Source organism: Trichosurus vulpecula, chromosome 6 (assembly GCF_011100635.1).
Source record: "Trichosurus vulpecula isolate mTriVul1 chromosome 6, mTriVul1.pri, whole genome shotgun sequence".
Classification (NCBI taxonomy): domain Eukaryota; kingdom Metazoa; phylum Chordata; class Mammalia; order Diprotodontia; family Phalangeridae; genus Trichosurus; species Trichosurus vulpecula.
This window is the reverse complement of record NC_050578.1, coordinates 82,904,637-82,976,725: the sequence shown is the minus strand read 5'-3', so window position 1 is coordinate 82,976,725 and position 72,089 is coordinate 82,904,637. Positions and strand designations below refer to the sequence as shown.

At 38.0% G+C, this 72,089-nt stretch overlaps 1 protein-coding gene and 1 pseudogene across 1 annotated transcript; both read left to right on the top strand.

Moving 5' to 3' along the window:
• Nucleotides 1-14,805: 14,805 nt before the first annotated feature.
• AMBN (ameloblastin) lies at nt 14,806-52,483 on the top strand. Its single transcript, XM_036764978.1, has 13 exons — nt 14,806-15,029; nt 15,466-15,630; nt 22,182-22,293; nt 34,594-34,650; nt 36,067-36,144; nt 37,934-37,984; nt 40,572-40,619; nt 41,706-41,816; nt 43,780-43,998; nt 48,295-48,354; nt 48,485-48,529; nt 49,910-49,954; nt 51,947-52,483. The coding sequence occupies exons 1-13, from the start codon at nt 14,806-14,808 to the stop codon at nt 52,481-52,483; spliced, it is 1,752 nt and encodes a 583-aa protein (XP_036620873.1).
• Nucleotides 52,484-65,116: 12,633 nt separating this feature from the next.
• LOC118854668 lies at nt 65,117-65,702 on the top strand (annotated as a pseudogene).
• The last annotated feature ends 6,387 nt before the right edge of the window (nt 65,703-72,089 follow it).

Sequence of the window (72,089 nt, the reverse complement as noted above, 5' to 3'; positions counted from 1 at the left end):
CCATCAAGGATTTATATTTAATTTAATTTACTTAAACAGAAACCTATTATTATGAAGTACTGTGCTGCAGTGGGGGCAGTTAGGCAGCACAGGGGATAGAGCACTGGCCCAACAGTCAGGAGGACTTGTGTTCAAATCTAGCCTCAAACACTTATTAGCTGTGTGAACTGGGCAAACCACTTAACCCTGTTTGTCTCAGTTTCCTCATTTGTAAAATGAGCTAGAGAAGGAAATGGTAAAGCACTCCAGTATCTCTGCCAAGAAAACATGTCATGAAGAGTCTAACATGACTGAAAGTGGGAAATGAGTGGTAAAATGAAAGGAAGAAGAGAATACTTTTAATGATGGGAAGAGTCAGAGAAGGCTTCATAGGAGAGATGGCACCTGAGCTGAACCTTGAACAAAGAAAAGGAAGATGATTGATCAGCAAACTGGCACATCCCTTAACCTTTCAATCTCCAAACAAAGTAACTATGTGCCTAATATAGATTAATTAGAGCTAAATCCACAAGACAAGAAAACACAGAATTCTTATTTAATATCACACTCTCCCACTTCCACATGTGTGGTAAGGGGCATATCTACCAGAGTTCCCTGCCATGCAGTAGAGGCAATTTATTTTTCCTTAAAAGATACTGAAACTGTCTCCAAGACTTAATTGACTCTGAGAATTAAAAACTCAGGTAGTTGACACAGTTTCCTGGTCATCCGCACATAACTGAGCCAAGGTAAAAAGAGCTCCTTTGTACTTACTATAATAAGGAAACTCTGTTCAGTTGAGTCAAGGCTACATCATCACTAAGTAGTCCTTTTTCTGCTTTGAATGTCCTTCCCCTGCTATGGCTAAATAAGCTTCTTTTTGTTAACCATAAGATGTTCTACCAGTGTCTCATTTTGTTCTAATCTTCAGCCTGAGGTACCAGACTGTCCTGAATCAAGCTTGACCTGGGTCAGAACAACATGCCTAGGTCAGAAACACATCCCAAGTTGCAGGCTTCTGCTGCTGGCCCCATGGTAGGAAGTCCCTGCAGCAACTTTACTCAAACACCTGCAGCCCTCATCCTATGTCTAGCAAGAAGCAGTAGACATTGACTCCACCCAACCATGTGAAGGAAAGAAGGAGTGTAGAGGGAAGAATAAGGCAAGTAGAAAATAGTATAGCCTTGGGACCCAGAGAGAGATATGTAATACTAATAAATGAGGAGGAGCCAGAGAATGAATAAGGAGGAATACAAGAAAAAGGTAACAACAACAATAATAGTTAGCATTTAGGTAGTGTTTTAGGATTTGTTAAGTGCTTTGCATATGCTGTCTTATTTGATTTTCACAGAATCCTAGGAGGTAGGTGCTATTATTATCCACATTTTACAGCTGAGGAAACTGAGGCAGAGGTTAAGTGACTTGCCAGGGTCACCCAGCTAGTGTGTCTAAGGCAGTATTTGGACTCAGGTCTTCCTGACTCCAAGTAGAACAAAACATCTGAAATACCAAGGAGAAAAGACTCAATAAAAAACACAGTGTGCAAAATAGACAAATGAACAGAAAAGGATGTAAAAATCAGATGTTAAAATCTGGGAGGGGGAAGGGAAATCAAATGAGCAAAGTAGAAAAATAAATAGGGTAAAATCACGACACAAAAGAAGTGAAAAGAATTACTAGAACTTCTATATAGAATTATGTAACAGCAAAGCTGAGAAGCTAAAGGAAGTAGAGGAATATATTCAGAACTAAAAAAAAAAAGCCAAATTAACAGAACATGAAATAGAGAAAGAAAGGAAGGGAAAGGAAGGGAAGGAAAGAGAATAAACATTTTTGTAGCACGTACAACAGTCCTTCAAGGCAGGAGCTTTCATTATCTTCATTTCACACCTGAAGAAACTGAGGCAAAACAGAGGTTAAGTGATGTGCACTGATTCACATAGGTAGTAAGTGACTGAAACAGGATTTCTATTCCCTGGGTCACCGGCAGGTTTGATCTTGATCAATTCAAATCCAGAAAAAGAAACTTAAATCATTATAATGGAATTACCAAGAAAAAGAAATCTGCATCTAGATGGATTTACAAAAGAATTCTATCAAAACTATAAAGCCAGGAAAATGCTAACCAACATGAAAAAACCAAGGATGGCTGATTCTTTTTATGGAGACAGGGAAGATCAAAATACCAATTCAGAAGACAACAGCATTGACACTATACCCACATCTGATACCTCAAAAGGGAATGTGAACTGGTCTCAAGCCCAAAAAGCATTCCTGGAAGAGCTAAAGGAGGATTTTAAAAACAAAATTAGGGAGGTAAAAGAAAAAATGGAATAAAACCACTGATGAAATCAAATCTTTAAAAAGTAAGATTGACAAAATGGCTAAGGAGATTAAGAATCTAAATAGAGGAAATGACACCCTGAAAGGTAAAATCAACCAATTAGAAAAGGATACTCAAAAGCAAAATGAAGACAGCAATTCATTAAAAATTAGAATTGAGCAAGTGGAAGCTAAGGACTGTACGAGGCATCAAGAAGTAGTCAAACAAAATGTAAAGAATGAAAAAATAGAAGAAAACGCGAAATATCTGATTGGAAAAACAACTGACCTGGAAAATAGATCCAAGAGACACAATTTAAGAATTATTGGTCTACCAGAAAGCCACGATGAAAAAAACAGCCTGGACAGTATCTTCCAAGAAATTATCAAAGAGAACTGCCCACAGGTCCTAGAACCAGAGGGGAAATTAGGCGTTGAAAGAATCCATTGATCACCCCCTGAAAGAGTTCCCAAATTGAAAACTCCAAGAAATAGTATAGCCAAATTGCAGAATTATCAAGTCAAGGAGAAAATACTGCAAGCAGCCAAAAAGAAACAATTCAAATATTGTGGTACTAGTCAGGATCATACAGGATCTTTCAGCTTCTACATTAAATGACAGGAGAAATTGGAATATGATATTCCAAAGGGAAAAGGAGCTTGGACTACAACCAAGGATCAACTATTCAGCAAAATTGAGCATAATTTTTCAGGCAAGGACATGGACATTCAATGAAATAAGGGAATTCCAGACCTTACTGATGAAAAGACCAAAACTCAATGGAAAATTTGATCTCCAAATACAAAACTCAAGAGACACTTTAAAAAGTAAACAAGGGGGGAAAAATCCCACTAACCTTGTTAATCAATATGGGCAAATTGTTTACATCCTTATATAGGATTATGTTGTTTATATATGTTTTACATATTACATATATATATATAATATGTCAATCTTGAAAATAGTACACTTATTATGACAATTGAAAGGGATACACAGAGACTGTGGGTGTCAGTATAAAATAACTGATATAATGATAAAAACGTAATTAAGAGATATAAAGGGAGGGTTCTGGGAGAAGAGGCAAGGAGGTAATAGAAAAAGGTAAATTACATTAAATGAAGAGGTACAAAAACATATTATAGTAGAGGGAAAGAAGGGAGGGAAAAGATTATTATATGAGCTTTATTCTCATTGGATTTGGTTCAAGAAGACAATACATATTCTGATAAGTATAGAAATCAAACTTGTCCTACAGGCAGTAGGAGGGGAAAGGGGAAAGGAAAGGGGTGGATGGTCAGAAGGGAGGGAAGAAGTAGCAAGGGGAAAAGGCTAAGATAAGGGAGGGAAATTAAAAGGGAGTCTAAAATAAGGAAGGCAGTGGTCAAAACCAAACTATTTTGAGGAGTGGAAGGGAGGAGGGAGAAATAAAAGCATAAAAAGGGGGAGGGAAACAGGATGGAAAAAAAGACACAGCCTGTAATCATAACTGTGAATGTGAATGGGATGAACTCTCTTATAAAAAGGAAGTGAATAAAAGAATGGATTAAAAACCAAAATCCTACAGTATGTCGTTTACAAGAAACACATTTGAAACAAGGAGGTACACACAGGGTAAAGGTAAAAGGATGGAGTAGAATATATCATGCTTCAGCTAAAGTAAAAAAAAAGCAGGAGTAGCAATTCTAATTTCAGATAAAGCAAAAGCAAAGATAGATCTAGTTAAAAGAGATAAGGAAGGACACTATATCCTGCTAAGAGGCACCATAGACAATGAAGCAATATCATTATTTAACATATATGCACCAAGTGGTATAGCATGCAGATTCTTAGAGGACAAGTTAAGGGAGTTACAGGAAGAAATAGACAGCAAAACCATACTAGTGGGGGACCTCAACCTCCCCCTCACTGAACTTGATAAATCTAACCTCAAAATAAACAAGAAAGAAGTTAAGGAGGTGAATAGAATTTTAGAAAAGATAGATATGATAGAACTCTGGAGAAAACTGAATGGGGATAAACAGGAATATACCTTTTTCTCAGTGGTACATGTCACATACTCAAAAATTGACCGTGTACTAGGGCATAAAAACCTCACAATCCAGTGCAGAAAGGCAGAAATAGTCAATGCATCCTTCTCAGATCATGATGCAATAAAAATTATTTGTAATAAAGGACCATGGAAAGATAAACTAAAAATTAATTGGAAACTAAATACTCTAATCCTAAAGAATGAGTGGGCCAAAGAACAAATCGGAGAAATGATTAATAACTTCATTCAAGAAAATGACAATAATGAGACAACATACTAAAACTTATGGGATGCAGCAAAAGCAGTTCTTAGGGGAAGTGTTATATCTCTAAATGCTTACATGAATAAAATAGATAAGAAGGAGATCAATGAAATGGGCATGCAACTGAAAAAGCTAGAAAAAGAACAAATTGAAAATCCCCAATCCCCAATTAAATACCAAATTAGAAATATTTAAAACCAAAGGAGAGATGAATAAAATTGAAATCAAAAAAATATTGAATTAATAAACAAAACTAAGAGGTGGTTTCGTGAAAAAACCAATAAAATTGATAAACATTTGGTTAATTTGATTTAAAGAAAGAAAGAAGAAAACCAAATTACAAGTATCAAAAAGGAAAAGGGTGAATTCACCTCCAATGAAGAGGAAATTAAAACAATAGCTAGGAATTATTTTGCCCAATTGTATGCCCATAAATTCAATAACCTTAGGGAAATGGATAAATAGTTACAAAAATACAAATTGCTCAGGTTAACAGAAGAGGAAAAAAAATTACCTAAATAACCCGATCTCAGAAAAAGAAATTGAGCAAGCCATCAATGATTCCCTGGGAAAAAATCTCCAGGGTCAGATGGTTTTACATTTGAATTTTATCAAACATTTAAAGAACAATTAATTCCCATACTTTGTAGACCATTTGGGAAAATAGGAGAAGAAGGAATTCTACCAAATTCTTTTTATGACACAAATATAGTACTGATACCTAAACCAGGAAGAGTCAAAACAGAGAAAGAAAATTATAGACCAATTTCCCTAATGAATATTGATGTAAAAATTTTCAATAAAATATTAGCAAAAATATTGCAGCAACTTATTAGGAGAATAATACACTACAACCAGGTAGGATTTATTCCAGGAATGCAAGGCTGGTTCAATATTAGGAAAACTATCAGCATAATTGATCAAATCAATAACAAAACTAGCAGAAACCATATGATTATCTCAATAGATGCAGAAAAAGCTTTAAACAAAATACAATACCCATTCCTATTCAAAAACACTAGAAAGCATAGAAATAAACGGAGTCTTCCTTGAAATTATAAATAGCATCTACCTGAAACCATCAGCAAACATTATATGTAATGGGGATAAGCTAGATGCATTCCCAATAAGATCTGGGGTGAAACAAGGATGTCCATTATCACCCCTATTATTCAATTTGGTGCTAGAAATGTTAGCTTTAGCATTAAGAGAAGAAAAAGAAATTGAAGGAATTAGAATGGGCAAAGAAGACACTAAATTATCACTTTTTGCAGATGATATGATGATTTACTGAGAGAATCCTAGAGATTCAAGTAAAAAACTACTTAAAATAATAAACAACTTTAGCAAAGTTGCAGGACATAAAATAAACCCACACAAATCCTCGGCATTCCTGTACATCACTAACAAAGCCCAACAACAACATACAGAAAGAGAAATTCCATTTAAAGTTACTGTAGACACTAGAAAATATTTGGGAGTCTATCTGCAAAGACAAACCCAGGGCCTATATGAACACAATTACAAAACACTTCTCACACAAATAAAGTCAGATCTAAATAAGTGGAATAACATCAGTTGCTTGTGCTTAGGCTGAGCTGATATAATAAAAATGACAATTTTACCTAAATTAATTTATTTATTCAGTGCCATACCAATCGAACTACCAAAAAATTATTTTACAGAGCTGGATAAAATAATAACAAAATTCATCTGGAAGAATAAAAAGTGCAGAATATCAAGGGAATTAATGAAAAGAAATGCTAGGGAAGGTGACCTACCCATACCAGATATCAAACTACACTATAAAGCAGCAGTCATCAAAACCACTTGGTACTGGCTAAGAAACAGAGTGGTAGATCAGTGGAATAGGTTAGGTATGCAAGATACAGAAGTCAATGACTATAGCAATCTACTCTTTGATAAACCCAAAGAATCTAGCTTCTGGGCTAAGAATTCACTATTCCACAAAACTGCTGGGAAAATTAGAAAATGGTAAGGCAGAAACTGGACATTGACCAATATCTTACACTGTATACCAAAATAAAGTCAAAATGGGTTCATGATTTAGGAATAAAGGCTGATACTATAAGCAATTTAGGAGAGCATGGAATAGTTTACCTATCAGATCTATGGGAAATGGAAAAATTCATGACCCAACAAGAGAGCATTACAAAATGCAAAATGGATAATTTTGATTATGTTAAATTGAAAAGTTTTTGTATAAACAAAGCCAACGCAACAAAGAGTAGGAGGGAAGCAGAAAATTGGGAGAAAAATCTTTACAACCAATGTCTCTGATAAAGCCTCATCTCTAAAATATACAGGGAATTGAGCCAAATTTATAGGAATAAAAGTCATTCCCCAATTGAGAAATGGTCAAAGGATATGAATAGGCAGTTTTCAGAGGAAGAAATTAAAGATATCTATAGGCATATGAAAAAATGCTTGAAATCACTGTTGATGAGAGAAATGCAAATCAAAACAACTCTTAGGTACCACATCTCTCCTGTCAGATTGGCTAACATGACAAAACAGGAAAATGATAAATGCTGGCAAGGATGTGGGAAAATTGGAACATTAATACATTGTTGGTAGAGTTGTGAACTGATCCAGCATTCTGGAGAGCAATTTGGAACTATGCCCAAAGGGCTATAAAAATGTGCATCCCCTTTGACCCAGCAATACCACTTCTAGGGCTATATCCCAAAGAGATCACTCAAGTGGGAAAGGGACCTGTATGTACAAAAATATTTATAGCAGCTCTTTTTGTGGTAGCAAAGAATTGGAAATAAAGGGGATGCCCATCAATTGGGGAATGGCTGAACAAGTTGTGGTGTATGAATGTAATGGAATACTATTGTGGTATAAGAAATGGGGAAGATATGGACTTCATAATAATCTGGAAAGACCTACATGACATGACGCTGAGTGAGAGGAGCAGAACCAGGAGAACATTGTACACAATCACAGACATATTGCTTCTGTGATGACTAACTTTGATAGACTTGGCTCTCCTTAGCAATACAAGGCACAAAGACAGCTCTGAAGGACTCAGGATGGAGAGAGCTGGCTACGTCCAGAGAAAGAAGTGTGGAGTCTGAATGCAGACTGAGGCAAACTATTTGCTTTCTTTTTTCTCTTCTCTTTTGGTTTAGTTTCATCTCTCTCATGATTCATTCCATTGGTCATAATTCTTTTTTGCAACTTCACTATTGTGTAAATAAGTTTAATGTGAAGGTTTATGTAGAATCTCTATTGGACTGCATACCATTTGGGGGGGGGGGGAAGGAAGAGAGGAGAGAAGGGAAGAAAACTGGAAACTCAAGAACATGTAGAACTAAGTGTTGTAAATTAAAAATAAAAAATCTAGTTAAAAATGGCTATTCTACACAACTTAGTCTAAAAATTGAGGGGCAACACTCTATCAAATCCCTTTTATGAGATAAATGTGGCTGTAATACATAAATAAGGAAAGGACAAAGCAAAGAAATCCTTTTAGACTCTTAGTATTAATTAAGACAAATTCAAAAAATTTTAAACTGGCAAAAAGATTGTGATTTTACATATATGTGTGTGTGTTTATGTGTGCATGTATACATATAGATAATTCATTATGTTCAAGTTGGATTTATATCAAGAATGCAGGAATGATTCAACATTGGAAAACAATTTATGTAACCATATTAAAAATAAAAACATCCAAAACCTCATGATTTTATTAATATATTCAGAAAAGAACTTTTGATGAAATACAAAACTGACTTGTGCCAAACACTCTAAAAGCAAAAGCATAGAGGAAACTTTTTTCAAAAAATTATAATTAACTGTCTCTAAACCCAAAAGTTAGTATTATAATCAAAAGGAAAGCACTAGAAACTTTCCCAATAGAGGAGTAAAGCACAGTTATCCCATGGTTATTTGACATATTGCTAGAAATGTTAATGACGGTAATAAAACTATAACAAAAGAAACTAAGTGCAACAAGGAAGACAAAATTACACTTGTTTGCTGATGGCATAATTGTTGTCATAGAAAATACCAGAGAATCAGCAAAGAAACTAATTGTGACATTAGCATCAGTGAAATAGCATGATACAAAATAAACCCATAAAATCAATAACATTTATATATAAAAATAAAAGAAACCCAGGAGGTAATGTTAGAAAAAGTTCCATTCAAAACAACTACAAAGTGCTGAAAATATTCTCTAAGGTAAATTTAAAATCTGTATAAATAAAATTATAGTTCTTTTAAAAAATAAGGCAGCTAGGTGGTACAGTGGACAGAGTGCCAGGTATGGAGTCAGGAAGACTCATCTTCCTGAGTTCAAATCCAGCCTCAGACACTTACTAGCTGTGTGACCCCAGGTAAGTCACTTAACCCTGTTTGCCTCAGTTTCCTCATCTGTAAAATGACCTAAAGAAGGAAATGGCAAACCACTCCAGTATCTGCCAAAAAACAAACAAAAAAAACCAAATGGGTCACAAAGAATCAGATATGACTGACACAACTCAACAACAACAAAAGAATAAATACTATTTTAAAGAGGACCAAAATATAATAAAAATGATAATAAAACCTAATTTGTAGATTTTTTGCAATAACAATCAAACTGCCAAGGGATATTTTACAGGGCTAGACATAATAATAACAAAATTCTTTTGGAGAGACAAAAGGTCATTCAGTTCTTCGTTCTTAGAAAATGCATCATTGTTGCTGTCTCCCACTCTATAAATTCTTAACAAAGAAGCCAAAAACCAATGTAGGAACTTGAGCAGAATAAAAGTTCATCCCGCCAAATATTCAGTCACTGAAATGACTCCAAAGAAAATTTTGTGGGAGAAAAATGGTAATTATATTCCATTACCTAGCCCTCAAAGAACCCAGAAATATTCTAATTGCAGCTTACAACTTTGTAAGGCTTAGTGGTTTATAAAGCTTTTTCCTCACAACAGCCTTATGGGGCAGATAGTGCAAGTATTAGCATTTCCATCTTATAGATGAAGCTGAATCTCAGAGAGGTAAAATTATTTTCCCAGGGGCACACAGCTAGTTTAGCATCAATGTGGGCTCTTGAACTCAGAAATCTGTATCCCAAGTGAAATGTATTATACTGCATTCCTTTTTTAAAATTTTTATTATCTTTCCCTTCTATTCCCTCCCAACAAAAGAGAAATAAACTGTCACAACAAATTGCATAGTCCAGCAAAAACATTTTCAATGTCTAAATATGCATGTTCCATTCTGGATTTTAAGCCTGGCAGGAGGTGGGTGGCATGATTCATCTTCAGCAGTCTGCAATTATGGTCTATCATTTCATTAATCAGAGTCCTAAAGCCTTACAAAGTTGTTTTTCTCTACATTGTTGTCATTGTGTAAATTGTTCTATTTCTGCTCACCTCATTTTGTATCAGGAAATAAAGGTCTTCCCAGTTTGCTCTGAAGCTTTTCATCTGATCAGTTCTCATGGCACAATAATATTCCATTACATTCACATGCCACAATTTGTTTAGCCAACGCCCTCTCTTAGTTTCCAGTTTGGGGCTATTGTGGAGAGTTGCCACATATAACTTTTGTCCTTTCTTTAATCTTTTTGGGTTACAGGCCCAGTAGTGGTCTATTTGGGTCAAGGGATATGCACAGTTGAGTAACTTTGTTTTCTAGAATAACTGAACCAAATTCACAATTCCAACAACAACGTATGTGTGCTTGTTTTCCCACAGCCCCTCCAATATTTGTCATTTTCCCTTTTTGTCATCTCTGACAATCTGATGGAAGCTCAGAGTTGTTTTTATTTTCATTTCTCTAATTATTAGTGATTCGGAGCATTTTATATAGTTATTGATAGCTTGGATTTCTTCCTTTGAAAACTTTGTTCAACCATTTAGATATGGAGGAACGCTTCTTAGTCTTATTATTTCAATCAGTCCCTTATGTCACTTGTATTTGAGATAAAAGGTCTAGAATCTGATAAGTCAGAATGAAGGACAAATAACACTACAAGCCTTCAATTTATCTTATAAGGCAATAATCATCAAAACTATTTGGTACTGATTAAAGACAGGAAACTAAAAGATGAATAAGAAATAACTGAATGCAATAGACCCAAGAATATAAATTAATTGAAGAAAAACTCACCGTTGGGGAAAACTGAAAAGCAACTCAATAAAAATTAGCTTTAGACCAACATCTAGACTTGAAGGAACCTCAAAAGCCATCTCATCTGACCCTTTATTTTTCAGATGAAAAAATTGAGGCCCAGAGATTTTAAGCAACTTGTCCAAGGTTACACAACTATAAGCATCAGAAATGGGATTTGAACTCAGGACTCTAGAGTCTTCTCTAGAGTTGCTATTTTCCCCTCTGCCATGATAACATGGTCACATCTGCATTTTAAGACTGTCAGTTTGTAACTACAGAGGAAGGGAGGAGAAGGAAGAGACTAGAGGCAGAGAGAAATGAAGAGGCTATTTCAGTAGTCTAGGTAAGAGTTCATGAGGTGAACTGAGGTGGCCAATGGGAGTATAGAGTATGGGACAGAGGAGAGAGATGTTATCATGGAGATGGGATTGACAAAACTTCAAAACCCATTAGAAATAAAGGATGGTGTGGTGAAGCCAAGATGATGGCTGGAAAGCAGGGACTTGCTTAAGCTCTACCCCAAATCCCTCCAAACACCTATAAAAAATGGCTCTGAACAAATTCTAGAACTGCAGAACCCACGAAATAGCAAAGGGAAGCAGGTCTCCAGCCCAGGATGGCCTGGCTTGTCACTGAGAAGGGTCTATCACATGGTGCTGGAAGTGGAGTGCAGCCCGGCATGGGCTGTACCAGCACAGACGAACCCTGGAGTTGCCCGGAGCGGGCCTTAGGGCCATAAATCATTGAGCTGTGTCAGTTACCAGACTTCTCAACCCACAAATGCCAAAGACGAGGGAGCAGGTTAGTGGGAAAACTGCTAGATCGGATTAGAAAACAGTCTGGCCCCAGCCCTGGGGTGGCAGAGGTGGTGCAATGGTGGTGATAGTTGCAGCAGGAAGCTCCTGTGGCTGCTTCCAGAGTTCCAGCATCAGCTGCTTCCGGGGTGGGAGGAATCAAGCAGCAGACCAAAGCAGGAGTGTGCAGGGCTTGCTTTGCCCTGCAGGGATCTGGGTCGCAATCACGGTTGGTGGTTCTGGGAGGAGGAGGAGCACTGCTGTGTCAGAGCTTGTGGTGACAGTTGAGTAGAAGTAGCTCTGAAAACAGCCACGCAGCCACTAAAGTTTGGGACAAAGCATTCTCTACTCTACAAGCAGTCGTACCTGACAAAAAGCTCAAAAGTCAAGTAGTTGGCTGGGAACATGGCCAGACAGTGAAAAAGGATGCAGACTCAGACTCAGACTCAAGAATCTTTTTTTGTTGACAAAGAAGATCAAAACCTACAGCCAGAAGAAGTCAACAAAGTCAAAGAGCCTACGTCAAAAGCCTCCAAGAAAAATATGAATTGGTTTCAGGCCATGTAAAAGCTCAAAAAGGATTTGAAAAAGCAAGTAAGAGAAGTAGAGGAAAAATTGGGAAGAGAAATTAGAGAGATATAAGAACACCATAAAAACAAGTCAATGACTTGCTAAAGGAGACCCAAAAAATACTGAAGAAAATAACACCTGAAAAAATAGACTAACCCAAATAGCAAAAGAGCTCCAAAAAAGCCAACGAGGAGAAGAATGCCTTGAAAGGCAGAATTAGCCAAATGGAAAAGGAGGTCCAAAAGACCACTGAAGAAAATACCACCTTAAAAATTAGATTGGAGCAAGTAGAAGCTAGTGACTTTATGAGAAATCAAGATATTATAAAACAGAACCAAAGGAATGAAAAAATGGAAGACAATGTGAAATATTTCATTGGAAAAATCACTGACCTGGAGAATAGATCAAGGAGAGATAATTTAAAAATTATTAAACTACCTGAAAGCCATGATCAAAAAGAGAACCTAGACATCATCTTTCAAGAAATTATCAAGAAAACTGCCCTGATATTCTAGAGCCAGAGGGTAAAATAGAAATTGAAAGAATGTAACGATCTCTTCTTGAAAAAGATCCCAAAAAGAAAACTCTTAGGAATATTGTCGCCAAATTCCAGAGTTCCCAGGTCAAGGAGAAAATACTGCAAGCAGCCAGAAAGAAACAATTTGAGTATTGTGGAAACACAATCAGAATAACCCAAGAGCTAGCAGCTTCTACATTAAAGGATCAAAGGGCTTGGAATATGATATTCTGGAGGTCAAAGGAGCTAGGATTAAAACCAAGAATCACCTACCCAGCAAAACTGAGTATAATGCTCCAAGGCAAAATATGGATTTTCAATAAAATACACAACTTTCAAGCTTTCTTAATGAAAAGACCAGAGTTGAATAGAAAATTTGACTTTCAAACACAAGAATCAAGAGAAGCATGAAAAGGTAAACAAGAAAGAGAAACCATAAGGGACTTACTAAAGTTGAACTGTTTTGTTTACATTCCTACATGGAAAAATTATGTGTGTAATTGATAAGACCTTTCTCAGTATTAGGGTAGTTGAAGGGAATATACATATATATAGACAGAGGGCACAGGGTGAGTTGAATATGAAGGGATGATATCTAAAAAAAATAAAATGAGAGAGGGAGAAAAGGAGAGATAGAAGGGGGTAAATTATCATGCATAAAAGTGGCAAGAAAAAGCAGTTCTGTTGGAAGGGAAGAAGGGGTAGGTGAGGGGGGAATGAGTGAATCTTGCTCTCGTCGGATTTGACTTGAGGAGGAAATAACATACACACTCAATTGGGTATCTTACATGACAGGAAAGTAGGAGAAAAGGGATAAAAAAGGGGGGATGATAGAAAGGGAGCACAGATAGGGAGAGGATGTAATCAAAAACAAACACTTTTGGAAAGGGACAGGGTCAAGGGAGAACATTAAATAAAGGGGGACAGGATAGCAGGGACCAAAATATAGTTAGTCTTTCACAACATCAGTATTGTGGAAGTGTTTTACAGAATGATACATGTGTGACCTATGTTGAATTGCTTGCCTTCTTAGGGAGGGTGGGTGGGGAGGGAAGAGGGGAGAGAATTTGGAACTCAAAGTTTTAAAAGCAGATGCTCAAAAAAAATTGTTTTTGCATGCAACTGAGAAATAAGATATATAAGGAATGGGGCATAGAAATCTATCATGCCCTACAAGAAAGTAAGGGGAAAGGGGGTGGGGCAGGGGAGTGAGGTGATAGAAGGGAGGGCTGACTGGGGAATGGGGCAATCAGAATATATGCCATCTTGGAGTGATGGGAAGGTAGAAATGGGGAAAAAATTTGTAACTCAAAATCTTGTGGAAATCAATGCTGAAAACTAAAATATTAAATAAATAAATAATAAAATTAAACAAAAAAAAAGAAACAAAGGATGAAGGAAAGAGGGAAGAGTCAAGGCTAATTCCAAGGTGATAAGGGGATGTTAGTGCCCTTGACAAATAGAGGGAAATTTGAGGGGGTGGGTTTGGGAGAAAATATAATGAGCTCTATTTTAAATAAGGGGAGTTTGAGAGACTTATGAGATATTCATGTAAAGATTCCTATCACTTGGTAGAACAAGACTGAAGAATTAATATATGTGTGTATGTATTATGTAGTAGGGATATATAACTTATATATATGTATATGTGTGAGGGTGTATGTGTGTGCATATGTACGTATATATATTTATGTATGTGTGTATGTGTGTATAAAATTCAGGGAGTTGTCTTCAAAGAATAATGAGACAGCCAAAGGAAAGAATGTAGAGAAATAAGATAAGGCCCAGTACCGAGTCTTGAGGGACTCCCCCATCTAGCAGCTGGGAGGATGACAATACAGCAAAGGAAACTAGAAAGAAATAGTCAAAAAAGATGAAAAAGATGAGAGTAGAGAAGTCGAGGAAGAAGACATTGCCTAGGAAAGGGGTCACCAACAGTGTCAGAAGCTGCAGAAATGTTAAGTAGAATGAGGACTGAGCAAAGACCATTGGATTTAGCAGTTAGAGTTCCATGTCCCTATCTGTCAATGTAACATGACCAGAAACCCTACAATTGGCCAATAGTCTATAACTAATATATACTATATCAATACACATGAAGAATGATCTCTGTAAGGCATGCCATGTTCCTGTAGCCCAGGCATTCACAAACACAGCTGAGAGTTCACTGAGGCCTCCAAGGACATGGTGTGCTCAGGTACCCAACACACAACTGGATGTGCGATCTCCATTGATGTGGATACTACCAACAGCAATACTACCTACAACAATGCAGATTGTAACCCATCTCTGCCTATCTTTCCTGTGTGGCTCCTGTCCATGTCTTCCCATAAACCCATCAGAAGAGATCCATCCAACACATTGGGGCCCTTCCTCACAAGGGTGTCAGTGTGTACAGTGTGTATATTGTAAGTGCTTAGTAAATACTTTTTTCATTTATTCATGTCACTGGAGCATAAGGGGTCTCCAGCAGCTATCCTTCTCTCTGGCCACATGACCCAACTGTCACAGGTCCTGCAAAACACCTTGTGAATGGTATTATCATTCCAGCCTTGACCAGTTTACGACGTGTCTGTAGACACCAATAATAGCTACATTTTGACATCTGATATCCTCTAATTTTTCAAATGCTTCTGGTTCGATTCCCTGCCTCAAGGCTCTCTCCACTCCAATCCATTCTCCAGTCAGCTAACAAATTGATCTTCCTAAGGACAAAGGTCTGACCATGTCAACACCCACTACCACTCACTAAACTCAGGTGGCTCCCTATTACCTCCTCTGTTTGACTTTCAAAGCCCTCCAAACCTTTCTAGCCTCCTTAAAACTTATTCCCCTTTGATCCAGCGACACTGGCCTCATTGATATTCCTCAAACAAGACACTTCACCTTCCACTTTGTCGGGGGGCTCAAACTGAAGGACTCCTTTCCTTCTTCCCTAAGCCCCAGCCACACTATCCTGTTATCAAGTCTGGTCAACACCACTGGGCCTGGTTTCTGGAAACAGCTGGGGTAGGGGGAGAGGGGTCTTTTAATCTTCCCTGGATCAGCTTCTGCTGTTCCTTAAATGAAAGTTTGTGACATAAAAGTTCCTGAGGTGACATTTCCTGAGGCCTAGTCTGCCTCCTCAGGGCCTGCTATTTGTTGATTCAGTGAAGTGGCCTGGACAGTTTACATCACTCAGGCCAAACATCAGCTGCTAGAGTCATCTCTGAAGTCCTCTCGAGATGTCTTAGTAGGACGATTACTTTAACCCTTTGTTTTTGCTGCTCTGTGTTCATTTCATGGTGATTTTCTGTCTATGAAGGAAATCTGGAAAGCCTGGAAATTTCTGACCTACTCCACCAGTTTCTCAGAACGTATTTCCCAACTCCATGCATTTTCACTGGGGATCTCCTGTGCCTAGAATATTCCCTCTCTTTCTCCCTCTCCCTTTCCCTCTCCCTCACCCTCTCCCTCCCCCCACCACTCTCTGTCTCTCTCTAGGTCTCTGTGTCTCTTTGTGTGTCTCTTTCTCTGTCTCTCTGTCTCTGTGGTGTGTGTGTCTCTCTCTCTCTGCCTCTCTCTCTCTCTCTCTGTCTCTCCACTTTTATTTCTGCATAGTAGCTTCCCTAGGTTCCTTGAGATCTCAGCTAAATCCCCCTTCTATAAGAAGTCTTTCCCAGTCCCATTTCATACTCATTCCTTTCCTCTGGCATCATCTCCAGTTTATCCTGACTATATCTTGTATGTACATAGCTGTTCACATGTGATCTCCTTGAGGGGAGATTCCCCCCCCACCTTTTATGCCCAACACTTAACCCAGAGGCTGGCACATACAAGGCTCCTAGTCCTTGTTGATGTGCTGACTTGGCAAGAACTCAAAGTGACCTTCAGTCCAGCCCTACCAAACAGCAAGCCCTAGAGGAGTAACTGAGGCACACAGATAAACTCATTAGGGAATGGAGGGATGGAATTCATTTTGATAAGAAAATTTTAGCCAAATACAAGACAGTCATTTGATAAATATAAGACTAGACTGGTCCTAACCCTAGGAACTATTATGGACTACCAAAAAAAAAAGAAATGCAGTGAAGTTGATTTACCTCATGGGTTTCCATTATCTCATGATGTATATTTCATTTTCTAGTGTTTTTCTATTATTCCTTTTAAAATGTTTCTTTCTTTCTGATAAAATTCAAAGCAAACTAACTTGCTGACACATTTTGCATTTTGCTGACAAATTGATTCTTTTGATTTTTAGAAGAGAGAAAATTTGCCCCCTTCTCGGTTTTCTTCCCTTTGTTTCTTCCCGATAATTATACCGCTGGTGCCTTCAGACTTTGCCTACCAGGCAGACATGTGAGTTAAACAGGATATGATTTTCTCCTCATGGGTTGAGGCCTGTTAAATCATAGTCTGCTGACTCTGACCAGATAGCCTGGAGAAACATTGGTAGGTTGCGGCTTGCTTTTGAGGATTTGTTGGAAGATTATGCTCAGGGAGATGTTATGTAAAAAGTAACTCAAAAACACACACACCTGAATTTGAAATAGCAATGTTGCATATAGCCAGAAACATCATTTCTTTTGCAAACTGAGGCATGAGATAGAGGAAAAGACGAACCCGAAACAGAACTGCATATAGAACCAAGGTGACACAAGCTCTTGGTGCCTGGCATCCAGATAAGACTGTGGTCAGAGGCCTAACTAGCAATTTTTGCACGTGGAGGAAGTTGAATGAAACATGCCCTCAAATGTTGAGGGGCAATGGGAGAAGTGTGGTTCTCATGGGGGAGGTCCCCGGAAAACAATACAACTGTTGGGAGAATCACTGCCATAGAGAAATAGGGCTGGATAAGTCAGAATGTGGAAAAAAAAAAGCTCACATAGAACATTCCCAGAGGGGAAGGGAGCAAAAGGACCATCCATATGCCTCCTATTTTAAAAAACTATTCTTACTACACACTATGCTTAGTTGTTTCTACAAATGTTATTAGTACCCTCTAAGTTTTGACACACTGGGACAAAGCCCCAGTCACCTTGCCCTACTTAGAGATATGGTTACAGTAGAAACTAACAAGTCCCTTCTTTGTTTTCTATAAAAAATTTATTGACATATTTTGCTTTTAAACTTCCTCTTGTATTTCCTCCTCCTTCCCAGATAGCTATTCCTTATAATAATTTTTAAAGGTCTATTTAAATTTTTTTCTTTTTAATGACATCATTTGCCTTTATATCATTTTAATTTCTAGATGAGGCAGCTAGGTGGCGCTGTAGTGGATAGAGCTCCAGGCCTGGAGTCAGAGAGATCCATTTTTCTGAATTCAAATCCAGCCTCAAACACTAACTAGCTGTGTGACCCTGGGCAAGTCATTTAACTCTGTTTGTCTCAGTTTCCTCAACTGCAAAATTAGCTGGGGAAGGAAATGGCCAACTACTCCAGTATTTCTGCCAAGAAAACCCCATATGGGGTCACAAAGAGTCAGACACAATTGAAACAACTGAATAACAAACAGAAACTTTTAGGTGTATCTTCCCTCTCTCACTTCACTAGAGAAGGTAAAAGAGAAAGAGGAGAAAACAATCATTACACAAAACTAACCAACACATCAACCTAGTCTGACAGTCCTTGTTCATAGATTACCATTGTCCATAGATGAAACAAGACAGTCATTTGAAAAGTGAGACTTCATACTAATATACTAGTCAGTAACATTGCAGTAATGACTGACTTCTTTCATATCATCAGCAAAAGAGCTATTTTATATAAGTGAATTTTCTAGTTAAATAAATCTTATACCTTTGACAGCCAAAATCATCTTTAACTTAAACATTTTGAATGATGGTTGTTGTTTATTTTCTGTGATGCCCAGCTTCCCAAAATACTCAGTATTGAAGTATGACAACCATTTCTTGATGACTTGGTCCGTATCAGTTTATCTTGGTAGTTCAATGGATTCACATCACAGACTTGCAGAAGAAAGCCCTGCAGTCATGCAGTACAAACTGCACCCATCACTACCACCAAAGTGACTTCCGTGGCAATCAAATTAACAAGTGGCTATCCAGCTTCTGCTACAGACTTCCTATGAGCGGAAACCTAGGATCTCTCAAGGTACTCTATTCCACTTTGGGATAACTCAAATTATGGGAAAGTTTTTCCTGATATTAAGCCAAAATTGGCCTCTTTGTACCTTTTACCCCTTGTTCCTTGTTCTTCCCCCTTGGGAACACTGAGGGAGCCAAACTAGGCAGCTAGGTGGGAAAGTAGATAGAATGCTGACTTTGGAGTCAGGAGGCCTTGAGTTCAAATCCAGACTCAGATACTTACTAGTTGTATGACCCTGTTTACCTCAGTTTCCTCATCTGTAAAATGAACTGGAGAAGGAAATGGCAAACCACGCTAGTATCTTTGCCAAGAAAACCCCAAATGGGGTCATGGAGAATTGGTCACAACTGAAATGACCCAACGACAACAATAAAGGAAGCTAGGTGACCAGTGAATAGAGTGTGGAACTTGGAGTCAGGAAACCTGAGTTCAAATCCTACTGCAGGCATTTAATAGCTGTGTTGCCTCAAGCAAGTCACTTAGTATCTGCCTGCCTTAGTTTCTTCATCTGTGAAACAAGGATATACCTACCTCTCAGGGTTGTTGTGAGGATCTAATGAGATAAGATATATAAAGAACTTTGCAAACCTTAAGGCATTACATAAATTCTATTATTATCAATCCTTTTCCCATATGGTCTTCCATTTGGAAGACCTTCAAATACTTTAAGACAGCTATCATCCCCCACTCTCCTGCCTAAGCATGTCCAGTTCCTTCAAACAAACCATAGACGTTTGGGATAAAAGATCCTTTATCTTTCTGATTGTCTTCTGGATGCTGCCCAGCTTATCAATGCCCTTCCTAAAATACAATACCTAGAACCGAACAAAAAACTCCAGATGAAATCTGATGAGAGTAGAGGACAATGGAACTCTCATCACTATTTTTCTTTAATTTCTGAAAGCCTTATTTCGCAATGCAGTCCAATATCTCAATAGCTTTTTTGGCTTTTATATCATGCTGTAAGCAGATATTGAATTTGCAGTCCACTAAAATCCTCAACTCTTTTAAAGACAAACTGCTGACTAAGCATGCTTCCCCCACCTTGTTCTTATAAAATTGATTGTTTAAACTCCAGTGTAGGACTCTACATTTTATCCTAATTAAATTTCACCTTATTAGATTCCATCCAAGGTTCTAGTCTAGCAGGAATTTTCTGGGATCCAGAATCCATCTTTTTGTTGGCTATCCTTTCTAACCGTGTGTCATCTACAAATTTGACAATGAGGGTATCTATCTCTTTATCCAAATCAGTGAGAAAAAATGTTAAACAACCCAGTGCCAAGCACAGATCCCTGGGACACCCCACCAAAGATCTTCCAAGTTGACAGGAACATTAAAAACTACTTCTTATGTCCAGCCAACAAACCATTTCAAATCCACCCAATGGCATTGTCCCTAGCCCACATCACCCTTTATTTTCCCTACAGATAGCATAAGATACTTTATCGAATATTGGAAAAATCAGGATAAACTCTATCCACAGTGTGCTCATGATTGAGTAACCTTGTCCCCCTGTCCCCCAAAAAGGCATTAAGGAATGTCAGTTTGACATGACAAGTTCTCAAAGCAGTCACATTGCTTTTCATGATCACTACGGCCTCCCTTATTTCAATGTCCCCTAAATATCTCCTCAATAACACATTCTAAAATATTCCAGGAATAGACACAAAGTAATCCGGTCTAAAGTTAACAAAGTCTATTCTCTTCCTGCTTTGGAAAATCGGGACGTTTGTCTTTTCTAGTGCTGTGCAGTGTTTGCAATGTCATTGACAGTGGCTCAGCAGTCCCAACCTCTAGTCCCTTAATATCCAAGGATGCACTTTTTTGGATTCAGGGCAATTGAATTCATCAAAGGCAGATAGAGGTTTAATTGACAATGGATACTGCCTATATTGGACAGCTAGGTGGTACTAGATATGGATAGAGCACTGGGCTTGGAATCAGGAAGACCCATCTTCCTGGGTTCAAATCTGACCTCAGACACTTACTAGTGTGTGCCCCCAAGTAAGTCCCTTAACCCTGTTTGCCTCAGTTTCCGCATTTGTAAAATGGGCTGGAGAAGGAAATGGCAAACCACTCCAGTATCTTTGCCAAGAAAACTCCAAATGGGGTCACAAAGAATCAGACACAGCTGAAATGACCAAACAACAAGCTGCCTCCACCATAAGGATCAAAAGTCCTTCACTTATTTTCATCCTGTGCTATTCTCAGGCATCTCTTTCCATCAATTTTATAGAGAGATCACTCTCTTTAAGGGCTTTTCCTAGTTTGTTTACTATGTCAAGGGAATCAGTGTAGTTCAAAGGCTCTCCACCAGTTGTTTCTTATGATTAACACTAGCTCACCTCCTTTTGCACTCATACCTGACCTCAATAATGTCTTTTACACCACTTATTGGATGAACAAATGAATGAGTAGATGAATGAATGAATGAGTGAATGAATTGAGTTAATGAATGAATGAAAAAGCGCTTGTTACATGCTTACTACGTGCCACACACTGTGCTGAGCATTTCTTGCACATAAATCATCATTGGTTGCATGCCATGGCTTAACTATATCCACCAGGGAAAGGGGAAGAAAAGGTAACAACCATTTATTAAGCTTCTACTGTGTGCCAAGCATTGTGCTAAGCTCTTTACAAATATGTTATCTGATTCTCACAAGAATCCTGTGAGGTGGGTGTTGTTATTATCCCCATTTTACAGTTGAGGAAAGTAAGACAGAGGCTAAATGATTTTCTCAGAGCCACACAGCTAATAAGTATCTGAGGCTAGATTTGAACTCAGGTCTTCCTGATCCAGCCTTCTATCCCCTACACCAATTAGCTACAATTTTTCAACTCTCCATTGGGTTACCTATGATTTGGCATAAAGATGTCTCTTCCTGGCACTCTTTTATGCTGTGTCCAGAGAGGAAAACTCGCAATTCACCCACGGTGAGGGTGCCATGAACTGAATTGGGAAAGGGTGGGGGGTATAGAATATCTTTTCCCCTCTCTCCTTTTAGGCTCTGGCTGGGGTGTTTGTCTTGTTCTGCATCATTTGTCCTTCTCAGTTTCAGATGCCAGCAATGATCGCCACTGGATCTCAGACTAGGAGTGATGGTGACCTAGAGGTCAATGTTCCAGGCAGGCTACAGCAGCCTGCCAGCCTGGCAGGGAAGCCCTGAGCAGTTGGGAATCATTGAAAACACTCTGCCATTTCCCAGATGGGATCCAGCCTCATCTCTCCCCACTCCTTCTGGAAGATTCCCTTCATTTTCCAACAGTAGCACCTGCCTAAGATAAATGTCTGCATGGGCTAACCCAGTGCCAATCATCACCTGGGCAATTGTACATTTTGTATCTACTTGGCTTCCAGGTATATATCATAAACATGAATAATTGTACTGAGCCATAGTACACTGATATGAGAAACTAAATGACCCAAGACAGCTGTGTTTTAAGGGTTAATTTGTTCTGTCTTGTAGGTATTTGGCCTTGTCCCTTGATATCAGATTGTCAGCTGTCATCTCTAGTGCTGTCAGTTTTCTAACAGCACCCATGTTTTTTCTAATTTCTAATGGTGCTCAAGGAAATCAGGTAAGAGGAGATTGTCACAAAACCCAATCTGTCAAAAACATTGACTAAATGCTTACCATATGCCAGTCACCATGCTAAGCATGAGAGATACAAGGACAAAAAAAATCAAAATAAAACAGACCCTGCCCTCATGTTCTAATAGGAGAGGAGATGTAAATAAGGACTAGATATATAGGAGAAGGCATAGGAGAGGTAAACAGGGACAGGGAGAAAAGAGACAGTAGATGAAAGGTAATGTAAGAAGGGAAGGTACTAACTAGAGTCTGGGAGGATTGGGAAAGCCTTCCTGCAAAGGAATTATTTGAGCTGTCTTAAAGAAAGTCAAGTGGAGATAAGGAGGGACAGCATCCCAAGCATGAGAGAAAACCACTGCAGAGGCATGAAAAAGGAGATAGAGTGTAGTGTTCTAGAGACTGCAAGTCAGCTGGCATCACTGGTCATAGAGTAGAGGGGAAATGGGGCAGGGGAGGGGGTCAAATGTAAGCAGGCTGGAAAAGTAGGAAGCAGTTAAGTGGTGAAAAGTATTAAAAAATGAATTTATATTTGATCTTGGATGAAACAAGATCCAGGAGGAGAGGGTGGTCAGTGGGGACCCCTGATGATATTCAAAAGAGACTTGCCAAGCAAACTCTGAGATGCTGCTACAGGAAAGGGATGATACACACACACAAACACACACACACACACACACACACACACACACACTTCATGATGAGTCATTTGCAATAGGAGCACGACCAGAGCCATGTAACAGTATGAAAGGAACACTGTCTATGTTTTCAGACTTGTAGTCACTCAGAAGGTGAGCAGTTCCAGTCAAGAGGTGAGCATCCAGAATTTACATGGCCAATAAGAAGCAGATTTTTTAAAGGAAGACAATCAGAGTTGCCCAGAATCAGCTGAGTCCTGGAAGCTACCAGTGAATCCTGTCCCAAATCAAATTGGTGAGCCAGGGGAAGGTCTTATTTACCTCACATTCTCATATCCATGAAGCTGAGATGGTTTAAGCTGAGATGGGAGAGCCCAGCCCTCAACAAGGATATCACTTGAGGGCAGTGAGTTGACTCAACTAAACATGGTTTCTTGCCTTTCTTGCCCATATTGGTCTGAGAACCAAACTTCCTTCTATTCCTCCTATAAGCCTTAATCATCTCAACTCAAGCAGTAATCATCTCAACTCATACGGAAGATTGTCTATATTTTCTTTTACATACAATAAACTGCTATGATCACATAATATATGACCAAATGTATGTGTGTTGAGGGAAGAGCTGAAAGAGAAAATCACACCAAATAAAGACAAAAATGAAGACATGGGCCTGTTATTGATGTTACTGATAATTAATGCGCTAAATTCCTTATTTTAATAATTCATCGATATTTCGTATTTCAGTTTGCACTCTGTAAAGTAAAGGGATAAAACTGAGGCTCATAGATTTTAAGTGAATTGCCCAAGGACATACAGCTAATGAACATCAGAAGTAGGATTTGAACCCAGATCTTCTTGGCTCTAAATTCAACACTTTATCCACTACACCATACTGTCTCAATGCTATGGCCTTTTCTTACTCTCAATTCTACTTGATATGCCTGCAGCTTTGGACACCCTTGACCACTCCCTGCTCCTAGACACTCTCCTCTCTTGAAGAAGCTGATATCATTGAACATACCTGGTTCTCCCCATACCTCTCTGACTGCTCCTTCTCAGTTTCCTTTCCTGGATCATCATCCTTCTACAACCCATTAAGTGTGAGGATAACTCAACACTGTATCCTGGGCACTTTCCTCTTCTTTTTCAATAGTCTTTCTCTCGGTGATCTTATCAGGGCTTCAAAACTATCTATCCAGCCCTAATTTCTCTCCTGAGCTCCAACCACTATTTCTATTTAAATGTGCCATAAGAAACTCAAATTCACCATATCGAAAGTGGAATGCATGTTTTTAAAAAATCCCTATTCCAAATTTCCCTATTTCTGCTGAGGATAGATCCATCCTTCCAATCACCCAGATTCTCAACCTGAGACTCCTCCTTGATTTTTTTCCTCTCCTCCCTAAGGACAATGTCTATGTTTTAAATCCTTGAATCCTGCTGTTCTTCTGAATCCCCAATTCATAATTGTTATAAATTAGTCTCAAGTCCCCCAGATCAACTTCTATGGATCAAACTTTTCCTCTCATTCTTACCTTCTCCTTGTTTATAAACCTTAAATAAAACAAACACATAGCCTAGCATTTCTGCTCGCCAGTAGGGTTTTGTAGTAGGTAAATGACTTCCAAATTCAGGACAATGGACAAGGAACAAACAAATTTTTTGTGCCTGGCTAACCGTAAGAAAGAAACTTAGCTTTGCTAAGAGGTAGAAGAGGTCACTCAATCAGTCTCCTCCCTTGGACTAAGTCTCATCTGCCCAGATTTGTGGATTCCTGGGGTTGCTGCTCCCATTGTATGAAAGCACACAATTGGTCCAGAGCTTTTGAGCTTATTAAATAAGCATAATTATTTTCAATATTGAACATTTATAAAAGGAGTTGTGGCCCCCTAGAACTGAGAAAGCAAGAAGTGGGAATGTGAGGGCAACAAAATGGAAGTGAGTTCCCACTTCTTGATTTCTCAGTTCTAGGGGGCCACAACTCCTTTTATAAATGTGCGATATTGAAAATATTCATCTATTATGCTTATTAACCATATACATAGTCTTTCTAAAAGCTTTTAGTCTTCTTCCTAGTTTAACACATTCTGATAAAAACATCAATCATCAGTAATTAATAAAATAACATTCTAGGATTTTATACAGAAAGGAAGTGCGTGGTAGTTGATTTTAAACCAGAAATGCACTGGTTAGTATTAATCTAAGTGGCTTAATGCAAAAATGTTTTTAGCAATGCTCATGGTCTCGGGTCTCTGGTTCTGTCCCCTTAGAGCTTCATGGATAGCTCTTCCCAATGTTCTAAAGTGGAAAGATTCAAGGCTCGGAAAGAGAGAATTCTTACATATAAAGTCTCACCACAACTGACAAACGCATCATACTCAGATGAAAAAGTGGTCTGTTATTTCATTATTTTGCCTTATTTTTCAACATTATCCAACTAGCAGGTGGAAGAATAAAAAACTACAGTGAATCTGAAGATTGGCAAACTACAAGCCCAGGGCTAAATCTGACCCACTTGGACAGTACAAAAAACAGGCAACAGCAGGCCAGAGTTGACCTGTGGGCCAGTTTTCTGACTCCTGGCAGGTACTAACCGACTTATGATTTTTTTTCAGTAACTTCCATAATGACAAATCCCCAAATAATTTCCATTTTATATAAGCAATTTTTAATCATCCTCTTAACAAATGGCCATAGCCTCCCATATACACATACTTAGCTGTTCAAACTTAAGTGTCATCGACCAATTATACTATCATGCATGAAGTTGCCTGACTTTTCACGAGTCATACTTTTTCTAGTCATGAGTAATTTTAGGGATTTGAAGAGTGAATAACTATAATCATTAATATTGTTTCTTCTTATACATTAGTAAATGAATCACTTTTAAGTTATCTAGTTTGTTCAAAAGAAGATTATATGAAGATTCTCTTCACTTCTTTATAGCTTATCAAAGATAATTAATGAATAGGGATGTATAGACAGTGACGAATGAAAAGTCACAGTGCAAAGAGATTAATGGAAGTATCACATTATGAAAATTAAAGTTGACTTACACGGGATAGTTTTCAAGTAGATTGGACAAGGCTCATACAAAAAGTGTTATTATTTTTGGATGCGAGCTTTACAGAAAACATTCAAAAAATCATGATTTTGCTTTGTATTTTGTAGTTGCTCTTTAAGGCAGTTTTCAAATTACTCTAATATTAGGTTAGAATTCACAAGGTTCTCATTATCTGCACAACACATATATTCCTATGGTTTATTCTATCAGGTTTGAGGGGGAATTTAATTTCAATGAGAGCGATAGCTTTGGGCTCAGAGATCAAATTTCAAATTGTAAATGTTCCTTTAATACTAAAAAAAATTTAAATCTTCCACTCTCCAGTGACAGGTAAGTGAGAGGCTTGGGTACATTCATATGAAAATTCTATAAATTTTCTACTTTTAACAATCCAAAAATGTTGGAGGGGATGTGGGAAATTTGGGACGATGATTCATTGTTGGTGGAATTCTGAGTTGATCCAACCATTTTGGAGAGCAATCTGGAATTATGCCCAAAAAGTTATTAAACTATCCTTTGATCCAGCAATACCACTAGTAGGTCTATTGCTGAAGAGGATTAGAGGAAAATGAAAAGAATCTCTATGTTGGTGGCAAATGTGGTGGCAAAGAACTGAAAATTGCAGGGATGTCCATCAATTGAGGAATGGCTGAACAAGTTGTGGTATGTGATTGTGATGGAATACTACTGTGCTATAAGAAACGATGAGCTCAATGAGCTTAGAAAAACATGGAAAGACTTGCATAAAATAATGAAAAGTGAGATCAGCAGAACCAAGAGAACATTGAGCAAATAATTTGACTATTATAAATATCCAAATTAACTATAAAGAACAAATGAAGAAAGATGCTATCTGCATCAAGAAAGAACTGATAAATAGAAGTATGTATAGAATAGTTTTATATATATATATGTATGTATGTGTGTATGTATATATTATAATATATATATATATATTGGTAGCCATCTCTGGGTGTGGAGGGAGGGAAAAAAGGAGAAAAAAAGAAGTTCATATGATAATTCTGTTGTGCATTTGAAAGAAAAAGCAAGTTGTGCATAGTAGATTTGCAGTTTCATGTATAATCATCTTTTTTACTATATTATGTTAAGGAAATGCTTGTTTTATTCCATAAATTAAAATTAAAATAAATTTTGAAGAAAACAATCCTAGGGAGATGAATCTCTGCTACCCCCCCCCCAAAAAATTACTGGGATATTTCACAACTTGTAGAACTGCATTAAAAGGTCATTGCTGAACCACAAAGAGGCACAAAGCTCTTTAGCTTCCAATGCCATAAACTTCCCAGAAGGTGAAAGGGGATGGGTGTGGGAGGGGATCATTCTTTCTTATCTGTCTCTCTCAATTGGCCAGAACTGGGAATGCTTAGATAAAAATACATCCTTATAAAACTTTGAAACTTTCATCTTAAAAACTCTAATTCTTTCCACCATTTCCCTTGGCTCTTCAAAATACAAGAAAAAGGAATTTTGTTCAGACGACAAGAATACAAAATATGAAAAAAAAACCCTGCAGACTGCATAGACCTACTCTACTAACAGAGCTTAAGGCTAAAGGGGTCAGTTAAACTCCTGATTCAGAAGTTTAGGGAAATCTTTTACCATCATGGCAACATGGGCTTGGCTACCATTACTTCCCATTTAGAAGGAAATAGACCTAGCCTGATAAAGAGCCTTACATTGAGACTGAAGCCAATGCAGAAGCCTAACCCAGAGGGTGAGGCAACTAGCTGCCTAACAGAACCTAGTGACGACAAAAGCTCACAGGTTTTTCCTCTGATACTTACCCTGGAGGCCAGAGACAACAGAGATGACAATACCTCGATCTTGCCATCACCCACAAATGTACCACTTCCTTGTTCATGACTTCTAAAATTTTCTTATCTGATCACAATACCTCTCCCTTTGCTTGAAATCCTAAACCCTGTTCTTTAAAATCATCATGATTCCCCAATCCCTTTTTAGCTTTCCCTAGACCCTCACCTCTACACTGTCCTCACTCTCATCTTCTCCCCTTTTTGACCTGTTAGTGAATCAGTTCAACTCTACACTGGCTTCTTTTTTAAGTCCCTAGCCACCTTATATTGCCACCCTTGTCCCTATGAAACTTCAGGTTACTTAACTACATATTAATTATGTACTTGTTATTAATTAATTAATTATAGATCACTCCTACCATCTCTGCCTGCACTCCAATTCATTCCCTGCTGAACTAACCTAGAGAAAAAAACAAAATTGTGAATCCACTACACATGTATGTTATTTAATCTCAACTGGGCACTCACCGCAGCAAAGCAATCGTTTTATATCTTCCTACTTAACTCACTATCCCACTCACTACAGCAGCAATTCCAAACCTTTTCAGCCCTCCTCAAACCTCCCATAGCTCCCCCACCCCCACTTTCTCAGTTAAGAACCTTATCTCATATTTCACTGAAAAAATTGAAGTCATGCGGTGAGAATTCTGCCCTCTCCATTCCTCCTCATCTTGCATCACCCAGATGTCTCTGCCGGTATCTCCACCTTCACCCTGGCCCTTCTCCTCGCCAAGGCAACCACTCTACTCGAAGAAATGTTCCCATTCCACCTGGCCTCCTCCAACAGATGGCCCTTTCTCTCATGCTTACCTTCTCACTTGTCTACTGGCTACTCTCTCTCCCTTTCTACTGGCTACTTCTCTACTGCCTACAAACATGTCCTTTTCTCCCCCACCCACAGAAATAAAATGTTTCCTTGATACATTCAGCCTTGCTAGCTATTGTCTATGGTCTCATATCTCTCCTCCCTTTTGTGGTTAAACTCCTTGAGAATATCTACAAGAGGCACCTTCACTTACTTCTTCCCCCTCTGTTCTTACCTCTCTAGTCTGGCTTTCAACCTCACCATTCACTTGAAACTGCTCCCTCCAAAGTTACTGATCTCTCCAAAGTTTTGATCTCTTAATTGCCAAATCTAGTGGCTTTTTCTCAATCTCATCCTTCTTGACCTCTCTGCAGCCACTGCAATCACCCTCTTCACATTGAATCTAGGTTTTTGTGACACTCTTCTCTCCTGGTTCTCCTACTTCTCTGACCATTCCTCAGAGCCCTTTACTGGATCTTTATCCAGATCACATCTGCTAACCATGAGTGCCCCCAGAGCCCTATCCACTCTTCTCTTCCCCTTCCATACTATTTCATTTGGGGATCTTAGCAGCTCTCCTGGATTCAATTATCATATCTATACTGATAATTTTCTTTTTTATAATTTTTTAATTTTACACTTAATTATAAAGTGAGAAGAGAAAAATCATTGCCATGTACATAGCAGACCATAAGAGAGGATTTACTATATAACAATAAATGTCCATTTCAAAAAAAAAAAAACCTGTGTAATAAATACTAGACATTGTTTTCAAAGCTGCCCAGCTTTTCCTTGCTTCCTTGTTGGTTTTCTTTTGTTCTCTGCTGTGCACTTTTTACTTCTTTTCCCCTCCCTCCACCCCCAAAAAGGCTACAACTAAGCATGGATATATATATATATATATTATATATATCCATATATAGCTATAGATATAAATATATAAACATAAATATCTATAAATACACACACATACATACATATATGTATACAGAGAGATACACATATATGTAAGACCACGCTGTACTTATTTCCTCTTATCATCTGCTTCTCTGAAGGTGAATAGCATCTTCCTTCATAAGTGCACATAAGTGCAAATCTTTCCATGTTTTTCTAAATTAACCTGGTCATCATTTCCTATATCACAACAATATTCCTTTCTGGATTCAAACAGCATCTATCATCATAGGATCTTTGAGATTGCTTTGGGTATTTATAATGGCCACAATAACTTGGTTGCTCAAAATTGTTCTGAAAACAATATTGCTGTTACTGTATACAATGTTCTCTTGGTTCTACTCATTTCACTCTTCATTATTTCATAGAGGTCTCTCCATACTTTCTAAAATCATTGAGCTCACCATTTCTGATAGCAGAGTAATATTCCATCATCAACATATACTGCAATTTGTTTAGCCATTCCCCAATTGACTAGTATCCCTGCAATTTCCAGTTCTTTGCCACCACAAAGAGAGTTTCTATAAATATTTTAGAACATGTAGGTTCTTTTCCATCTTCCCTAATTCTCTTGGGAAACAGACCTAATAGTGGTATGGCTGGGTCAAAGGCTATAGGCAGTTTAATAACTTTTTGGGCATAATTACAAATCTCTCTCCAAAAGGGCTGGATCAGTTGACAGATCCACCAACAATGAATTAAGATCCCAATTTTTCCACATCCCCTCAACATTTGTTGCTTTCCCCTTCTCTTATGCTAATAATTTTCAAATCTATCTATCCAGCCTTAACCTCTCCAATAACCTCTAGTCTCTCTTCTCCAACTGCCTAATGAGCATCTCAAACTATATTAAACTGAACATGTCCAAAACTGAATTTATTATTTTTCCTGAAAAACTATCCCTTTTTCCTAACTTCCCTATTACTATTGAGGGTACTACCACCCTTCCAGTCCCCCAGGTCCACATCCTAGGCCTCAATGTCTCACACCCCCAATATTCAATTTCTTGCCAAAGGCAATCAATTTTTCCTTAGCAATAGCTCACAGGTATGCCCCTTTCTCTCCTCTGACATTTTGCTCTCCTCCCCCCAGGAGCTGGCCTTCATTATGTCACACATGGACTGTTGTAATAACTTGCTAATCAGTCTCTCCTAAAAACAGTCCATCTTCCACTCCACTGACAAGGTGATCTTCCTAAAGTGTAGGTCTAACCAAGTCACCCACCTACTCCACAAATTCCGGTAGTTTCCTATTACTTCCAGGATGAAACAAAAATCTTCTCTGTGGCATTTAAAGTCCTTCATAACTTGGTCCCTTCCTGCATTTCCAATCTCTTCACACTTTACTCCTCTCCACACATTCTGGGATCCAGTGATATTAACCTCCTGCCTCTTCCTCAAACCTATCTCCTGATGTCATGCATGTTCACCACCATGCCCCCATGCCTGGAATCCTCTCCCTCCTGATCTCTACCTCCTGTTTCTCTGACTTCCTTCTAGTCCCAGCTAAAATCCCAATTTCTACAAGAAAGCCTTTCTCAGTTCTCCTTAAGGCTGATTGTTTCCAATTTATCCTGTTTGTATCTTATCTGTGCACTGGTGTTTGTACAACTCTCCATTAGACTGTAAGCTCCATGAGAGGAAGGATTGTGCAGTGTTTAACATAGTACTTAACTCATTGTAGGCACTTAATAAATCTTTATTGATTGATTTATTGATCTGTCTCTCTCTGTCCCTGTATCTTCATTTTTGTCATAGAAAAGGCCAAATTCATATCTGCTCATTCACTAAGAGGGTCTGTGAAAGCTTTTCCTGCTACCTACAAAAAGGTCCAGGTCTGTCCTTCACTAGACCCTACCTTCCCTTCAAACTGTCACCCTGTATCTTTGCTCTCTTTGCAAACTCCTAGAAAATGTTGTCCATACTCACTGTATCCACTTCCTCCCCTTTCACTCACTCTTCAAACCCTTACAGCCTGACCCCCAACCTCATAAATTCAGTACTTGCTCTTATCAATGACCTCTTAATTGCCAGATATAGTAGTCTTTTTTTTCAGGTTTAATCTTTCTCACCCTCTGTTTCATTTAACACTTTTAACCACCCTCTCTTCTTGAGTACTCTCTCCTCTCTGGGTTTTAATGACATGTCTCTCTTCTGGTTCTCCTCCTGCCTGGATAATCACTCCCCTTCTGCCTCCATTGCTGGTCCATCATCCATAACACACTCCCTAACTGCCTCTGTCTCTATCTCTCCTTCCTTCTCTCTCTGTCTCCATCCCTCCTTCTTTCTTTCTCTCTTCTCTCTCTCTCTCTCTCTCTCTCTCCCTCCCTCCCTCCCTTTCCTCTTCCTCTTACATACACACACACACACACACACACACACACACACACACACCCCTCATCAGGTCCCATGGGTTTAATTATAATCATCTATTAGATATTTCAAGCTGCATGCCTTGGAGATATCTCAAACAAAATGTGTCCAACATGTTATCTCTTTCCTCCAAAATCCACTCTACTTTTAAACTTCCCTATTTCTGTCAAAGACACCACCACTCTTCCAGTCATCCAGATCCATGACCTGTCATTACCCTCAGTTGCTTAACCTCACATATCTCACCAGTCATCAAATTTTCTACCTCCACAACTTTCCTTGTATCTAACAGCTTCTTTTTGTGTGTCCAACTACTATCTAGACCCTCATCATTTCTTGTCTAGATTATCGCAATGACTTTCTGATTGGTCTCCTCACTCCAGCGCATCCTCCACACTACTGTCAAAGTGATTTTCCTTAAGTGCAGGACCCTGTTACTCCCCCATACAACAAAGTCCAGTGGCTCCCGATGGCCCCTAAGATCAATTGTAAACTCTTCTGTTTGGCTGTTAAAGCCCTTCACAACCTGCACACAATCTAACCAGCCGGTATTATTAGACATCCCTCCTCCTCCTCTTCCACTCTGTAATCCAGCCAAACTGATGTATTCTCATTTCGTCATGTTCATTTCCCATCTCCATTCCTCTGGGATGGCTGTGCTCCATGCCTGGAATGTGCCCCCTTGTCACCTCCATCATAAAGAATTCCTCTCTCTTCCTTCATGACTCAATCCCTACACCACCTTCTACACAAAGCTTTTCTTGAACCCCTTAAATGCTAATGCCCTCCCTCCTCACTTTGTATTTAGTGACCTTGTGTTTATTTTATACTTGTTAAATATATATGTGTATGCATATTCATTCTAGATATATTTATTGTTTATCCTATTAGGATGTAAACTTCTTTTTTGAATAAATTTATATTTTTATTTTTAGCGTACAACACTCAGTTCCCCAAGTTTTGGGGTTCCAAATTTTCTCTCCCTCCCTCTCCTCCTCCCTCCCCCCCAAGACAGCATGTACCTTCACACTGAACTTATTTACATAATAGTCCAGTTGTAAAGAAGAATTATAACCAGTGAAATGAATCATGAGAAAGAAGAAACGAAACCAAAAATGTAAACTTCTTGAGAATAAAGACTGTTTCATTCCGTTGGATCCGCTTGTCCCTTGCCCACTGCCAGGTCTGGTACACAGTAGACACTTAATAAATGCTTGTTGGTTGGTTGATTGATCTAGAGTCTGGAGAGACTCAGACTTAAAATCTGACAATGGAACTCTAAACATGTAACTTTCTTCATTTGAGACCCAGTATGCTCAAGAACAGGGCAGCTAGATGACACAGTGGATAGACTGCAAGGCTTGGAGTCAACTTGTGAGTTCAAATCTGGTCTCAGACACTTCCTAGCTGTGTGACCCTGGGCAAATCACTTGACTTTGTTTGCCTCAATTTTCTCATCTGTAAAATGAAATGGAAAAGGAAATGGCAAACTGCTCTAGTATCTTTGCCAAGAAAACCCCAAATGGGGTCCAGAAGAGTCAAACACAACTAAACAATAATTTGCACCTACCATACAAGAAATAACTTTATAACTCCAAAATCAGTACGTTAATTGGAACTATTATCAAGATTGGCATCAAAAATGTCCTTTAAATATTTGGAAATGGAGGGCAGAAAGGATGTGAATCCCATTATCAAGTACTAATCTGTCTATCCTTGGCCAGCCCATCCTACGAAGCCAGAGAGGGAAGAAGATAAATACATAAATACTTTGTGATGACCAACCACAATTCCAGGGGATCAGTGATGATGCACGCTGCCCATTACCTGACAAGACACAGGTTGAAACGATATTTTTGGACATGGCCAATGTGGGAAGTGATTTTGCTTGACTAGGTATATTTGTTAAAAGCGTTCGGTTTTTCTTTGCTTTTTCCCAGTATAAGGAGAGAAAAATAGATATTTAATTTAACGTTAATTTAATTAAGAGGCTGCCTTATGCCTTTTTTGTTGGCACAGTGCCTGGCACATAGTAGGCTTAACAAATGTTTATTGATTAATTAATGTAAATTAGTGTTAATATTAATTGGAAAGATTAAAAACCAAAAAATTAAAAGATAAATAAACAATAGTTGGTGTCCTTTGCTTTGAACTCAAGTGTTGGTGAAATAACATCCCTGAGATAGAATCAGCACTCATTTCAAAAGCAATTTCCATGTGGCCCCAAGTCTTGGGCTTTGGCTTCCTACTGAAAATCCCCAGTGTGGACAATAGCTTCTCTTGGACCCATTTAGCATAGATTCCCCCAGCTTTCCAAAATGATTGTCTTCCGAGCTCAAGTGCAAATGTCTGTTATTCACTAACTTTCTTCCTGACTTTATTTTTCAAATAAATATAGGGGCTGAGAGATAATTAAAAATAATGAGACTGTATGGGCCAGAGCCTTGCATGCAATGAGAGGGTGTGGGTGTTAATTGAAGGAGAGCCTTCTCACCCTTTTTGCTTCAAGTTCATTGGTGGACTGGTACTTTAAATACAGGTTTCTATTCTCCCTCTGAAAGAGACAAAGAGAGACAGAGGCCCAGATGATCTGAAAACCTTTTAATTCTTCTTTTTCTTAGAGGTCTCTTGACTGGTATCTCCAGGCTCTGGGAACAAGGCACAAGCCAGCAGTGAAGGTAAAAATGGGTTTTGTTAGTTTCCAAGTTTGTGCGGGTTGTGGCTTCTGCTGCCTTGGGACAATTTTTATAAAGGGGAATTATGATCATTGTATGAGGAATCCAAGAATGTTTACTATTATCAACTATGAGCTTGATTACCGTTCTACCAGGACAGCAAGACAAGATCCGGGGTGAGTCGATTGGTGACAGTCTCTACTTAAGAATATTATTAGAAAACAAACAGTTCTCTTACCAATCTAACTCTTTATGGACTCTTAGGATCAGAGAGCTAGAGCTGGAAGGAACATAGGGAACATAGAGACCATTCTCATCCAATCTCTCCATTTTACAGATAACAAAACTGAGGCACAGTTGGGAGAGGGGGGAGACAGTAAGTGCCAGGATCACACGGCTTCTAAATTTTTGAGGCAGGTTTTGAACCCAGACTTCTGGTCTACTACCCTTTACTTTATCCCATGCTGCTTTCTGCAAGAAACCTCCTTTAATCTTAGTAGCCTTCCCTCTGAGACTATCCTCAATTTACATAGTATGGAGCATGTCGCAAAAGTCTTAAGGAGGTTTTTTGGTTTTATTCCTAAAATAATATATAAGTTTAATACCTTAAAACCACTCTAACATTTTGGGACATCCTGTGTGTCTTATCTGCTGGTTGTCTCTCCCATCCATCTGTGAGCTCCTTGACAGAAGGGACAGATTTTTGCTTCCCTTTGTATCCCCAGGTTCTTAGCCCAGTGTCTGGCAGGTAGTGAGTACTTGGCAAATGGCAGCTGATTGACCCTCACAACACTAGGGAAGTTATCATTAGTCTTTAAAGTTAATGTCTTTCCAGCGTCTTGAACCCACAGTACAGAGTCAAGGAGGTCATTTGAGAGAGAGGAGACCTTTCTCTGTGATAGGATTTTTCATTGAAATGAATGTGAACAAAATGTTTCATTTTCCCCTGCCTAGAAAGTGTTGTTTTCTAGACCTACCAAATGCAACACAAATTTTGCCTACTCATTTGCATTTAGTAATTTGTTTCCCTGTCATGTGAGGGTGCCTCTTGGCAAGTGAGGTGCTTACTGGACCATTGGCACATTTTTGTGGAAGGAACTAACCAAGCAGTCATACATTGTGCCAAGACATACTTTGCACCAAATGAAACCTACACCACTGCTAACCAAAGAGGCTGATGCTGTTAGATTAATCACTTGGTTTATTTGGACTTTATACAAATAGTTCAACAATTTAGACCAAGTTAATCTGCCCACTCTATTTTTTTTCAAAATCAAATTCATCATTTGGGCATCAAGACTGAATTGTTCATATTTCAACTGGTTACTTAGTGTAAATACAGTCCTGGTTTAGCTGATTTTAATGAGACTGAATCCAAAGCTAAACTGACCACAATCTCCCAACCCAACTCTTTTCCAGAAATCACTTTTTAAAATGAAGGACTTGCTACTGATTCTGTGCCTTTTGGGAACGAGTTTTGCAGTGCCAATAAAACAGGTAAGCTGGTTCACACTGATTTCTTCTCCAAATATCTGTACTGTCCTAGCAGATGAATGTCAGAAACCTGCACTGACCTCTCTGAATTAACACTCAATAGTACTACTCTTAAATGAACAGTACAATGAGATAACTTGAGTTGGTGCATTCATTTGGGAAAAAAATTTTAATTGCAGTAAAGAGTCATTTTGAACAAATATGCCAAATTTGAACAAATATTGAAATATATTTAAATCTAATTATTTAGTTATATCATTATATATGCTAATTATAATAATATTGATATAATTTGATTATATTAACATAATTAGACTTTAAATACATTCACAGAAGGAAAAGGGAAAGGAATGAGCATTTGTATATCACCTGTTATGTGCCAGGCACTGTGCTAAGCATTTCACAAATTTCACTGTTGTTCAGTCATTTTTAGTCATGTCTGACTCTTCATGACCCCATTTGGGATTTTCTTGGCACAGATTTCCTTCTTTAGCTCACATTACAGATGAGGAAACTGAGGCAAACAGGGTTAAGTGGCTTGCCCAGGGTCACACAGCTGGTGTCTGAGGCCAGATTTGAACTCAGGAAGATGAGTCTTCCTGACTCCAGGCCCAGCACTCTACCCACTATACCATCTATCTGTAACAATAACAATAATAATAGCTAAAATTTATATAGTAGTCGCTGTGTGCCAGATGCTGTGCTAGTACTTTACAATTATTATCTCATTTGATCCTCGCAATAGCCCTGGAAGGCAGGTGCTATTATTATCCTCATTTTACAGATGAGTAAACTGAGGCAGACAGAGGTTAAGTGACTTGCCCAGGGTCACGCAGCTAGTAAGTGTCTAGGGCATGAAGGCCAGGATTCTATCCACTGCACAACCTTGCTAAAGAAAACAAAAACCTTGCACCATTTCCTCCTTTTGTCTCCTTATGTCACAGACTTAGAGCTGGGAGGGCCGTTAGAGACCATCCAGTCCAAAATCCCTTATTTTACAGATAAAACCCCATCCCAGAGAAAGGAACTCAATTGCCCCAGGTCATACAAATAATTGGTAGAAGAGTCAGGATTCAAACCCAAGCCCTGTATCTCCACACCCAGTGCACTTTTTACTGGATCACATTCATGTTTCCATTTTTCTGGATCACTGAATTCTCTTATTGCCCCTTATTCTCCAATTTCATTTGTTTCACTAAAATAGTTTTAACTGCATGCAAAACAATTCTAGGATGAGGAAAAACTACCAAAAATAGCACTTGGGTGATTTGTATGGTTATATATGCATATATATATATATATATATATATACACATATATATGTACGTGTGTATGTATGTATATGTGTGTTTATATATATATATATATATATATATATATTATATGTAATACTACAGAAATTCATTATATCAGTCGTCCAGCATTTATTAAGCACCTACTACATAGCCAATGCTGTGCTAGGTGCTATACCTTCAATGACAAAGAAGCAGTCAATCCTTAATCCCAAGGAGTTTACAATCAAATAAGTGAGACAAGTCCAAGTACAAATACATACAGAACCAATAAGAAGGGAATAAACACAAAAGATTTAATCCAAAGTAGATATGGAGGGAGGAAGGGAGGGAGGGAGGGATGGCACTTGGCTCTGGAAGAGAAGGATAAGGAAAGGCTCCAAGAATTGTCGTCTTCTTCAGCCTTCATCTCCTTTTGGCTGGTATCTCAGATGGCCCCAGTGATCGCTCTTCATCCTTCAGCCACAGAGGTTAATCAAATGACTTTTGTCACCTTGTAGGTATTTCCTCAGCAAGCTGCAGCGACTGGACTGGGGAGCCTAAGCCTCGAGGTAAATATTTTCAATGGTTGCATTTAAACTGTTCTATTTCTCAGGCGACAGACATGGTGACAAATTCACTAGATGTCCTTAACCAAAGTCTGGAGCGGCAATTGGTCTGCTCCCAGAGAATTATGGTCAATAGATGGGGCTATTGTATCAAAGCTGTCTCTTGATGTGTTTGGTCTTACCTCCTTCATCACCTATGAGGAAATGAGTAACCTTTCTAAGAGTTCTCTCTGGCAGTCCCAGGTTCTACAGCCTGAAATTGTGGACAGAACCCACTGGTGTGTTCTTTCAGACACCAGTGAACCAAAGAGGTTTTGATAACTGAATGACAAATGCCTTGTAAATGTGAGCAGACCCTTTAAAATTTAACCCTGCCCAGAGTTTACAGTGAGAAGGAAGCCCAGAGGCATCTAGAGGAACCCTCACAGTTTTTCAGTTGAGGAAATCAAAGAAGGGTTAAGTGACTTGCCTAAAATCACACAGGTAGGAAGTTACAGGGCAAGTACTTGATCTGGGTCCCTCTGCCTCCAAACCAAGGACTTCCCTACTGTACCAAGCTGCCTCACATATGCCTCGTGGTCCAAAAAGAAAAGAGGGAGGGAGGGAGGGAGGGAGAGAGGGAAAGAGAGACAGACAGACAGAGACAGAGAGAGACAGAGACAGAGAGACAGAGACAGAGAGAGACAGAGAGACAGAGACAGAGAGAGACAGAGAGACAGACAGAAAGACAGAGACAGAGACATATAGACACAGATAGAGACATAGAACAAAAAGAGAGAAGAGAGGCTGAGACAGAGCAAGAGAAGAGAGGGAGAGATGGAGAGAGACAGAGACATAGAGAAAAGAGAGAGAGAGACAAAGAGGAGAGAGAAAGAGAAAGGAGAGACCAAGAAAAAGACAAAGAGGAAAGAGACAGAGAGAGAGACGCAGGAGGAGAGACAGAGGAAAAAAGAGAGAGACAGAGAGAGAGAGAGAGAAAGAGAGAGAGAGAGAGAGAGAGAGAGAGACAGAGACAGAGACAGAGACAGAGGAGAGAAAGGAGAAATTGAGACAGAGAGAGAGGAGAGACCAAGACACGAGAATTAGAGAGAAGCAGAAAGGAGAAACAAAGAGAGATCAGAAAGAGAGGGAAGAGAGAGAAAGATTGTACTTTGTTTTTTCTTTACGACATCTTGCATCTTTTTAAAACTGCTACTAAAAAAAGACTAGTTTTCATAAAATTCACTGTCTCTAAAAACTCTTGTACTTAGCATCGAAACAATATTATAAGAGAAGCTTCTATCCTATGCCATTCTGGTGGTGATTTTCCTAGTTTAATACAGTTTGAGTTTATGGAACATGGGCTTAGGAGACTATTTGACATAGTGTGGTTTAAGGAGATAAAGACTAGACTTATTACAGGGAACTCAGCAGCGAGGAAACTCTCTCTGCCAAGGCAGTTGGTTGGTACCTTCTCTGAAATTTCCAGTCCAAGAGTGATGGTGGGAACACTGACAGGTTAAGAGACTTGGCCAGGGTCACAGAGCCAGCGCCCGTCAGAGACAGGACTTGAGCCCAGGCTTCTGGCTTGGAGATCGTTCTCTCTTGACTGAGGCACACTGCCTCCCTGACCCTGGGTAGGTCACAGCCTCTGTGTTTCCTCATCTGTAAAATGGAGATAATGGTAATAGCACCTCTGGCCCCACGATACTTGTGTAAGACTAGAATAACATGTAAAACACTTCGCAAACTCTGAAGTGCTATGTAAACGTTAGCTCTCCAATGGCTGTCTCCAATTTATCCCGTATATAGCTTGTTTATACATAATCATATGCATGCTGTCTCCCCTGTTGGACTCTGAGTGAGCTCCTTGAGAGACTACCTTTTGCTTTTTTTCTGAAGCCCCAGCTTTTAACATGGTGGCTGGCACATAGTAGACACTTTACAAATGCCTGTTGACTAAATAAATTTATCATTAACATTATTATCATAAGTATCCTGTCTTTTTCATATAATTTCTAAGTACGAAAAAAGTAGTTTAAATCCAGAATCATTTTGATTGTACTAATTATAGATAATAATCCTGGTTTGTGGAATACTTGGGTAGAAGACTGTGTGACAGTCCACTTGGTTGGAGACCCAGCTAGTGCCTTTTTTGAAGTAAAAACAGCCCGCTGTCATTTATTTCTAATGGGTTATTTTTTATCTTCAAGCTGATTTTCAGCCAGTCAGAGGACGTGTAACTTTTTTTAACTACCTGAGAGGGCATAAATAATTAAAATTTCCCCAAGTGAATGTATTTCTACTTAAAATATTTTAACGTATTTAATGTGCTTACACTTAAATATTTTAATGTATTTCCACCTAAAGCATTTTAATTTATTTAATATATTTCCACTTAAATATGTTTTGCCTGTCCATTAAACAATAGAAGTTTATGTGAGATCTATAAACAAGAACTCAACTACTGGCCATCACAAAGCCCATGGCTTAGATCCCTTTTTGGTTCTTATTAAACAGTCCACGATGGTTTGCTTTTAGTTCATGGTGAGAATATACAGAGAAACAGAAAACATAGCAGAGAGATTCTAACTCTTCTTCTCCCTAATAGACAATGAGACAGTTGGGGAATCTGAATGGACTGAACCTGCTTACTCAGGTAACTGTTTTCAAATGTTCTCTCTTATTCTTAATTGTAGCAATAGTATGGAAGTGCCCTAAATATTGTAGATACAGACAGATGAGAAAATGAGATCGCCTAAATCCAAAAAAAAAAGGAAAAAAGTCAAAAGAGCCTTCTCTCATGTCCTCTCCCTTCCATCCACAGCTAAAATAAATGGGTATTTAAAAACTAGATCTTGGTCCAACTTAGGGGAATTTCACTACTGATCAGATACTTGGTAAACTATTTGAACAGTTATTGAAAATAATAGTTTAGCTGAGAAATGATAATGCCAATCTTAGTCCCAGAGAGGAATGAAGGAAGTACCTCCCCTAGGGGACTATGGGTACAGAAAGTCATATGTGCTGTTAGGTTCAAGCATTATGTGCATGTGGTTTTGCTTAATTATTTTTCTTTGTTGCGAGGGAAGTCTAACTGAGGGGATTTAGAGAGGGTGGTATACCAGGAGATGAACTGTGTTGTAAAGCCAAAAAGTATTAGTAAACTTTTCTAAAGAAATGAAATAACTATCTAACAACTGATTTTGAACATAAATGTGACCCAGGCCTGTTTTATTCTACATGTAGAAACATCTTCCCTTGACACAAATTACAGTAGTTTGTAACATCATCAGAGTTGCCTGGGACCCAGACAGATAAATAGGTCCAATAAAAAAGCAAATGTAAAGTGCTTTGAAAACCTTAAGGTGCTGTAAAAATGATAGTTATTCCATGATGCCTCTAATGAAGGAATACATAAATATTGATGTTTAAATAGCTAAATTTTAGCTTTGCTCCCCATATTTTCAGTCCTCCTATGGCCGTCTAGGCCTGGAGTCAGAAAGACCAAGTTCGAATCCAGCCTCAGACAATTAATAGCTGTGTGACCTTGGGCCAGTCACTCTGCCTCAGTTTCCTCATCTGTAAAGTGAGGAAAATGTGTATGTATAAAGTAGTATCTATTTCCCAGGCTTGTTGTGAGGACAAAATAAAGCAATATCTGCAAAGCACTCTATGAATGCCAGCTACATTTGTATTGCAGAAATAAGAAAATTTTCTTTTCTCTCCCTCACCCCCTCCTTAGTTCTCTAGGTTTGGTTATGGTAAACCATTTAACCCTATATGGTTGCATGGACTCCTTCCACCCCACTCTTCCTTCCCATGGTTGCAGCAAAGGGAACATGAGACTCAACAGGTGAGCTCCTTCCTTCCATTCTTTCTTAATACCAGACCTCAAAGTCCTCCTTTCAACACTGCAACTGTCTAATAAATGGGAAGATCCAGAGGGGCAGCTGGGTGGCGCTGCATCGGATAGAGTACTGAGCCTGGAGTCAGGAAGATGGCCTCAGACACTAGCTGTGTGACCCTGGGGCAAGTCACTTAACATTGTTTGCTTCAGTTTCCTCGTCTGTAAAATGAGCTGGAGAAGGAAATGACAAACCACTCCAATATCTTTACCCAAAAAAACCCCAAATAGGGGTCACAAATAGTTGGGCATGACTGAAAATGACTGAACAACAAAAAATATGCTTAGCAAGTATATGATGTTTCTTCTGATAGAATATAAGCTTCTTGAGGGCAAAAACTGATTCATTTCTGTCTTTGTATTTCCAGCACCTGGTACAGGGCAAGGCACTTAATAAAAGCTGGTTGAGATATGCAGTAAAAGTTGGAGCTGGGAGATACATTTGGCTCAATCGGGTGGGACGAGGCAGCATCATGATTCAGTACAAATAATGTGGGATTGGGGTCTGAGTCCTTGCTCTGCCACTTGCTGCCAATGAGAACTTGGGCAAGTCACTGCTCTCTGTGCCTTAGTTTCCACATCTACAAAGGTTGGGGTTTGAAGTAGATAACCTCTGAGTTCCCTTTCACCTCTCAAACTACGAGCCTAAAATCATGGTGAACTTAAAACACCAGATTAAGGAGCTTAGATTTCATCCAGTTAGCGAAATCACCACAGGTTCTTCAGGAAAAGCAGTCTAGAAAAAATGATCTTTTCAGCAGGAATCCAATATAGGTATCTGTGCAGAGCTAAGTGTATTTGTCACAAGGGTTTTTGACTTTCTTTTTTGGGGGAGTGAAGAAGGTGTAGATGGGAGTACAGAGAGAAGGATAGTATGGAGGTGACTAAAAAAGGGTCACTGAAGCATTTTTTCATGTGTGAAAGAGAACAGAAGTCAAAGAGAACAAGTAGGGGTGCTGTGAAAGTTACATGTTGAATTTATGTACTTCAAAGGAAAAACAAGCTTTTTGAAATGGATTCAGCTTCATGGATAATCCTTTTTCAGCTCAACTTTGAAAATAGAATGTTTATTTTATTTGGTGTTTATTAAGTTCAAGATAAAATATTATATAATTTTTATAATTTAAATAGATGACATAGACATGACCAGATAGAGAGAAAGACAGACAGACAGACATATGGGTGGGTGGATGGATAATTAAACAGACTTCGTATGCAGAGATCAATTTATGCCAAGGAGCATTCTACACCAACTTTATTTGTACCCCCAGTACCTAGCACCGTGCCTCTTCATTTGTTGTTCAGTCATTTCAGTCACATCTGCCTCTTTGTGATCCCATTGGGGGTATTCTTGGGAGAGATGTTGGAGTGTTTTGCCATTTCCTTCTCCAGCTCATTTTACAGATGAGGAAACTGAGGCAAACAGGGTGAAGTGACTTGCCCAGGGTCACACAACTAGTGAATGTCTGAGACTGGATTTGAACTCTGAAAAATGAGTCTTCCTGACTCCTGGCTTGGTGCTCTATCCACTGCACCACTGGCCCATCCTGGTCATAGTTGGCATTTAATAAACATGTATTGGTTGATTGATTGAATTGTGTTAGTTGGCAAATTTTATGTCAGGAGCTCTTCTAAGTGCTGAGGGTCCAAAGAAAGGGAAACCAATGTCCCTGCTCTCAAAGAGCTCATATTCTAATTAGGGAGAAAATGAGTAATGAGTACATACCAGATATGCAAACAAGTCTATTGTTTCACAGTGGACTAAAATTTTGGAGTAGGGAGAGTAAGGCAGGATGAGGAGGGTGGCATTAACTCCAAGCTCATGCCTGGCCCCAGGACCATGGCTGGATGCTGACTCACTTGGCCTCCCCTGACCCCTTTCATGTGCTTTTCCATTTTCCTTCCTTTGCAGTATGAATACGCCTTGCCAGTACACCCACCTCCTCTACCATCCCAGCAGCCCCAAAAGCCAGGACAGAAGAATTTCCTCCAACCCAGCCCAGCACCAGATGCCACCCAACACGGGCCACCTCAGCCTCCACTGAATCCTGGACAGAACCATGGGCTTCCAGAGGACAGAGCACTGGGCCAGCAGCCTGGGGGGCCCTTGGGCAGGGCAGGGAGGCCCGAGGTCATTGCATGGTTTCCTTATTCAATCAAATTCCATCTCCCAACAGCTGCAAACATGCCAAGAGAAAACAAGCCCCTGATATTCATTTAAGTAATGATTGCCATAAAACATGGAGTATGCAAATAATATCTCCTCCATGCAGCCTGACAACTACAAAACTTTAGTAGTAGTACTAGCAGTAGCTGTAGTAACTCTAAGTGCCACCATTTTATTAGTATTAGCAATACTAATAATAAAGCATGTAGTAGTAATATTAATTCTAAGAAAACTGTGGCATTGTATATTAATAATCCTGTAGTAGCATATTAATACTATTAATGCTAATAATAAAATGTGTGGTAGTCATAGTAATACTAATGAGACTGTAGTATTGTTATGGTAGTAATACTTTAGTTGAGTATCACTATTGTAACAGTAGTCATTTATTAATACTACTAATACCAACAGATGTGTAGTAGTGATATTAGTACTAATAATAAAGCATGTAGTAGGAGTGTTAATACTGCAGTATCATATAGTAATAAAACTGTAGCTGCATAATACTATTGTAATAGTGATAATATTGTAGTAGTATATTAATAGTACTAATAATAAAATTGTCCTAGTGATATTAATACTGATACTAACGAAATATGTAGTGTTTATGCTAAAAATAAAACATATAATAATACTAATACTAATAATGCTGTAGTGTTGTTGTAGTAATGATACTTTAGCCATACATTACTATTGTAAAATTAATAATACCGTAGCACTTTAAAAATACTAATAATAAAGTGTGTATTAGTAATATTAATACTAAGTATTGTATAGTAATGGTATTGTAATAGCACATTACTACTGTGATGGTAATAATACTATAGTCATTTATTAGTACTAATAATAAAATGTATAGCAACAACATTAATACTAATAATACAGTAGTACTGTGTAGTAATAATACCTTAGTAGTGCATTACTACTGAATAGTAATCATCTACAATTTATTAATACTAATTAGTTTATTAATATTACTAATAAAGTGTGTAGTAGTGATATTAATACTAATAAGCATTGTATAATAATGAGACTGTAGTAATATGTTACTACTGTTATAGTAATGATACTGTAGTCATATGTTAATACTAATAATAAAGTGTGTAGTAGTAATAATAACGCTCATAATAGTGGCATAGTTGTCAAGCTGCATGAAGGACATAGTCTTAATGACTACACTAATCACAACTTGTCCTAAGAACATTTACATTTGAACTCCATTGAACGAATTGGAATTTGGTATGATGATGGTGATGATGATGATGGTGATGATGATGATGATGATGATGATGATGATGACGATGATTACTTGTCCCCAGAGTATTTCTATCTGATCGCCATTGAATAAGATAAGAACTCTTTATTATTAATAATAATTATTTCATTACTATTACTTGTCCTCAGATCATTTCTTGCTGAACCTCACCCAAAAAGTTGAGAATTATTTTTGTTAATCATTATTGTTACTGTCCCAGGAACATTTTTATCTAACCTCCACTGAACAAGGGGATGCCTTTTTATTATTCATTTTTTATTATAATTACTAGGATATCCTGGAGGCATTTCTATCTCTCCTACATTGAACAAGACAAGAACTTTTTATCATTGTTCATTATTCTTATTATCATTACTATTGTTTGTCCTGAGATCATTTCTATCTGAACTCCACCAAAAAAAGATTAGAACTGTTTCTGTTAATAATAACAATAACTCTTATTCTTATTATTACTGTGGCTTGTGACTACCATTGAACACGAGTTCTTTTTATTACTATGTATTAATACTACTACTATGACTTGTCCTGGGGGCATTTCTATCTGACTACCACTGAACAAGATAAGAAGCATTTGTATTAATAATGACTATAATAATGATGATCAGCAATTTTCTAAATTGTAGACCAGTTGTTGATCTGTGTTGGTAGAGTAAGTGCCCTCATCCCCAAAGATATCCTAGGTCTGGGCAAAATGAAAACAAAACCTTGCCAGTTATATGAGCAGCAGCATGGTGGAGTGGGGAGAGTGCTGGGTTTGATTCAAAGGATGTGGGTTTGAATTCTGATTCTGCCACCTGTCTGTGTGACCTCAGCAAGCTCCTCTTTGACTCAGTTTCCTGATCTGTACAGTTAGCGAGTGGAGAGAAGTAGCATGTTATAGTGGAGAGAGTCAGGAAAGAGTCTTGGGGTTAAGAAGATCTGAGTTCAAGTTCTCCTGTTGACCCCCACTGGCTGTGTGACCCCGGGTAAATCATTTCATTCTGCAGCACTCTGGGCAGTTCCCTAGACCATTAAGTAAGCTGCAAAACAGCTGTAGAATCTACACTGGTAAAGGGAGTTTCCTCACTGGAAGTTTGCTGCACCAATGAAATCACAGCCTTTATTTAAAAAATACAAAATGAGAGCATTAGACCAAACAACCTTTAAGGTCCCCTGCAGCTCAAGATCTCCAACACTGTGTAGAGAGCTTGGTTTGCAAAGCGCTTTATAGACATTATCTCGCTCGATCTTCACAGTGCCAAAGGTAGGCCCATTTTAGGGATGAGGAAGCTGAGACTGGGAGTGGGGGGAGGTTGCTAGGTCATTTGCCCCAGGCCACATGGCTAGTGGATGATTGAAGGCAGAATCTCAGCCTAGGTCCATTCTGACTCTAGGTCCAGAGCTCTTTTGCCAACATCATGTGTCAACACGGAGCCTGGTGGCATCGTATACTAGGTCCTTTCAGCCCTTTGGTGGTAAGATGGAACATGAGAACCGGAAATGCCCAAGAAAAACATTTTCCTGCTCAATGGCAAAGACAGAAGCTCAACCACAATAGAGTAATGCAGGAAAACCCCTCCTGGTTCTCTCTGCTCAGTTTTGTCACCAAAGTGAAGGGACTAAGTAGGATTGCAAATGGCCTTGCTCCAGACTCTCCATTTCACTGTAGAGAAAAAATGGGCCATCTGAGAGCATCTTCGAGAAAATACAGGGAAAGAGCCCTGGCTTGGGAGTCAGGAGACAAGAATCTTCCTATTTCTTGCTCTGTTCGCTGACTCCCTATGTAACTTTGTATCTCCCTGGGCCTCAGTTTCTTCATTTGTAAAATCAGAGCATGGCACTCAACCGCATCTAAGATCATTTCCAATTCTCACATTGCATGACCAGGATAATAATAAATGCTCCAGCCTTATTATCAGTATCATATTTACATTTATGGTGATAATAATGCCCTTTAGCGCTTTAAAGGTTGCAAAGTACACTCCATACATTCTCTCCTTTGAAAATGCTCCTTAGGGAACTCCTAGGTGAAGTCATTCTTTCTACCAATTCAGGCCAGAACCTTCTTTGCAGTTTGCAATCTTAGAGAGCTGGCTGGGGAATTACAAAGGGAAGTGACTTGTCCAGAGTCACCCAGACAGAAATTGGACTCAGCTCTTCCTGGCTCCGAGGTCAGATCTTTATCCATTGCATCATGCTGTCTCTAGGCATTATTAAGCTGAATTTCCAAGGATCTGGTCAATGGACCTTTGTGGTTAAATCATAATCTTGAAAATAAGATGGTAACTCTTTTCATTTTATTTTTCTTGCTTTTTTGCAATATAGCTAATACAGAAATATGTTTTGTTTGACTTCACACGTATAAGGGGTATCATATTGCTTGCTTTCTCAATGGGTAGGGGAGGGCCTGGAGGGAGGGAAAGGATTCGGAACTGAAAATAAACATCTTTAAGAAGAATGAAAAAAATAATATGGTAACTCTTAACACCTGGACGTCCATTTCCTCAACCCCAAAATGAGGTGATATGATGAGATGGCTTCTGGGACCCCTTCCAATTCGAGATCTGAGAGACAAAACCAGAGAAGATGGGGAACACTTTCCAATTTTTCTAAAGAAGCCTATTTTAAAACAGGAGTGACCAGTTGCATGCTTAATTCCCTTTGCTTAGAATTTTGGCTGTTCTGTAATTTAAATATTTATTTATGATGCAGCTACCACAACTGGATTTTGCAGGTCAACGGGGTCATTCGGTAAGTACACATTTTAATGGAACAATTTATTAAAGTGCATTCTTATTTAAAGAGGGAAAGTAAAGAATTTTAAATGCTCGTTGTATGCCTCCCACCCCCCACAGTCTACAATAAAGCAAAATTATTTTCTTTGCTTTCCTTTAAAATTGAATGGCTATTTTTCATGCTTTCATCCTGGGCAATTTATTTTATGTAACTTTAAAGTGTTATTCAGAGCTGTGTTACATTAAACATTTATTCTACTTTCTGTAAAGATGTTTCCAATGGGACGTTTGATCTCTGAAGGACCAGAACAAAAAACAGAGAAAGCCCCAGTAAGTTTTTTTATTTGTTTTGTTGTTGTTTGTTTGCTGCTTGTTTGTTTGTTCTTTTCCTCTGCCCACAGTAGCTTAACATTCTCTTCTTGGAAAAAATTTTGCTAATGACTGTTTCATTTATGTCTAGCTTTACCCAAGAATGTTTTATGTGCCCATTGGAGCAAACCAACTGGTAAGTACAAGTTACATAGAGACGTCATCCCAAGTAGGTACACGATCAATATTTGTTGAATGTCTTAATAAGCAAAGTGAAGTAGAAAGTTCTGCTGTTTCCACAGAACAGAGGATCTGAAGGCAGGAAGACCTAAATTCAAATCTTGACTCAAAAATTTACTGGCTATGTGATCCTAGACAGGTCACTTAAAAATTCTGAGTTTCACCTTCCACATATGAAAAATGCACATGACAATGTCTCTAGTAATTGCTCATAGGGTTATTGAAAGAGTAGAACAAGATAACGTCTGTAAAGCCTATGGAAACCTTAAGATACTAAATGAATTTTGATTGAATAATTGCATAATTTCAATTTAATATATCATATATAATCCCTATATATTTTATTTATATATAACACATCATTATATTTACATCTATAAATAGAATATATTCTAATGTATAGAAAATACATTATTATATAACATGTGTGTTGTATATAATTGTATTATTCTATATTGTATTATGAAATTTCTCTGTTACATTAATTTGTCTTCAACAAGCACTTATTAATTATGTCTCCTACTCTGTGCAGAGAGTACTATGATAGACATGGGAAGAGCTAGAAAATTCATATAAAATAAGGTCCCTGCCCTCATCAGTAAATAAGCATTTATTAGATGCCTAGCACACTGCCTGGCACATAGTAGGTGCTTAATTAAATGTTTGTTGACTGACTGACTGACTGATTGAAATGAACAATGTGTACACAGCTGGAGAGGCAAATACAAAAGTAAATGGCCCCTGCCCTCGGGGAGCTTACAGGCTACTCAAGAAATAAAAAATAAACTCAAAGAACTAAAGCATACAAAATTATATAATTACATTAGGAAGTACCCAAAAATGAGGTCTGAAGAGACACTGAGACAAAAGTTAACTTTGGGTGCTAATATCTTCAAGACCATTCAGCAGATAATTCTTCAACTCCCACTTGGCCTTGCCATTGTACAAAATGAATCAGTTAATCAACCCAAATATATTAAGTACCTACTCTCTATCAAGAAAGTGTAAACCTGTATTGAGAGAGAGAGTTCCCTCACCTGGGAGTTCCCTATACCAATGAATTACAGGTGAATTACCAATGAATGACAGGCAGCATTCCTTGTCATTGAACTACTATATGAGGCACTGGGGATACAGAGGTAAAAAAGGAAAGAGGCTCATCCCTGCCCTCAAAGAGCTTGCCCTCTCTTCTAGTGTATCTATACAACTACCATGTTAAAATCCAAGAAAAATGAAATAGTTTCCAATCTCCACTTTTCAATACCTAAGAAGATATCTCTTGAACAGCTGAGTGGGCTGGCTCTCATTTTGCCATTTCACGGTTTTCTTTGAACAGAATGCCCCAGGAAGACTCGGCATGCTAAGCTCTGAAGAAATGATGGTGAGTGAGACCCTGATTCTTAAGTCAACATCTAGATGAGCTTAATCAGCAATTCAGGACCTCAGACCATGGTCATGGCTTTCTATTAATTTTCAAATATGCAGCTATGGGATTTTAGCAATGTTTTTCCACTCCAGACGTGAGAGTTCACCTACTTGTCCAGCAGAGTTGGCAATAGCTTTTTTATTGCTGTTGGGTTGGATATCCTGATGTCAAATCTCAGGCAGGTACTCCAGATCTGTGGCACACTGGATCTGTAGAATTCAATCAGAATCCTAGATATCTCAGGCTTCAGATATTTTCTTGATAAAAGATATTTTCTTCAGGACTGGAGGAAAGACTTGTCATGAAGATCAAAGCAGAGAAGGAAAGATCCAGAGTTTTTTTTTAAAGTTTGTCTTCCTGTCAAGTCACAAGCATTGGTTTACATGATATGTTACCTGTAGTTAAAATGTTCCCAATGGGCATTCTGCACCTTGATTGGTCTGAGAAGCCAAGTCAACAAGCATTTATGAAGCACCAACTATGTGCTGGGCACTGTTCTAAGCCATGGGAATACAAAGACAAAAAGCAGCCCCTTATAAGGTGCTCACAATTTAATGGAGAAAACATGATGCTAGATAATAGGTTCCTAACCTTTTTTTGTGTCATGGGCATCTTTGGCAGGATCAAACAAGATAAAATTTATGAAGTGCTTTGCAAACTTTAAAAGCTATAAAATGCTAGCCATTATTACTACATAATAGAAAAAGAAAACAATGAATCAGAAGAATTAAAATCACTTAATTTTGCCTTAGGGTGTTAGTCCAATTTGGTTTAATCTATTCGAATCCATTGTTGTGGGTCCCTGAAATTAAATTTCAAGGCAAGCACTAAAGTTAAAAGATATTTTACTGGTGAGGGAACAACACTGTGAGAATCAGTATCTTTGAGTATAAGCTCAAACTAACTTTTCTATAGAGTTTCTTTTATACTAACAAAAAAAGAAAAACTAAAGGAAATGCTTAGTCTCCTCTGAAGAGCTACATTAACAAGGTATTTTTCCATAACAAAGCATTTTACTAACAAAATTCAGAAATAAAAACCTTTTCCTTCTTAAAAAACATCAGAAATATCTGGGAGTAAAAACATTCTCATCATTAAGAAACTCCTGCTTACATGAGACTTAAGAGAAAGATAGGCTTCATACAATGTCATCAGGTTGTATATGACTAACTAGAGCTGACAAATATCAATTTGAATGGGATTTGGGGTAGAGAAACATTTTCCACAGATAAATATTGCCATGCTTTCAATTTTCCCAGCCAACTATAGCAGTTTTGTGATTTCTTAAAAACCAAGATGGAGTCACTTGGATCCAAAGTCAGTTAAACTCCATTTCACCATTAATTTCAAGGCATAAAGAAAAACTAGAACCAAAATTTAAAAAGCAGTCCCGCATTTACAGATTCCAATTGATTGTATCAAAGTAACTAACACACAGATGTGTTAATGGTGTACATAAACCTGAGCTCTGACTGCTCTGATCCTACCTAATAATACTCTTCTCCCTTCTAACTAGATGTTGTATTTTAGTGAGAATGCCAGCTATGATCTTTGACTCATATCCACTGAGACGTTCTAGGTAGTCTAGTCACTTAACCTCAGTGCCTCCAAACAATGCTCTGTATTACAGAGAAATTATCGGTCTGCATCGGTAGAAGGAATTCCTCACTTGGATGTGAGGAATCCCTGTACTGATGAAATCACAGTCAATTTTCTTAAAGTGGTCTCTGCCAGGCCCTTTGTAAATGTTGTATATACTATCCAGTTTGGTAGGAAATGTTCTTTATAGAGCTCTTCATTAGAGAGTCTAAAGCAACCTCAAGGTTTTGAAACTTAAGATTTATTGTGCTCTTCCAAATGGATTTCATGGTCTTCAGATTGAATATTAGGCAAGGTTTGGAGTGGTAGTATGTGATATAGGTATCTCTGTCCTCTGATTCTTTTCAGGGAGGAAGAGGTGGTCCCATGGGTTATGGTTCCATGTTTCCAGGAATGAAGTCTGGCTTTGGGGAGATGCCCCAAAACCCAGCCATGGGAGGAGACTTCACTCTTGAACATGACCTACCTACGGGTGCCAGCAAACCCCCCGGCCTAGAAGAGGGTGGTGCCCAAGGCTCCCCTGTGCCTGAAGCCGATCCAGAAAATGCTGAGAATCCAGCTTTCCTTCCAGAAGAAATCCCTTGGGCTCGGGGAGGGATCCTGTCTTTCCCTAAGGGGAGAGTTTCTAAATCGGGGAGAGGTCCAGCTGGGCAGATTAAGAGACCCCTCAAAGGCACTCCACCAACCTCTGAACCAGGGATGACTCTGGGGCCATCTGATATTACTGAGAGCTTTGGCACTGATATAACTACCCCCCTGGCCATCCTAGACGAAGGTCCTTTGGACATTACTGTGGAACCAGATACCCACCACACATCAGTGCAAGGGAACAAGGCCCTCCAGCCACAGATTATCGAAGATGTGTGGCATTTCCAAGAACCCTGAAGGGCTTCAGAAATCAATTACCTTCTGTATTTATGGGCATATTTCCCAGCTATGTCTAATGCAAGATCTTTTGGCTAAAACATTTATTACTCTACTGCTATGGCAACTAGTAATAATGGAATTAAATATCCAAATAACATATGCAAATGTCTAATGATAGCTGTGGGCTGAAGGGATTTATTCAATGATCTTTGTGGTTCACACCAGAATGAATAAAAGGGCTCTGTCTTTAATATTTACTTTTGGTTTTCAGCTATTTGAAAATAAGACAATTCCTAATGCATTATAGAACTCTTATTAGTAGAATGGCATTAGCTATCATATCCAATTACGATGCTGCTTTTAAAATTTTTCCCGTAAGCAAATATGGAATATTCTCGGAAATACAAGATATCTTAGCCAAACCCCCTTAAATGGGGATTCATGGGAATTCTTTTACTGGTGTGGTGGTTTAGTTGTATTGTATGGATCATAACATAACACTTTATAGAATATCTCATTTCATTGGATTAAAGTGCCTTACTCATTTAAAATAAAGGTTTTCTCACTGATCACAGAAACTTGTTCTCATTTATCCAACTCAACAAGCATTTACTCAGCAGCTACTTTGTTCTAGTTATTTGGGATACAAAGACAAAACCTAAAAGAATGCCTGCCTTCAAGGAGATTACAAAAAAAAAGTCATTTTTTACATATCAGAAAGCATTGTGTGTAAGACAGGAAGGCAAGAAACAGTTTGGGAGAAATCTTTGTTGTAAATGTGGCAGCTAGCAGCCCTTGGGCCTCTCTGCTTTGTTATTAAAATTGAGAAATAATATCATGCACCTTGGTCTTGAACCTGCCTTTACAAATGTGAATTTTAGACTATATCAAGATAGGGTGTGTCAAATCAACAAGCATTAATTGTGTAATTCCCAAAATAAATAAGAACCAGTGATTAGATAAAGCAAATGTGTTTATGTTAAACTATCAAAGGGTATGTCCCTGAGCTTATTTATGACATTTATCATATTATTATAAATGTATAAACATTACGTTTTTGTTTGACATATAAAAAATCTGAGAGATATAGCTTCTTGGTAATTAATCATTTTATTAATCATGCTAGCAGACAATTAATAAAAGGGGTCAGTAGCATTCTTGAATGCCAAAGACCCTTGATGGAACCTACTCAATGCTTATATGCCCTTGGAAGAGTGGGTGTCCTCAGGGTGACAATCAACTCTTATTGGTTAATTGGTTAATGAGAAGAATGAATATTATAATGAGAGGTGAGCTTATTTTAATAAGGGGCTAGGGTACATGACACTCCAAGATTGAGTGATGGACAAAGAGACATCTCTTATGCAGACTACCCCTGCCTAGGGCAATCTAAACAAAAAGGGATCCACCTCTGCTCAGACCTGGCTAAATAGAATGTAATGGGCTGGAATTCACCTCAGATTAAATTCTTTGCAAAACTCTCTAGTTGGGTGGGTTCTCTGACCCAGGACTGGAAGGCATGCACCTTGGAACTTTGGCCAATCTCATCCATCAACAATGTCCTTTAATTGCTGGCTTGGCTTAATAAAGAATAAGGATCTAGAAAGGGAAAAAAACTTAGATCTCCCCAATAATTGGTTATTTACTAATCATTTCTCTCACTTTTAATGTTTATTATTGTCCCTTAGTTTATTTATGTTATGTTATACCATCCTATCCCAGGTTATTTCCCCAATTCCCACATACATTTGCCAGCCAGGTCCCCCAAAGCAATTAATACTTCCCTTCTCAGGGTTCTAGGGGTAACGGCAAAGGGTATGAATTTTTCCAATACTGCATTCATGAGCCCTGGGTGGGCTTGCTCCTCATTATTTATAAACTTTCTAGGCAAAGTTAATTAGCTTTTAGAAAAAGAATTACAACAATCATGGGAAGTACATGCTGTTATTATCCCCATTTTACAGACAAGGAAACTGAGGTAGACAAATTTAGTGACTAGTCCAGGGTCACAACAGGAACATCATAGCCAAAATTCGGGGCTTACAAGTCAAAGAAAAAAAATACCATAAGAATTCAGAAAGAAAGAATTCAAGTATTGACAAGCAACAATCATCAACACATATGATATAGTAACCACCATTGTAAAGAAGCAGAGAACTTGGAAAACAGTATTGAAAAAAACAAAAGATGTCTTTTTACAACCAAGAGTAACCATGAAACTGAATATAACCCTACAAAGACAAAAATATACCTTCAATGAAATAGAAAACCTTCAAGAATTCCCAATAAAAAGACCAGAACTGATAGAAACTTTGAAATACAAACAAAGAGAGGGTAGAGCCAAGATGGTAGAGAAAAGGCAGAGACTCCCCTGAGCTCTCCCAAATTCCACTCCAAACAACTTTAAATAATGCCTGAAAACAAATTCTGGAGCAGCAGAACTCACAAAAGGATGGGGTGAAACAATTTTTCAGCCTTAGATAACTTAGAAGGTTGGTAGGCAAGGTCTGTCACACCCAGGTGAGAGTATGGTTCACACAAGCACAGGCTCTTGCCTTTGCAAACCAGCAGCAAGCCTTGGAAAGTAACTGAATTAACAGTGGAGGCTTCTGGAGCTCTCAGTCTACAGAGAGTAAGGGGTTCTGAAAATGGATCACAGGGAGATTACAGGAGTCCCTTTGCTGACGCTATGCACAGGACTCTGCTGCATTGAACATACATGGATCTGGGTCACAGTACCAGGGTGAAGAAGAGCACCAGCACACCAGAGCTTGCAGCCACAGGGGAACAGCAACCCTGGTCACAGTTTCAGGACAGAAAAGAGTGCTTGTGGTCACTCACAGACCATCGCATGGGTCAGTAGAGTAGTATACACATGTCTCTTAGATCATACCATCTTAGAAGAATTTAAAACTTACAGACTCTCTGAACTAATTCTAAAAATAGCTACATAAAAAAGCTAAAGTTTAGAACAGTGCCCCCTCTATGTGGGGAGCAGAGCCCAACTTTAATATAAAGGTGAAAACCAAGAAATAGGCTGGAAAAGTGAACAAAAAAAGAAAACTAGATCCCAACCATAGAGAGTTATTATGGTGACAGGGAAGATCAAAACTCAAACTCAGAAGAAGATAACAAAGTCAAAACTGCTACATCCAAAGCATCAAAGAAAAATGTGAATAGGTTACAGTCCCAAAGAAAGAATTCCTGGAAGAGCTCAAAAAGGCTTTTCAGATTCAAAAAAAACAGGTAGAGGAAAAATTGGGAAAAGAAATGAGAGTGATGCAAGAAAATTATGAAAAAAGTAAACTGGTTAAGGTGGCACAAAAAACCTGAAGAAAAAAATACCTTAAAAAACAGAATAGCATAAATGGTAAAAGAGGCACAAAAATCCAATAAAGAGAAGAAAGTCTTAAAAAGTAGAATTGGTCAAATGGGAAGAAAAAAGCACAAAAGCTCACTAAAGGAAAAAATTCCTTAAAAATTAGAAATGGGCAAGTAGAAGTTAATGACTCCATGAGATAAGAAGAAGCAATAAGACAAAATCAAAAGAATAAAAAAATAGAAGACAAGGTGAAATATCTCAGTGGAAAAACAACTGACCTGGAAAACAGATTGAGGTGATGTCATTTAAGAAATATTGGACTACCTGAAAGCTGTGATCAAAAAAGAACTTAGACATCATCTTTCAAGAAATTATCAAGGAAAACGGTCCTGAGATTCTAGAACCAGAGAGTAAAATAGAAATGGAAAGAATTCATCAGTCACCTCCTGAAAGAGATCCCAAAATGGAAACTTGCAGGAATATTATAGCCAAGTTTCAGAGCTCCCAGGTCAATGAGAAAATATTGTAAGCAACCAGAAAGAAACAATTCAAATATTATTGTGGATCCACAGTCAGGGTAACACAAGATTTGGTAGCTTGTACATTAAAGGATCAGAGGTCTTGGAGTATGATGTTCCAAAGGGAAAAGGAGCCAGAATTCCAACCAAGAATTACCTACCCCGCAAAGATGAATATAGTCCTCATGGAGAGAATATTGGATATTCAATGAAACAGATGACTTTCAAGCATTCCTGATTAAAAAACAAAAGACCAGAGCTTAATAGAAAATTTGACATTCAAATATGAGACTCAGGAGAAGCATAAAAAGGTAGTCAGTAAAGAGAAATCATAAGGGAGTCAATAAAATAAAACTGTTTACATTCCTATGGGAAGATGACACATGTAACTTCTAAGAACTTTCTCATTATTAGGTCTTTAGACAGAAAGCATATGTGTGAGTTGAATATGATGGGATGAGTATTTAAAATAATCAAATTAATGGATGAGAAAAAGGAATGCATGGAGAAGGGAAAAGGGAAGGTAGAGCGGGAATTATCACACATAAAAAAAATTATCTCACATAAAAAAGGCACAAAAGAGCTTTTACAGTGGAGGGGAAGAGGGGAACAGTGGGAGGAAGCAAATGAACCTTACTCTCATCAGAACTGCCTCAAAGAGGCACTATACCCACTCAGTTGGGAGTAGAAATCTATCTTACCCTACAGAAAAGTAGGAGAAGGAAATAAAAGAAGGGGGCAGGAGGCTCATAGGAGGGCAGATAAGGGGAAGTGGTGGTCAAAAGCAAAACACTGTTGAGGTTGGAGAGGGTGAAAGGAGACAGAATGATAAACAGGGAGAAAATGTTATAAGGGAAATTATAGTTAACAATCATAACTGAAAAAATTTATAGCAAGTTTCTCTGATAATGGCCTCATTTATCAAATATATAGGGAACTGAGTCAAATTTATAAAAATAAGAGCCATCCCCCAATTGATAAACGGTCAAAGGATATGAACAGGCAGTTTTCAGACAAAGTAATCAAGGTTATCTATAGTCATATAGATTAGAAAAAAGTGAATTAAAACAACTCTGAGATACCTCCTCATACCTGTCAGATTGGCTAATATGGCAGAAAATGAAAATGACAAATTTTAGAGGTGATGTGAGAAGATTGAGACACTGTGAACTGATTCAACCATTCTGTAGAGCAATTTAGAACTATGCACAAAAGGATGTAAAATCATGCATACCATTTGACCCAGCAACACCACTACTAGGTCTGTATCTGAAAGAGATAAAAAACAAAAAGGAAAATGACCCATATATACAAACATATTTATAGCAGCTCTCTTCGTGGTGGCAAAGAATTTGAAGTTGAGGGGATGCTCATCAATTGGGGAATGGCTGAACAAGTTGTGGTATGTGACTGTGATTGAATACTATAATGCTATAAAAAATAACAAGCAGGATGATTTCAAAAAAAACCTGAAAAGTCTTATATGAACTGATGTAAAGTGAAATGAGCAGAACCAGGAGAACATGGTACATAGTAACAGAAAAATTGTGTGATGATCAACTGGCATGACCTAGCTATTCTCAGCAATTTGATGATCCAAGATAATGCTGAACAACTTATGATGAAAAATTCTATCTATCTCCAGAGAAAGAACTAATGGAGTCTGAAGAGTGGTTAGGTTTTTTTGTTTGTTTGTTTGGTTGGTTGGTTTGGTTTGGTCTATGTTTTCTTTCACAACATGATTAACATGTAAACGAGTTTTGCATGACTGCACATGTATAACCCATAGCAAATTGCCTTCTAAGGGAAGGGAGAGACTGGGGAGGGAAGGAGAAAGTGAATTTGGAACTCAAAAAAATTTTAGAAACAAATGTTAAAATCATATTATATGTAATTGGGAAAAAATAAAATATTAAATTTTTTAAAAGAAATAGAAACAAGAAAGTTAAGAGAAAAATATGAAAGCAAATACAAGTGAATAATAGTAAAAGACTTTATAAGGATGAACTCTTTGCATCCTAATGGAAGGGGGAAGAGACAAGGGCCCCTTTAAGAATCTTAACATCATGGTAGTAAAAGAGGGAGTCAAATAAGACCAAGGACCTGGGAATGTTTTTTGTTATGTTTTGATGACCATGAAAGAAGAAAATAAATGGAGAGGGAAGGATTTATATTAGGGCAAAAGGGGGGAAAGGGTAAAGAATCTTATCTCACATAATCAGGGTACAGAAGTAAAAGTTTATTAAAACATGGAAGGGGAGGGAGGAGAGGATGCATCACTGGAACCTTACTTTCATCTGAAGTGGACAAAGGAAGATAGAACACAAACACATATATACATACATACATGCATGCATGCATACATTGTATAAAAATACACTCCATTTATCAGGAAAATAGGAGGGAACAAGAAGAGGGGAAGAGGTGTGGATAAGAGAGAGAGTAGATTCAGGGAGGGATTTTGTAAGCAAGGTGTTTTGAAAAGGGGTTCAAAAAGAAAAAGAGCCTGTGATAAAGAGAAGGTGAAGAGGAAAGACAGTAAAATAAATAAGAGAATTGGTTTAAAACAAAAACAATAAGATAGAAAAACAATCATCTAATTTGAAAAAAAAGGAAAAGTCACAATTACATTTTAGTATTATATTTTATACTTGCTTAGTTTCTTATGATTGTCCTTGTTATTAATATGGTAAATTATATTTATAATGAAGAAATTGAGAACATTATTAGAGACTATTTTCCCCAAGTATATGCCAATGAAATTGAAACCTAACAAATTCCTTATATGATACAAATATGATCTTGATACCTAAACCAGGGAGAGTTAAAATGGAAGAAGAAAACAATAGAGCAATATCCCTAGTGAAAATTGATGGCAAAATTTTAAATAAAATATTATCACATAGGCTACAACACGACACAAAGATTATACATTATGATAAGATTGGAGTCATACCAAGAAAGCAGGGTTGGTTTAACATCAAGATATTATAAATATAATTAACTATATTCTTTTAACAGGGACAAAAAAAAATCAAGAGAAACATAAAAAGGTAAAAGAGTTGACAATCATAAGAAACTAAACAAGTATAAAATATAATATTAAAATGTAATTCTAATATGGGAATGTGATACATGCATCCTCTCAGAAATCTATTATCATTGGGGAATAAAGAGGGAGTTAAATTAGACAGAGGGACAAGAAATGATTCAGGTATGCTTTAATAACATTAAAAGAAGAATGTAAAGGGAGAAGTAAAGAAATATGCAGGGAGGAAGAAAAGGGATTGGGAAAGTTATCTCATACAATTGGGGTGCAAAAGTAGAACATTATACAATAAGAATGAGATTCTAGGGTGGGGGTGGTAACAATACTTAAACTTCACTCTCACGTCTGAATATTGGGGGGAATAAAAGGAAGGATAGATTAATATCAATACTAAATTTACATGTGCCAAATAGTACAGCATCTAAATCCTTAAAGCAAAAGCTAAATGAGTTACAGAGATAAATAGACAATACAAATATTATAATAGGTGACCTCAGTTTACCCCTTACTTAGATCATTTAACCAAACAACAAACAAAAGAAATGAAAGACCTAAATGAAATTTAAGAAAAGTTAGATGTGATAATACTCAGGGGAATATTGAATTGGTAAATAAAGTAGTGTACATATTTCTCAGCTGTGCATGGCACTGTCACAAAAATTGACCATGTATCAGGATATAAAAGCCTCACAAAGAAATGCAAAAAACCAGAAATATTTTAAAATATATTGTATAGACCATAACGCAATAAAAATTATGTTCAACCAAAGACCTTTGAAACAAAGACAAAAAATTAATTGAAGACTAAATTGCTTAATCCTTAAGAATGGGTGGGTCAAAGAACAAATCACAGACACAATTAGTAATTTCATTAAGGATAGTGACAATTATGAGATGGTATACCCAAATTTGTGGGATGCAGTCAAAATAATTCTTAGAGGAATTTTTTTTAATCTCTAACGACTTTCATCAAAAAAAGAGGGAAAGAAGATCAATTAAATGGGAATGTAACCAAAAAATTAAAAACTAACAAATTAAAAAACCTCAATTAAACACCAAAATAGAAATCTTCAAAATCAAAGAAGAGATTAACAAAGTTGAAAGCAAAAAAAAAAAAAAAAACACTAGGAGCTTTTGGCAGAGGGCAGGGACAATAAAATAGAAATGTATTAACTAACTTCATTTTTAAAAGAAAGAAGAAAATCAAATTAATATAAATGAAATGGATGGATATTTTTTACAAAAATATTTTAAAAACAGGAAATAGAAGATTTAAATGACCCAATTTTTTTTAAAAAAGAAGTTGAACAAGCCATCAACAAACTCCCTACCCCACCCAGGTCCAGATGGATTTACAAACAACATCCAATTCCAATGTTACACAAACTGTATGGAAAAAAAAACAGGGAAAAGAAAAGGTCCTGCCAAATTCCCTCTATTACTCAATATGGACTTGTTGCCTACTACCAGGAAGAGTTAAAAATAGAAGGAAACTATAGATCAAAATCACTAGTGGGTAATGATGCAAAGATTTTAAATATGGAGACTACAACAACACATCACAAGTTCTCCAGAGGAGAAGGGATCTGTCACTCACCCTCAGCCAAGAAATAGGGCTTCACTTCAGTCACTCTGATCTTGGCTAGGGTAAATTTATATCAAGAATGCAGGGCTGGTTTAGTATTGGGGAAACTATGAACATAATTGTATATATTAATAAAAATACAAGAAAATCATATGATTATGTCAGTAAATGTAGAAAATTTTTAGACAAGATATAGCTTTTAAAAAACAATTGGAAAGCACAGGAATAAATTGAGCCTTTGTTAATATGTTAATTAGTAGTTATCTAAAAACAAAAGCAAGCATTACCAAGTAACATAATAAACTAGAGGCCTTTCCGGTAAGATCAAGGACAAAGCAAGGATGTCCATTACCACCACTATTCAATATAGTGCTAAAAAAAAGTTAGCTTTACTGATAAGACAAGAAGAAGAAATTGATAAGCATGAGCAATGAAGAAATAAAATTATTAATTTTTGCACATATGATGGTTTACTCAAAAAACTCTAGAAATTCAACTGAAAAAACTAATTAAAATAATTAATAACTTCAGCAAAGCTTCAGGATATAAAACAAACCCATATAAGTCATTACCACCTCTGTCTATTACCAATAAAATCCAACAGGAGGAGACAGAGAAATTCCATTCAAAATTATTATGGAACATATAAAACACTGGGAATGTACAAAGGAAGACCCACATAGAAACTATATAAAAAAACTACAAAACACACTTTACACAAATGAAGACATTTTAATATTAGGAGAAATATTAATTGCTCATGAGTAGCCTGAACCAATATAATAAAAATGAGAAAAATACCTAAATTAATTTACTTATTCAGTGCCATACAAATTAAACTACCAGAGGATTACTTTATGGAACTGGGGGAAAAGAATAACAAAATCTATTAGGAAGGAAAAAAGGTCAAGAATAGCAAAAAAATTAATGAAAAAAGAGGGAAGTGGGAAAGGAAAAAGGCCTAGCAATACCAGATCTCAAACTAATACAAAGCAATAATCATTAAAGCAATTTAGTATTGAGTAAAAAATAGAAAAGTTGATCAATGGACCATATTCGGCATGTTATATATATAGAAGCAAACTAGCACAGTAACCCAGCATTTGATAAACCCAAAGACCCCATCTGTTGAGGTAAGAACTTACTGTTCACCAAAAACTGTTGGTAAAACTGGAAAGCAGAATCGAAGAAACAAGATACAGACCAACATCTAACCCTGTATACTAAAACAATCTTCAAATGGATACATGATTTAGACACAAATGATGACTTAAGCAAATTAGAGGAACATGGAAGAAATTGCCTGTCAGATCAGAGAGAATATTCATAAGAATAAGAGATAGAGAGATTCACAAGAGGTAACATGGACTATTTTGGACTATGGACTAAAATTTAAAAGTGTTTGCATAATCAGAACAAATTCATCTAAAATTAGAAAAAAAGCAAGTAAATGATGGAAAATCTTTGTAGTAAGTCTCTTTGACAAAGGTCTCATTTCTAAGACATCTAGGGAATTTATTCAAATTTGTAAGAATAAGAGCTATTCCACAATTGATAAATGATCAAACGATATGAATAGGCAGCTTTCAGAGGAAAGAAATCCAACCTATCAATAGTCATATAAAAATTATAAGAATAGTCATATGATAATTATATCATGTAATAGTCATATGATAAGATATAATACAATACAACACAACACAATATAACATAATACAATAGTCATATAATAGTCATATTAAAAATGCTCTGAATAACTAATAACTAGAGAAATGCAAATTAAGACAACTCTGAATTTCCACATCAACTCCTCAGATTGGCAAAGATGACAAAAAAGGGAAATGACAAATGCTAGATGGTTTGTGGAACTGTGAACTGGACCAATGATTCTGGAAAGCAATTTGGAAGCTATTAAACTGTACATACTCTGACCCAGAAAGACTATTACTAGGTCTGTATCCCAAAGAGATTAAAAAAAAGAAAAAAGGAAAAGGACCCATATGTATAAAAATATTTATGACAGCACTTTTTTGTTGTGGCAAAAAAAATTGGAAACTAAGGGGGAAATGGCTGAGTAACTTGTGGTATATGAATGTGATAGAATACTATAGTACTGTAAGAAATGATGAAGACAATAGTTTCAGAGAAACCAGGGAAGACTTGTATTGAACTAATGCAAAGTAAAGAGAGCAGAACCAGGAGGACAATTTAAACAGAAACAGCAATATTGTAACAACAAAAATAATTGAAAAATTTAGGAACTCCAATCACCAACCATAGTTCCAGAGGATGATGAAAAAATTACTAGACTCTGGATTGAGAAGCGATGTAGCCAAAGTGCAGATTGAGACATACATACATTTGTTTGGGTTTTTTGTACATGGCTAATGGAAGAATTTGTTTTGCTTAAATACACATGCTTGTGACAGTATTTGTTTTTCTCAATGGAAAGGCAGGTAAGTGGGTGGGGAGGTGAGGCAGAAAATGTAAGGAAAAAATATAAAAATGAAAAATTTAAGAAGAAAAACAATGGGAGATAACCAAGGCTAGAATAAGGAAAACCAGACTATTCTCCAAAAGTATACTTAATATCCAATAAGACCAAAGTATGGCTTCATGATAAAGAACATGTCAAAACTGGTGGACCCAAATTGTGTAAAACGAGTGATTTCAGCAAAAGGTGGACATATTGCATGTGAAAAGTTTTTTAAAGATGTAAAAAGCTATTAAGGTTTAATTTGACTCACTCACTCCTTGACTCAGTGTCTAGACTTTTCATTGCCAGCAGCCTTCCCAGCCTGAAGAAACCTCTGCTTTGGGCCCTTTTCCCTAATTGATGACTTCTTAGCTAGAACTATTATTTCAGGAAGTACCCCCAACCATTCTTCACCTCCCTCATGCTTTGACTCACTCTCCAAGACTTATTCTCCTTCTCCTCCTCCACTCAGGTGCCTTTCTCCTGCACCCCCAGTTTCCAACTCCCCTTTACATGTTGTCTTCCCCCACTAGAGCATTAGCTCCCTGAGAGCTGGGTATGTCTTGTTTGCTTGTATTTGTATCTCCAGCTTCCCCCACCCCGCTCCAGCACCAATCTCTGTATGTAGCACATAGTAAGTACTTTAAAATGTTTTATCTATCTAATTTTCTCCCAGTTAATTTACACACCACTGTAAGCTTCTTGAGGGCAGGGAATGTTTCATTTTGTTTTTGCATAGTCTCTGGCATTTGGCATTTAATCAATGCTTGTTGATTGATTGATTGCTATCACTTTCTCCAATGTTCTAGCTTCTCTTTCCTCTATACACTCTTGTCCTTGGAAACCTCGTCCACTCTCCAAGTTTCCATTATAACTCCTACGTGAATGATACTGACTGCAAGGGTCACTGTGAGCAAGTCACCAAAGCTCTCTGGGTCCCAGATTCCACATGAGACATTGGACTAGATGACCCTGAGGTCATTTCTAGCTAGAAATCTAGTGAAGCACCCCCTCTGTCGGGTGTTAGATCAGCCATTAGAACATATGCTCCTTGATGACAGAGACTTTGCTTTTGTATTTGTATCATCAGTGTTTGGCCCATAGGAAATGCTTGATAAATTATCTTTCATCAGTTCACTCACCCACTCCCTAATTTCTCCTCCTCGGCCAGGATTGGTCGTAATAATTATTCATCATTGTTCTTTTTTTGCTATAATATTGTTCTCCTGCTGCTTCTCCTTTCACTCTGGTTCATTTTGTATAAATCTTCCCAAGTTTTGCTGCATTCTTGATAATCCTTACTTCTTAGAACAAAATAAATAATATTTTTAAAGAGATCTCTCTGGCAGTATCTAGATCTAGAATAGTGGCTTTCAAATGTTTTGGTATCAAGAGCCCTTTACATTCTTAAAAATTATTGAGGACCCCAAGGAGCTTTTGTTTTTATGTGGGTTACAGCTAGAGGTATTTATCATATTAAAAACTAAAATGTCATAGTATTATTATTATGAAAATAGGTTGGCTTTATGGACCCCCTGAAATCGGAGACCTTGGACCACGCTTTGAGAACCACTGAACTAACCTCACCTCATTCTAGAAGCCATTCCCAGTTTCTGGGTGCTGGCCCAGACTTTACCTATGGTCATGGTGGAGAGGATGGCAACACTGGTCTAGGCACTAAGGCTTATTTTCTAAAATTGGCCTCACAAATCCTTTGATGCAATGAATGGCACATTGAGTGTTTAACAATATAATCAACAGAACACAAGGACAGATTGTTCCAATATTGACAAAATTTTTGAACCACCTGAAGGCCAAGATGAAGGTAGGTGGAAATATGAACATGGAAGGGAATCTACTTGGAGCTAAATAAACTTGCTGTCAAACTTCATATACTCAGATGATGGCAACTGAACAACAGATTTTAATCTGTGCAGCTCATAAGACTCTGAAAGTTTCCTGCTATAGACTACACTAGGCACACACTTGATAATATGACTTCTGAAAAGCAATAAATATTTCCCTAGCAGAGTTCACACAAAAGAGTCATGTGTAGGCAAACTTGGATCAGTATCCCATAGAATTTACAGAATATTTTAATCATTGGCAAATATTTGAGGAATATAAGAATAAAACATTTTAGAGTCACCAATTTACTAAATATGTGATAAAATAGAATATTATGTCTAAGGAAAATTTGAATAGACCAATTGTGGAAGAGAAGGTACACAATTCAGAGTCTAGGGAAAGTGAAGCAACATCGGAATTACACATAAAAATGTACTGAACACATCAATAACATTAATTATGTACTGTATATGTAATTTTAGACACTCCAATCATGCATTTATATTATGACTTCTTTGTTTAGAATGGTTTTGCCTACTGTGTGTTGACTTTTAAAATGGGAAACACTTTAAGTTATTTGTGAATATTCATCAGTATAACGCCCATGTCTTTTTAAATAAGATTAGTACTGTGTGTTGATAATGCCTGCTAATAAAAGAATTTATCATTTTGTAAAATTGCTGCTAAATAATCATTGGATCACAGTCTTCAGTAAACAAACTTATCAGAAAAAAAAAGATGAGCAAGCGTTAGGTTTCCAATATGCACATTTACTAATGAAATAGCAACATTTCCCTTAGTTTTACATCCTAAATTTAGAATAGTCTAGAGGATTCCCTGTAAGTCCAGGCTAAATCATAACTCATTTCTGAAATACTGTTTCAAAAATCTGCTTATGAATTTATCTATATGCAAAGATTATGTATATATCCAAATGCAAAAGCAAGTACAGTCTTAGTAATACTAAGAGATTAATCTTACTCTGCTATACAACATGCCTACGAACTGTATGTTTTTTTCTGCATTTACCTTTTTATAAAAGTGGACTCCAAGAAGTTTTGCATACATCATGGTAAAGATGCTGAAGTGAATAAATGCTTCTCCCAACGAGAACCACTGTTGAAATCTTCGTTCTTTTGCTTCCACTTCTGATGCTGTCAATTGACTTGGGATATTCCACTTATTTTCAGATATTTTTTACTTACAAATTGCATATACCTATCACAAGAGTTTGAGCTTCCTCAAAATACTATACAAATATTGAGAATTATTTAACAAATTGGCAACCTGGACTGAGTTGCTTGTATTTTCTTAAACTTTCACTATATCAAACCCAAAGAGTAAAATCTATTTCAAAGTAAACACCAGATTATTGTTAAGGTTTGTATTGTTAAATCAGATGTAGAGTCAGACTCAGAATCAGAGGAAGGGCTGGGTTGAAGTCCCATCTCTGATAAATATCAGCAATTTGACCCTAAGTAAGTTATTTACCCTTTCATTGTCCCAGTAACTCACTCAGACTGTCAAATCAAATCAACAAGGATTTATTACCACCATGCTAAGTGCTAAGAATACAAGTACAAACAAACAAAAAGACAGTTCTTTCCCTCATGGAGTTTACAATCTAATGGGGGATGACAACACATAAAAGGAAGCTAAAAGCGGGGAAAAGAGAGAGGGAGCAGGTACCCACTCAGGGCCATGATGGAGAAAGCCTGGAGACCCAAGAGTAGAGCCCAAGGGGGAATGAAAACATGCCTGACCTGGGTACTTTCCTTAAAATGGAAGTTCTAAGAGGAATCAACTAATCAGGGGAAGGAACTTCAGGGGCAGAGTGAACTCCCAGGGTAAGAAATGTCATTGTAGGGATCAGTCTTATCCCTAGAGAGGAGATGAGGAAATATGCTGCCCCCTTTCCCTGGAGAGGTGAGGGACTATGGATATAAAATGTCACATACACTCCATTTTAGTTGGCTTTAACTATTTTTCTTTTGTTACAAAGGAAACCTCACTAGGTGAGGCGTAAGGTATGGAGCAGAACAACTGCCCTTCTACATTGGAAGAGAAAGTTTTTTCACTGAAGTTCCTATACCAATAATATTACAAGTCTAAATTTTTTTTAATTGAACTCATTTCTTACTATCTTTTCTCACCACATGGAAAGGTAGCATGTTACAGAGGGATGGATGACATTATCATGCTTTCCTCTCCAAGACTGCCCCACCTGGACTTAAAGACTCTGAGTGAAATCCCTTCCTACTGCTTGTCAACATTGAAAAAGTCTTTATGAGATTTTACCAGGTGGTTACATTGCCCCTAGCATGTTTCTGTGAATATTTTATTTGTGGGCAGAATGGATCTGCTCTCAGCAAGACAAATCAACCCAGACATTTCTAAGACAGTGCTCTATCATCCTTAGCTGTAGATTTCTCCTTTTGCCCCACTTCCTTCCAAAAGTGCACAACCCTTGCGAGAATTAATTCTCAAGGTAGCACGTGGCCACTGGGGTGATGATTCAAGACAACAGACCAGCCAGTCTGCACTTTTGAGAAGGAATGAGCTGTAGTTTACTGGGTTCCTTTGAGCCATAACAATAGAGACGGGATGGAAGGGAGGATGGGAGCAACAGCAGCCTAGCCCCACAGAAGCCAGACACATAAATTAGAAGCAAAAATTCCCAGTTTCCAGAAATCATCATTACTAAAGATGTTTGTGGGATACCTTTTGCTGATACCTTCAGTTCGTCACTTTGATCTTTCCCCAGGTTTCAGCATCTTTCTGACTACCCTGACGCGATTTAACTATCACTTTTGTAATGACTTAACAACAAGCTGGAGGGAGAGCATTCAAGGAAGTCGCTGTGGGCTTGCTAAAGCCCAGGAGGATTTACTTTCTAGTTTATTCACAAGCTAGGATAGTGTGGGTGTCATCAGAGCCAAGCTTTGCAAAGCATAGAGAAAAGAATTCAGTTCAAAACTACAGTTGCGTCTAGCTAGGGTGGTTTTGTCATTATCTCAGCATCTGTCTTGGGTTGGACAGACTCTATAAAGTAGGGAAATAAATTCCTGTGGTGTCAGGGGTGGCAGAGTACCACAGTGGATAACAATGGTGGACCATTGCTGTCAGCCCTCCAACAAGTCAAAAAGAGAGGAAGAGCAGAATTTAGAGAAAGGGTTGTGTGGATGCACTAAGCCACAGGATTAGACAAATGCCTGGCTATCTTCTAATATAGTCCAGTACTATGTGTATTGAAAGACAGTATGACACAGTGGATAAGACACTGGACTTAGAGTCAGAAAACCTGGGTGTGAATCCCACCTCAGACATTGACTAGCTCTGTAACCCTTATTGAGTTGAATGACCTCTCTCAGCCTCAGTTTCTCCTTCTCAATAGCCTTCTAAGGTCCTTTCCAGCTCTAAATCTGTGATCCTTTGATTTTTTTCCCCACAGAGTGGAATAATGGTATATTTTGTTTCCTATTTGCCTTTCTGTGATCTTTCCAATAGGACTGGGAAAACGCCATTGGAGTCAGCAGGGAAGAGATCACAGGTCACCTCGGACAGAGCAGGTCTAGTTCAATACTTGAGTCAGAAGCCAGACTAAAGGATATTAAGGACTAAGAAGTAAGGAAATGGAGGCAAATATTATCAGTGTTATAGGATTTGTCTCTGAAATGGAGAAGAAATACGTGATGGGATTGGGAGAATCAAGTAAAGCATTTGGAAAGATGGAAGAGACCTGAGCAGTGGGGGGAAGGAGAGATTGAAGATTAGAGAAAGGCCATCACCTTTGCTCTGCCTACACTCTTTTCCCTTTCCAATCTCAACCCCTTGGTGAACCAGGTCATTTCTGCACTATCATGTCCCTTAGGATTGTTAATAATTACATTTTATCAAGCTCCAAACTTGCATTACTGCCACCATTCACCTCCTTCACTCCTCATATACTGATGAATGGAGGTGAAGTGAGTCCCAACACAGTAGTAACAGGGTCCACTACAAATCTATGTCACTTAATGTCAGTCAAGGTGGTGCAGTGAACAGAGTGCCAGGGTGGAGGCTCCTGCCTCCAGTCAGGAAGACTCATCTTTCTGAGTTCAAATCCAGCCTCAGATCCTTACTAACTGTGTGACCCTGGATAAGTCACTTAACATTGTTTGCCTCAGTTTCCTCATGTATAAAGTGAGCCAGGGAAGGAAATAGTAAGGCCCTCCAATATCTCTGCCAAGAAAACTCCCCCAAATAGGGTCATAAAGAGTAGAACACAATTGAAAATGACTAAACAGCAACAATTTCAACTGGGTCCTTACAGCATCAAAGCAATCCTTCTACTCCCCTCCCCCAATAGATTCTCCATCCCCCTATCAAAAGCAGTTATCCCAAACCTTCTCTTCTCTCCTCCAGCTCCAAATGGTCCCCAAGAACATTTGCTGAGGGTCCTCTTTTCTCCCCTTCTCTTCATCTCACATCCATTTGACATGTGATAGTGACCCCCTCTATCTCCTTCTTCACTCTCCCATCCTTAAAAGAAAAAAATCACTAAATCAGCTCTTATCTTAAATCCTTTCTTCCCTTCTCAGTTGACACAGAATCATAAATCTAGAGATGGGTGAGTCCTCAGATACTGTATAGTCTAACCCCCTAATTTTGTAGATGAGGACTCAGAGGTTCAGAAAGGTTAATTAACTTCTCAAGATCCCAGTATTAAGTGACAGAGTTTGAGTTTGAACCCAGGTCCTCTGGCTCCAAAGTCCACACATTTTCCATTACATCAAGTCACTAAACTCCTTGAAAAAGCCATTTGCACTCCTGTGCCTTGACTTCCTCTCTTGTCATTCTTTTTTCCTATCCCTCTACAATCGATCTTGTGACATCAACATTTGAAGAGAAACTTCTCTTCAAATTCACCAGTGATCTCTTAACTGCCCAATGTATGGCCTTTTCTCAATCCTCATCCTTCTTGGTGACTCTCCAGCTGCTGGAGCTGCTGATCACCTTCTTCTGGATACTCTTTTGGCTTTCATGACACTCCATTCCCTTGGTCCTCCTCCCTGCCTGGCCACTTCTCCATCCATCTCCTTTGCTGCATCTTCATCCACATCACACCCACTAACTGTGCTTGACCCCAAGGCTATGGCCTGGGCTCCCTTCACTTCTCCCTTTATACTATACTGATAGACAACATCATTAGTTCCTGTGGGTTCAATTATCATTTCTATGTTAATAAATCCCAGACCTATATATCAGACCCTGTTGTGTATCAAATTATACTAACACATCTCCAACATCTTGCTGTCAGATATTTTGAATTGGATATCCCAGAAGCATATTGAATTCAGCATGCCCAAAACAGAATTCATTATCTTTCCCCTCATTTTGGTATTTGCGTAGCTAGGTGGGGCAGTAGATAGAGTGCCAGGCCTGGAATCAAGAAGACCTGAGTTCAAATCCACCTTCAGATACTTATTAGCTATATCACCCTGGGCAAGTTACTTAATCCTATTTGCCTCAGTTTCCTTCTCTGTACCATGAGCTGATGAAGGAAATGGTAAACCACTCCAGTATCTTTGTCAAGAAAATCCCAAAAAGATCATGAAGAGACCAACAGGAGTGTAAAAAATTAAACAACAATAACATTTTGGTCTTGCATTTCACAATACTCTCCCAGACTTCCTTATTTCTGTCAATGGCACCACCATCCTTCCAGTTATCCAGGTCTACAGACTCAATTCCACCCTTGCTCACCCCCTCTATCCGCTCATTTGTCAAATCTCATCATTTATACCTCCATATCATGTCTCAGACACACCCTCTTCTCTACTAACTCAGCCACCACTTTAGTAAGGCCCTCATCAGCTCCTACCTGGACTACTGCCTACTGTCTCTCTGCCTCAGGGCTCTTCCCATTCCAATCTATCCTTCACAGGGCTGCTAAAGGGATTCTCCTAATGTGTAGATCTGACCATGTCACTCTCTTACTCAATAAATTCTGATGGCTCCCTATTACCTCCAGGATCAAATATATTGTTTGTTTGTGTTTGATATTGAAAGCTTCACAACCTGGCTCCTTCCTATCTGTCCGTTCTTCTTACACATTTCCAGCATCCTGCCCCCATAAACTCAGTGGTCCAGCCATACTGGGTTATTTGCCTTTCCTCACACACAACACTGCATTTCCCATGTCCATGTCTTTCTAATGGCTGTCCCCTAGGCCTGACATTCCCTCCCTTCCTCATCTTCACCTCTTAGAATCCTATATTTCCTTCAAGACTCAGCCTAAATGTGAAATTTTTCAGGTCTATCCAGTGTCTCCACAGATGGTGTTTCCCATCCAAGGTTACCTTGTACCTACTCTAGATCCACCTTGCATAGACCTCTTTATTTACATGCTGTCTTCCTCATTAGAATATAAGTCTCTTGAGGGCAGGGACTGTTTTGCTTTTCCTTTGTATTCCCTGAGCTTAGCATAGTATTTGACACGTGATAAGGGTTTAATAGATTATTATTGATTTATTGATCTATAGGTCCATCTCCCAAGAAGGAGATCCAATAGCATCAATAGAGGCTCTTCGTCCTCAGAGAGAGACAACAGCAAAGGAGGACAGAAGAGAGGATATTGAAGAGGGTTCCAGGTGTGGAGGAGGGAAGAAGCGGAAGCTCAGGAAGGGTCATCTCTATTTTCTCTGTTGTTGTTGTTTGTCCTTCATTCTTGAAGAGGACCATGACACCAGGAAGATGATGCCATGACATGCAAGTGAGCTAGATTTAATCAAGGGAGAGCTGTGCAAGGTCACCAGACTCACTTTCTCCTCTCGAGCTGTCTGGG

What these genes read in the sequence shown, in the direction of transcription:
- AMBN (XM_036764978.1), top strand. Translation starts at nt 14,806, where the DNA reads ATGGTGTGCTCAGGTACCCAACACACAACTGGATGTGCGATCTCCATT. An exon ending in GGTTTCTGGAAACAGCTGGG is followed by an intron (nt 15,631 to 22,181) that starts GTAGGGGGAGAG and finishes TCTGTCTTGTAG; the next exon opens with GTATTTGGCCTTGTCCCTTG. An exon ending in ATGGTGCTCAAGGAAATCAG is followed by an intron (nt 22,294 to 34,593) that starts GTAAGAGGAGAT and finishes TCTTTTTCTTAG; the next exon opens with AGGTCTCTTGACTGGTATCT.